Source organism: Drosophila innubila, chromosome X, assembly GCF_004354385.1.
Source record: "Drosophila innubila isolate TH190305 chromosome X, UK_Dinn_1.0, whole genome shotgun sequence".
Classification (NCBI taxonomy): domain Eukaryota; kingdom Metazoa; phylum Arthropoda; class Insecta; order Diptera; family Drosophilidae; genus Drosophila; species Drosophila innubila.
Window position 1 is genome coordinate 32,868,004 of NC_047626.1, and position 72,089 is coordinate 32,940,092.

Genomic DNA, 72,089 nt, shown 5'->3' on the forward strand with positions numbered 1-72,089 from the left:
GGAGGCTCCGCCTTATCGCTATTATTGCAACCGTCGAAATTATATCAGGCTTCAAAGTCAGGTGTTTAGTCATGTGTTTGCATTGATAAAGTTGGCGAGAAATTTTTATTGACTTTGCGCGCTTGACGTTGCAACCTTTTTAAAGCAAAAATTATTGCTAGTATTGGGTATTGAAGATCAGGGAATGTAGAATGGATAAACCAACAAATATTTTGTTAACAATTGATATTTGTCTTTTATGTGTATTGTTCTATATTGTCCAAAAATTAAGAAAATTAAAGAAAAATGCTCGTCTTCTGTGGAGTAAAAACTAGCTTTCTGCGGGTTTCTGCGATTTGTTATCTATGTTAAAGTAAGGTAGAACGTATCTATTAATTAATGTTTGCAATGCTTTTTGCGGCCTTTTCGGTACTTTTAATTTGCTGAACGTTTGATCGACAATATCCGAATATATATGTAGCTTTGACGAAATACAAATTAGTCATAATTTACTTAATATTTATATGTTTTCATATTTATTTAAATTAAGAAAAATAATCAAAAATCTCAATTTCCATGACAGTTTCCTTTTTACATAAAGATTACGTATCCGCAATGTGGTCTTGTATGGGCAGACAGGGTTGGAGTGGTCAAATGAATTCAAAATTGTGTTGACATATTTTGCAATATTTATTAAATAAGCCAATTTTCGACTCTATGCCAAGGATTATCTCATGAGGATTATCGTCACTCCAAATGCGGCAATTTTGCTTGTTGACGTAACCATTCAACCAAAAATGAGCCTCATCACTGAACAAAATTTTGCGATGAGAATCAGCATCGAGAACAATCTCATTTTCAGCCCCATACACCAAAATCACGACGCATTGCATGGTCTCGCGGCTTAAATTCTTGAAGAAGCTGGATCTTGTAAGGTCGTAAGCCAAGATCTTTGCGCAAAATCTTCTATAAAGTTGATGGACAAAGCTCCAATTGCTGTGCGCGGTGACGAATCGATTCATTCGTTTCCTATTCAACACTTTGCTCTACAGCGGCAATTGTTTCTTCGGTGCGCACTGTTCGACGTCTCTGCGGATGCGTATTATCACATAGTGTAAACGTAGTGCGAAAACGATCCATGGTTAACCGATTTTATTTTCGAAATAAATTTGCACAATTTTCAAGCGTAGTTTTTTTGTCAACCTGTTCATGATAAAATGGCTAACCAAACAGAACATAAATGAAATTAGAGTTGCCAGATTTAACAAAAAAGTGTCAGCTTCAAATCTACTCGAAAGACCAATCTCTAAAAAAACACCCTTTAGTAATCCGTTTTTGACCAAATTTGGTCAGAATGTAAAATATTGTAAAAAAATCAACAATCTGTAACTTTGGTTGAGATAGCTCTAAAAATAACAATGTTTTTTTTTATACTAAACAATTTGTTCAATGTCTATATGTGTGAAAATTTCACCATTCTTATGGTTTGGGCTGTGCAATTATTAATGAGTCAGGTCAAACTATTTTATATATATAGATTTCTAATATATGGAAAGCCCTTGCATCCAAAGCTGAATGCTCTGACCCTGACCTTACACATTGGAATTCATTTGCTCAAATTAAACAAGTATGCAAACTTAAGGTGAGTGGGTACTACGAGATATCCTGGTTGCGTTCCTCTAATACCCAGTCTTGAAAATTTCTCTTGTAACTCGGGTTTTTAAATTTGTGAGTGATGGGGACGTGGCATTCAAAGTTTTCAATAAATTTGATGCTTCAAGCTCTTACAATCTCAGAGATCCTTTTGTTCGACTATTCTGTTGATGATAATTACTAATATATACCGATTTCTGCCACGCCTCTTTCTGCCTGTTATATTTGAGTATTGTGTACAAACTGAATATACCATCGACCACAGAGTATAATTCAACTCAACTTGCATAAGTCTGATAAGTCTAATTAAGAGTCTGTCAACTTTTGACAGTGTCAAGTGGCATGCTCTCTCGCTCTGTCACGCCAAAGTTTCTCTTTGTCAGCGCAGCTTACACGCTATTTTACTCTTTGCATGGCGCTCTCTTTAATGGGTGGCAACGTTGCAGCAGCTGAAAATTCGTAGGTGTCTGAATGTATGAGTACATGTGCTTCGCTTACACATTTGTGGGAGGAGTCTCTCGTTATTAGAGCTTCGTTTTTATATGCCACAATTTTTTTTTTTTAATTCGTGGTTTATCCATACTCGCTTTTCTAACTGAGTATTTGACAGAGCGAGATGTAGCATTTATTTCTCCTTCATTGCGTTGTCGTACTTAATTGACAACAGACACAAAGTATGCTACCTGCTTGTTTTTGGTCTGTTTTCTGTTATATTCATCCTTCACCTGACACAGGATGTAGTAAAAGGTTCATTCAACGATTGAAAAAGATACTGTTATTTGATTTATTTATTTAATCAATACATTTAATTAGTTCAGATGGAGTTACATTTCCTTTTTAAATTAATTTTATACACCTCCACTTCAGACGAAAGGTCGAAATCACTAACCATGTTAGCGCGTAAACTGCTTACAGCAACAAATAAGAAAATCGACACCTGCTAAACTTCTCCTATTGCTTTTCGCTGCGGCATTAGCACTAGCTGCAAAACTCTTGTGTCGGGACTGTCGAATGCAGCCAGGGTTAGATTTCGGGGTGTTTTAGTTTTGAACTGTGCATAAAATAATTGAAATCGTATTTTTTATAAGTCGTCATGATTTATTATCAGGTGTGCAAATTTATGTTCTAACTTAAAATTTTGCTATAGTCTAGCATAATCCACTTTTGGAGACCCCGTACTATGATACAATTATATAAGGTAGCGACAGCAGCAGATGTATGATAGCGAAAGCAAAATACGATAATAGGAAATTGTGTGTGTGAGAGAGAGACAAAACATTTAATAGCCTGCTAGTCTGCTTACATACTGAACAATATATGATAGCAAAAATGAGAGCGCTCTCTGTGCTGTGGCTACCTAATATAATTGTATCATGCCCCGTACTTACTATATAAAAAACCCACACGGTTGAAAATAAAACAATATTTATAAGAAATCTAGATTGAATGTATATATTTGCGGAGATATTGGTGTGTCAATTATAACGTAAGCGACACACGACACACGTGTACGATACACAACACACGATAATTGAAAAAAACTCTACTGTAAAATAAGCTTTTTGTCGCTTACGACATTATTGGAAATAGGTCTCGATATGTACATATATATATAACGTACGCGCCAAAAATCAAATTTTATAGGAGAGAGTTATTTTGAGTAATAGCGTGTCGTGTTTCGTATGCCGCTTACGTTATAATTGACAGGTCAATATATTCGTAAATATATACAACACAAATTAAATATTTTGTGTGCAGATGCGGTTGGTAACTATGAACACATTTGCATTAAAAAACAAATTTCGGAAAAAATGGCACTTACGTTATTTATACAAATAGGGCTAGATATGAATGAACCAGGGACAGTAAATAATGATTATTTTGTTTTTTTTAATTGAAAAATCATTCACTTCTAGTAACTGTAAAAAAACGAGAAATATACCAAAAAAATAAAATAAACATTATTTTAGAGCAACAAAAATAAAACTCATAGCATTCAAAATTCAAACACATACAACAAAAATTTTTACGTACCTTCGTTTATCTTAGACTTATTTTGGCTATAGTCGAGATCCCGACCATAGGGTACCCGTTACTTATTTTAATATATATAAAAGTACTTTAAAGACTTTATTAATAACTTTGGTTAGCTATTACTCCCGTTCTACTTGTCCGATCTTGCTGCGTTTAAATGAGGTTTTAGATAATATTTTTAGATAACGTTATTTACCAAAAAAACTGTATTATCTTAAAAACTGTGGGAGTGGCAGTTTTTCGCGATTGGCGGGGGCGGAAGGGGGCGTGTCAAAAATTTAAAACAAACTTGTCCATTTGGAGTCCGTGGGAGAAAGTTTGATATCTCTATCTCTTATAGTCTCTGAGATCTAGGCGCTCACACGGACGGACAGACAGATTTGGCTATATTGACTCGGCTGTTGATGCTGATCTCCCTGTAACATACATTCCAACGAGCACAATATACCCTTTTACTTATTCTGACAAGACCACACAGTCGGGCCTTATACTACAAACAATACGGAAGCTAGTAGCCTGGAACAGCACAAGCCTCATCGCTAGACAAGCTGACTGCTTATATCAGAGAGTGGTAAGAAATTCAAGGGCGTAGCCAGACCGGCGTGCGGGGAGATAATTTCCTACTTTGATTCATAGCTTTACTTTAGAAAGGTTTCGATTTTCACACTGATATTTTGAACACATCAAATAGCAAAAAAAATTACTTCTGAAAAGATTTCATTTCTTGAACATATTTTCGAAGTCAAAAAAATCGGTTGCCGAAATGTAATTTTAAGCGTATATTTTATTTTAAGATTTATTGTGTGAATTCTTATACAATTTAATTATGAGCTTAATTTAATTTAACTAGTTTGATTTGAAAGCAACAAAAGTTTGTATGACGAACATTTTTTGTATATTTTCTAAATTTTCCCCCAGAAAATAATATTTTTTAAGTTTAATATTTTTTGTTTAAGGAACAACAAAAAATATGCCCCCTCTCGCGCAAACCTGGTAACGCCCTTGAAGAGAGTTAATTAGACTCTGGCAACAACATTAGTGTAGTACTGAACTTGAACCATGTAATTCAAGTCGATCATCATAAACTTCTTACAAAGTTATATTTGGTTATGTTTCAGCTTTGTGCTGTTGTCTGTTGTCACCGCAAGCTGATTAAAAGTACTCATACGAGTACAAGCGACAAGCGATAAATATGAGGACGACGATGGCGATCGCAAGGGATCACTTACGTACACACTCTGGAAGACTGAAGCTTGAGCTTGGGTTGCTACATGAAGCTTGGGTCGTCGGGCTTCTATCTGTCTGTCGCCTGGTTGCCGTTTTGGGGACATATGCGTCAATTGCTGATGATCGCAGATGGCGGCGGATCGTAGTCATCTTTAACGCTCGGCTTACTTTTTTTACAGGCTGCAGTCTGTATGCCTGCAAGATTGTTTGGCATTGGCTTCTTAAACTGGCTAGAGTTTCCACAGTTTCTTAATATGTAGTCATGGTACTCGCATACTAATATTGACGCCAACAATGGCCATGTCTTTTGCAATTTAACAATTGACTGCGCCGTATTGATTTGCAGAGCAACTTGCATTAGGCACGACAACGGCATGTAAATGGCAGTAGGAAATCAACAATATCAGAAAAAAGATGTTGTCATCTATGAGGGATAGGGGGTTGCATCTCTTAGATGCATCAACCGTGGCAAAACGTGGCGGGGTGTACAATTTATTTATGCCATGGCAAACCGCAAAAACTTTGCACGATCCATGATCCATGAGCTGTGCTAGATATGAACACAGAGATGTAGTTAGAGTGCTTGCCTCCAATTCCATCCAGAGAATTGTAGATGGTGCCCCAAAATTAACTAAGTATGTAACTTAGACGAAGGGGAATGGGTAAAGGGTTATGGGTAATGGGTAATGGGGAGAAAGAGCGGTAGAAAAAGAGACGACTGCCATGTTCTTCATGCGTGTGGTTTGGTTGCATTACTCGGGTCATAATTTATTTACACTCACTTTTAAGGCTTCCTTCAAAATTCGTTATTTTTACAAATGTTTCTTTTTTTCATTTTTAAAATTATGTGCATAATTCTGTAGTAATTGTTGTTAGTCAATGCTCATTAAAAATGGAGGAAAAAAAGTATAAATAACTTTGTGCAATGTTTGTAACAGGCATAAAAAAGCTCCGACCAATAATAATATATATATATATGTATATATATATATTCTCGATCAGTATGAGTGTTCAGAGGCCATCAAAGGCCGATTCATAGAAAGCAATAAGAAGCACAGCTCTTAATTTAAGTAATGTTACACACTGCAAGACTTTGGTTTTGTAATCAGTAATTGCTTCTATATTTTAAATCAGCCTAAAAGGTCTTTTAAAATTGTTAAAAAGTCTATATTCGTCGTACGAAAAAATTAATTATTTACATAACATTTTTAATTCTTGGAAATTTCTTGCAGTATGCAGAAAGTAGTAATCAGGTATCATTATACCCCTTCATGTGAGAGTCAAAATAATTATTTTTGTGTTTACTGCAACATGGTACTTAATTAAAAACTGATAATGGGTTTTTCTCAAAATTATATTTTTTAATTGATGACATTCTTGCAGTAAATAAGGGGCATGATAAATACTATATATGTACATTAGAGTGCACTATGGTTTTTCTTTCCGTTTTTTTGACAAAGTTAATTTTAATTTGGTAAATTAAAAAAAAAAATGTGATCTATAATTTAAAGACACGCAAGTTGGCGCTGTTAAATTTTTTGCTGTTGAAGCTTATTGTGAACCACAGGATTTATGTGAAGTTGTCGGGAAAATAATCACAAAAATCTTTCTAGCGAAATTTTCAACTAAAAAGAAATGTTTTACTATGAAAACGATAGTTCAGGTGTGTAAAACTTGCTAACTGACATTTTTGTCGATGTTGTTTGGTTTTGTTCAATTGTGCCGTGATTTGTTTATGTGTATTTGTAGTGTATTTGTAGTGTAGTTGTGTTTCTTGGATCAGTACATTTGCATGGCAAAGCTTTGCAAAAAATATTTACTGAGAAGGTTGTCCAAAGTGTGTAGAATAACGGGAAACTAATCCAGTGTGCCCCAATTTGCTCCGGCTCAGAAGTCTCGATTTTGTGATACAAATTGTGTTTTTATACCTGTTACTTAAAAAATAAGTAAAAGGGTATACTCTGTTCCTTCAAATGTATATAACAATGAGAAGGAGGCATTTCCGACCCTATAAAGTGTATATATTCTTTATTAGCATAAACAGCCGAATCGATATAGCCATATCCGTCTACTGTCTGTCCGTCCGTGTGAGCGCCTAGATCTTAGAGACCATAAGAGATAGAGCAACTTAATTTGGCACTCAGATTTCCCCACTCAGGTCAAGTTTGATTTAAATTTTTGACACACTCCCATCGTCCCCGCAAATCGCGAAAATCCATCACCCCTACACTTTTTAAGATAATACGTTTATTATCTTATTAACGTTATTTATTAATATTATCTATTATCTCACTTAACCGCAGCAAGATCGGGCAAGTAAAACGGCAGTAATAGCTAACGAAAGCTATTTAAAATTAAGGCAACACAAGCATCCAAAAGTATGCAGTAGTTTTTATTGGGTAGTCATTTCTATAAAGTACTTTATTACATATTGAAATAAATAACGGGTATTCTGTGCTCGGAATCTCGACTAAAGCTTTTTTGACTAGATTGTGTTCAGATTTAAAGAGGATGCACATCACAACCGCATTAACCAACAACATAAAGGAAGAAAATTTAAACATCAATTTATTTCATATAAAAGAAAGCTTAAAATCTGCTTTTTTTGGTAACTTAAACAAAAAAATACTTTGAGCAAGTCGACCAGATTGGTTATATGGCAAATATATATGAAATAGTAGCCTTACTCATTTGAAACAACTAAATTTGAAGTAAATAGCTTTAAATTTAGAGTTTACGTTAAATAATGCGAAAAACAAAATAGTAGAGTGGTTCAATTTTTATGGATTCCCGGGTTAACCTTCTTGGAATTCGTCGTAGATTACGATTTTGACAACTGTTCGGTCGGGAAAAAATTTTACATAGTACATATGTACAACGTTAGTGACGGTATCGATTGATATCGATCGGATAATAAAAACAGAATATTCAATAATAGATTTTTATGATTTTAAATGTGAGGAGCTGTTAGGAGCTGGTCACAGAGTACTTCCAAGTCGAGCATTCTTGATTTGACCATATTCTCTTTTTTTATTGTACTTACTTTGCTGTTTTCTCTGCTTTTCGATTTGCTTCACAGTTTGGCAGATTTCGAAACTAATTACTCGAAAACCAAAAGATTCTTTTGAAATTTTTTTTTGGGTGCATGTTGACCCAAAAAAAAAATTATAATTTTTTTTTAAAATAAATAATTAAAATAATAATGTTTCTCAAAAATAAATAGTTAAAATAATATTTTTTTATTTTTAAAAATAATAAAAAATGTTATTTAAAAAATTTAGTTTTTTTTTTAATTTTACAAATTTGCTTTAGAGTCGGTACTCAAATTCGATTCCGAGTTCATCGGCTTATCAGAAAACTCTAATTGAAGATTTTTTACCTACACTGAGAGAAAATTCAAGAACTTTCGTACTTGAATCAATAATTTCCGGTGTCAAAAGTCAAGCCCGAAAATTCTTGATTTAAGATCGAAATTTAACTTAATTTAAGAACTTCTGTAAATTCTTGATATCAAAAGCGTTTGGAAAAATCAAGCATGTTTCAGGATTGTTTTAAGAATTATATGGTCTCGACATAATTCCAAATAGCTTAATTTTAGACTGTTTCTTACTAAAATTGGATAAGTTTGACAACATTTTGTACTATATTTAAGTATATTTCATACTTAATTCAAGTCATTTAAACTCTATAGCTGAGTACAAAAACATCTTAAAATAAAAACATTAAATGAGCATTGTATAACAAAATAAAATTATAAAATAATCATAAATCATCATCATCAGTAAGTGAAGGCTGACCACAGAAAGTATCCTGTTAAATATAGTCTTCAAATAAACCCTCTTACAGGCTAAATCGAAATAGTCATTCCATCAAGTTGATATTTATTTTATAAGTAGATATAGGTTAAATAAGCATAAGTTTTCAATTTCATAATTTTCCGTTGGTTGGAACGACCGTCAGTTGCAAAATACTGAAGACCATTTGTAGACGGTCTTGTCGGTTTGAGCGGAAAAAAATATGGCCGTTCGCTTGCATCACAAGGGAATATCGCATGCAACTTTTGGCGATAACTTTTGCTATTTTTTGCTTCTAACATTTTTTTGAGTTGGCAATCTCTTATATAACTATATTCATTTTTTTTTGTCTATGGCAGTCTTTTTTTTTGATTTTTTTTAAATTTGTCTTTTTTTTTCTTGCCGTTTTTTAGAGGTGCGCCCACTTTTGTCATCATTACTCGAGAATGCCACAACCGATTTTCTCAAAGCACACAAAAAATTTTCAAATCAAGAAAAACATTAAATAAAATTTTATTATATCGCCGTTTCTCCATAGATTTTAATGAATCATATCTTAAACGACGCTCAATTAATGCAGCTTTGTAAAAAAAAAGCTGAAGTTCGAAATGTTTTCATGTTTTCTTTGAATTTTAAAGTTAAAAAGCTAATAAAAAAGCTAAAAAAACGGCAAGAAAAACAGCAAATTTTTAGAAATTCTAAAAAAAAAATCTCTGGTAAAGAAAAAAAATGTTTTTCGTCGTTTGGGCCCCATTTTTATCCAAAAAAGTGGGTTTGGCTCAATTCAGAAGAAAAAAGTCAAAATTTGTAGCCTAGTGTAATATGCAATTTACCTAAATTTAAGGGATTATTATAAAATCCCACAAAAAAAACCTCTACACGAGGTAAAAGTAAATGAGTATTTCTAGATTTCTGATATCCATTTTAGGACGAACAAAATTCAGTTTAATCTAAAAATGTTAAATAAAAATATAAATTAATAAAAAAAAGCGAAAATTGGCATTGTGCACTGTGAGCAAAAAGGGTGAGCTACTTTGTACATAAAAATTACCTTTTGCGCAGTTCCGAATGCCAATTTTCGTGTTTTTCTTTGATTTATTTATATTTTTATTTAAAATATTTATATTAAACTGAATTTTGTTCGTCACAAAATTGGATATCAGAAATTTTAGGGCTAGAAATTGCTTTCGTCACTAGGCTTTTACCTCGTGTAGAGGTTTTTTTTGTTGGGTATCAGAAATGTTTGCAATTGCTTTTGACACTTTAAATTTATTATTAATGCAGGCAGATAGTAAAATATATAAATTTAGTTGTTGAATTTCTTTCATATTTAAAAAAATTTTTTTTTTTAATTATAAAGAAAACTAGGGGGCTCCGCCCCGCTCGCACTGCTACAGTTGAATACTCTACTGTCGGAGACCCCGTATTCACAATGAAAAAAAAAGTTTTTCATACTAAGACTTGGATTTCGCCCGATTGACAGCTATATGGTATAGTGGTCCGATAAGAACCAACTTCGGTCAGGATGTATTAAACTAACTTAAATGCATATTCTATCAATTTGGTTAAAATATCTCATAAATCAAAAAAGTATTTCATACTTAAACCTAATTTTGACCCAATCGGTCCTATGACAGCTATATGATATAGTGGTCTGATTTGAACCAACATTGGTTAGGATATATCTCATAAAACTAAAAAGTTTTTCATACTAAAGCGTGATTTTTGACCGATAGAAAAATGTATATATTCACTTAACAGGTAATATCTTCCAAACCCCCTCAGCCAAAATTTATGTTTCATACACTATAAAAAAATTTTGCGTTCTACAACATACTGAAATTTAATAAAAATCGTTAGAGCCGTTTTGTCTAATTGAAAGTATTTCATATTTAAAAATTTTTTTTTCTTTAATTATAAAGAAAAACTAGGGGTCTCCGCCCCTGCTTGCTTTGTTCTCTACTCTAGCATACTCTACTGTCGGAGACCGCGTACTTACTATGAAAAAAAATGTTTTTCATACTAAGACTTGAATTTCGCCCGATCGGTCCTATGACATTGTAGTTCCTATATCCTATATGATATTGTAGTTCGATTAAAACCAACAATGGTCAGGATATATAAAACCAAGTTTAATGCATATTGTATTAGTTTGGTTAAGATTTCTCATGAAACAAAAAAGTTTTTCACAGTAGAACTTGATTTTCGCCCGATTGGTCCTATGGCAGCTATATGATATAGTGGACAGATTCGAACCAAAATGTGAAGATGTCAAGGACAACATAGAATACACAATTTGTAAGTTTGGCTAAAATATCTTAGAAAATAAAAAAGTTTTTCATACTAAAGGTGGATTTTCGACCGCTCGTTCCCATAACAGCTATATTAAATAGTGATCTGATTTGAACCAAAAGTTTGTAGGGATATATAACACATTACCAGATATACAACCTGTGCGTTTGGTAGATATATCTCAAGAAATAACACAGCTTTTTATGTAACAGATGGATTTTCGACCGATCGGTCCTATGGCAATTATATGATCTAGTTAACCGATTAAGACCAACTTTGGTCATAAATGTGTAAGACTTATAATGTGTAAGACAATAAAAAATTCAAGTTCTGTGAATTCCTGGACACAAAATAATATTATATCGCTGTCTCTCCATAGATTTTAATGTATTATATCTTAAACGGCGCGTAATAAATGCAGCTATGCAAATAAAATAGAAAATAAAATATAATACATTTTTTTCGACTTTTCCTCGAATTTCAAACTAAAAAAGGGTAAGAAAAAAGCTTAAAAAAATCATAATTTTCTTAATTCAAAAATTGATATTTAAATCTTAAACTTTAAAAAAATAAATTATAGATATATTCATTAGCTTTCAGAAAAAGTAAAGCTTAAGATAGGTTGCTTTCCTGAATCCTTTCTCTATGAATCTATTCAAAAACTACGGATAAATCTTACAAATCTCTTATACTTGTTACATTTATACGAACCATTTTATGTATTCTTAAATATAATTTCATGGATTTAATTCTATTTATTTTGCTTACCCAAATTTCTGATGCCAAGTCGCGAGATACTTGCGTACACAGAAGTGTTGCGCAACTGATGAAAATGCTGTTAAGTGTAGATAGCGCATAACCATCAATAGGGACGCAGAAAAGTAAAAAATTGATATATTGATAGTCTAGATTCTACTTGTGTATGTTATGTTAGGGTACCTGAAGCACCCAGTTGTAAAAAGTGATCATAATTTTTTGTTCAATAAATAAGATAACTTTATTTATAGTTTTCATTTTTGCATTCGATCCTTTGATCATGAGACTTAAACAAAATAACAAAAATCGTAATTATTAACCTATTATGCAACTAGTCTAGACTTAGACATATTAAAAAAAAATAAATTTATACGTTTATTATTCTTACTTCTCAATATGTTGCTTACATAATACGTACTTATGTACATACATCGATAGGATGTTTACAAGCATACGTGATGTGCAGTTAATATGTTAATTCAATGCATACAATTATTACATCTACAGTCATTGACAAAAGTATTGGCAGTTATTTTTTTCTTAAATGACCTAATTCACTCTTATTGCATATGTAAAGCCCAAAGTTTAACGTAGTAATAGAAATATTTTCAGGTAAAGTAAAATGTCCACCTTTGTACGAAATAATGATCCAAAGAATACGTCCAATTATCAATGAATATGAGTTGCTTAGAATATCGAACAAAGTCTTCTCCAGACTTAGCATGAGTTAATTCATTGGGATGAACATACCGACAGAGTCTTTAAATAAATTCAGTTTTTTGATTATTTGGCTGTTTTTTTATGGGTGTTATGTATTATAGCAATTATTTGAAGAAATATCTATTCCAGCAACATAAAGTTAATCAAAATGCAATGAAAACCGCTTTATTTTAGTAATAAAGCTTGTTAAGGACTTAAGAAGTTTAAATATATTTCAAAAAAAGTGAAATTAAAACGCATGGAAAAATTGTACGTTAGCAATTAATTAATAAAAAATAAAAATAAAAAAAAACCAATTAAATTAATAAGCTACATTAATCCTCTTCAATAAAAATTAATCACTTAGAATAGTCCGTTCCATTTCGCATTTACATAATACTAGATGCAGCCATATTTATTGCTATGATTATGAAAAATAAAACTCGATGAAATTTATCTTTCGCACTAAGCATAGGCCTACCAAAACATGATCGCAAACCAAGAAAAACGAAGGGACAAATTATTGTTATCAATCAATTTTGACATTAAAAGCGTTCGAACTTACGAAAATCACCCGTGAAAATAAAAATATTACAAAATGCTCTAATAAAATTTTTACTTTGTTACGCACGCTTTCTATTTGAATTTGTCATTGAGAACTGTATATTTGCCAATGCTTTTGTCCATGACTATTTATGTACATGTATATAATGGGGTATTATTTACAGGGCTTATGGTGCTACGAGGTAAAAAAAAAGTAGAGGAGAGAGACCGATGTATTTTGAATTGTACACACAAGGTTAGTCTAGTTGTAGTTCAGTTCTACATGCAGAGGGGCGCGAGACACTGGAGTAGGCGCTAAAATGAGATTGATTCAATAGGGGCGCCAGACCTGCGTCAAATCGGTAACGTCCTCTTCTCGCGACGCTTCGCTATTAATGTCGTTCTGATGCTGCTGCTGCTGCTGCTGTGCCTCCAACTGCCTCTGCGACTCTGGATGAGGATGGGGATGAGGATGATGATGATGATGCAAATGATAATTCTGTGTTGCACCTTCCGAAGCCTGTTCGGCAATGGCGACAGCCGCTTGCTGTTCCTGTTCGCCAACGACGACGCCACCGTTAACTCCACCCCCACCACCACCAGTGCCTAATCCAATCTCAATGCTGGAACGATTGCCGGCCAGCGAACTAATGGTCAGTTGTTGGTCCGTAGTAAGGTACTGTTCAAACTTCTCGCTGCTGTGAAGATGCAGGTGTATCTGATTTTGATTGACTGTCGAGTAGAGTTGCGGGTACAGCACCACTGGCGGCGGTGGTGCAGTTGCGTGGCCACCAGCTCCTCCGTATTGTGCCGCTGTTGCCGAACAGCTACCATATTGGTAGTTGTTATAGCCATTGGACCAGGCCGCTGCATTGTTGTAAGCGGCTGGAGTTGCCCCATAGCTGATTGACTCCAGATCTGACTTGGACCCAGTACCACCATAGCCACCAGATGCAGCCGTTTGATATGGATCGGCGGAAAAGCCATGTATATCCGGAAGCATTGTCGATATATGATAATTGCCCGCATCCAACGTGGTTGCATCGAAGCCTCCCATAGCGTTACTATAATGATTCATGGCCGATGCACTCGCCACCGGCACTGGCGCTGCGGCTGGAGGTGGAGGCGGCGGTGGCAATGCCATGCGTTGTATGGCTGTGTGAGTGCGAATGCGAGTGGGTGTGGTTGTGATGCGTATGATGATAGGGAACACCTACGCCCACACCCACGCCCACAGGGCAGACAATATTGGCACCAGAGCTGGTCGAGCCTGTCCATTCGGCTGCACCTATCATATCGGATTCTACAAAGAAATAAGTAGATAATACAAAAAATATGATCAAAAGTTCATAGATGGCAAGATAGTATTATTGGCAGTATTATTATGATTATGATTATAGACAAAACGCCAATTAACAAACAACCCCCTGTCCCCATGCGAATCGCGCCTCCTTACCTATCTCCACCTGCACTTGTCACAAACATTCGTGGGCGTAACAGGTTATAGGCGGAATTTATAATTGAAAAATAATTTCATATGAGCTGGCAGAGACCCACGTGTGTGCTTCCCCGGACTACCATACCATTGGCATTCCTCACGACAAGGGGTTAACAAATTGGCAAAGCAAAAGAAAATTCCAAGGCATATTTCGGGAAACGGGAAACGACAACAACAGCGGGATGTCTTCGTCCTCGTCCTCGTCTTTCTCACCACCATCATCATCAATGTTTGGCGTAACGTCAGGCGCATATTTTGATTAATTATGCGGACCCATAAACAGAATCACAGTATGAGCAAGCCAAAGGCTCTGAGATGCCAACAACGGAGTGCCAAAAATTTCGTACAATTAATCAAATTTATTAGAAATATAACAAGGCGCCATCGTGAAGGATGCCATTATTTTGCTAATATTTTAAGATGAACATATACATGCATATACATATACAAATACAATTATACATACATATATGTATATACAACGATTATAATTTTTTAATTACAAAATATTTGTTAACATTTATTTTAAAAATTTACCCCCTCAATATATGGGATTATATATTTTTTTTATTTTATTTAAAATTTTACATTAAATTCCATCAATAAATAAAAATTCGAAAAAAAAAGTATCTTTTCAAATCGAGTCAAAGTGTTCACATTGGCGTCACTTAAAAGGTGCTCCACAGCTCAGTGTCAAGCCCAAATGACTGCCTTTGATGTGAGCACTACTTGTTATTTTCACAGAGCGCCACACAATAATTTTACTCACAAAAAGTGAACATTGAACAAGCTCGTGAGCAATAAGAAAGTTCCTCGAAAAGAATAAAAACAAACACTTGGCTCGCTTTTTTGATCAGCAAATATAATTTTTTTTTAATTTTAAGATTATTTCTTAGCTTTTCACCCAACTTCGCTAGCATCCCTTCATTCTCACGAGTCTGACTAAAATTGATAGTCAATTTTACAATTTTAGAAATAACAAACCATTATAAAATCAAAGTTTAAAATTCTTAATTTTAGCATGTATTTTTAAAGTATGCATTCTGGGTGTTTTTTGTTAAATTCAGACAATATGCGAATAAAATGGCAACGACTTAACATTTAAAGAGTCAAAGAAGTCTAAAATATTTGATCTTACTAAAAAAAACATGGGCGGACGTAGGCCTGGCCAAATTTTAAAATTAACTTCCGATAGGTCAACATCCTAAGAGTAGTGTCACCCAATTTGGTTCCTCCAACTCTAATAGTCTTGGAGATAAAAGTGTTCAAAATGAAGTACCATAATCTGTCACGAATCTAATAGTACCCATTTTTATGTAACGAGCTAATTATCATGTTATAAGTTTTTATTGTAGTAACATTTAATTAATTTTATTAAACATTTTTGACACTGGAGTTGTCAATGTAATATGTTTTTAAAGGAATTATCTTTGTTTTGTTTATTTGCTTAAAAAATGTGATGCTAAAATGAAATTGTAGGGGATGGAGGGGGCGCCGACAAAATCTTTGCCACGGGAGCAACTTTTCGTCGCAACGGCGCTGGCTGAAATAGAGACGCTCAATCGAAAATTAAATCTTAGCATGAAAAAGTTTTTTGTTTTTTGAGATATCTTACAGCTAATTTGGAAAATTTGCTATGACTGTCCGATCAGATCAAGTTATATACCGATCGAAAGGTTTAGTCCTAACTTACAAAATGGCATACTAAAACTAATTCTTATTCACCTGGGTCATGAGATAAGGAGGGGAAAAATGTAAATGCTTGCAGCTAATGGGGCTTTTGGAGCCTTTTTTATTTTAAAAAAATTCTAATTCAAAATACGCGTCGATTGATACCTCGATCACACAAATCCGATAACTGGTTCAAAAGATAAATAAATTTGATATTTTTAGTGAACTTTTCAAAATTAAATGAAAAGTCAGTTTGTCTGTTTGTCTGTGTGTCTGTTTGCATCAAAGCGCTAAAATACCTCAGCGAAATAAGTATATGTGCAATCATAATTTCGAAAATATAAGTGTTAAGTCGAAAAATAATGGATCTCTATGAGAAAAAGGCTTTTGTGGAACGCGCAGTATGTATTGGGGCGTTGTCCTGCTGGAAAATCCAATTGTCACCATAATAATTGCCTGCAAACTCTACCAACACATCGTCCAGTAATTGAATATAAGTTTCTGAATTGCACCTAGTCGGAAGTATGCAAATTGGACTCTTTCCAATATATCCAAAAGCTGCCCAAATCATTAGGGACCCACCACCGTGACTGTGGTGGTGTCGAGTTTGCCGTGGTTGCCTCATGTCACGCCAATACTTATGGCAACCATCTGGCCCATCTAAGTTCAACTTTTTCTCATCCGAAAATACCACGTTTCGGAATTCGGCGATCCAAAATTTATATTTTTCTGCAAAAGCCAGACAGCAATCAAATTTGACATACAGACTTCTATAAACCCGCAAATCGAGAAAAACCACCATAAAGGTCTCGATTATTTATACCCAAGAACTCTATTTTTTTTTATTTTTAAAGAATAAATCATGCATTAATTTAGTATTGTTCGTCACAATATTGGATATCAGTAAATTTGGAACATGGAAAGGCTTTCGTCTCGCAAAGGCAAAAACGTCAATATTCTTTTTATCCAAAAATAGCTTTTTAGCGCAGGGCCCATGGCCGAACTATTTTCATTTATAACACTAGGCAACGAATTTGAACTTTTTGGGTATTACAAGAACCAAACCCACTTTTCTTGATAGATATGGGGCCACAAACGACGAAAACCATTTTTTGTGCCCCTACCTACACTCTGGCTAACAAAATTTTAACTTCCGAAATCCATTCAGATTGGTTTCACATCACATAAAATAACAAAATAAAATTGACACTCTGGATCTTTCATTGATTGAAAGTTGTCAAGTATGAATTCCAACAGTGGTACTGTTCACACAAAGATGAGAACAACGTAATTTAATTTTATAATTTGTATATTAAACAGAAATCATTGTTAACTTCTGGTTTTGTACCGACCGGTCCTATGGCAGCTATATGAAATAGTGGACCGATTTGAACCAGCTTCGGTAAGGATGCATAAGCCCAACTTCAATGCATATTCTATCAGTTTAGTTAAGATATCTTAAAAAACAAATTTTTTTCGTACTAAAACTTGATTTTAGACCGATCGCTCGTATGGCAGCTATATGATAAAGTGGACAGATTAGAACCAAAATTGGTGAAGATGTCAAAGACAACATTTAATACACAATTTGTGAGTTTGGTTGAAATATCTTAAAATATAAAAAAGATTTTCATACTTAAGTTGGATTTTCGATAGATCGTTCCTATGGCAGCTATATTGAAACGTCAACCGATTTGAACCAAATTCGTTAGGAATATTAAACACATTACCAGATACACAACCTGTGAGATTGGATTGTATATCTTTAGAAACAGCAGAAATTTTCATACTAAACGTTGATTCTAATCCTATCTCTCGTATGGCAGCTATATGATATAGTAGACCGATTTGAGCCAAATATGGTCAAAATGTGGAAGAAAGTATTAAATTGATATTGTGTGAGAATGGTTAGGATATTTCAAAAGCACAAAAAAATTTGTATACTAAATGTCATGACGTCCCACAAGGTAGTCATCAAATTCGACAAAAACATGCCTGGACACAAAATACTATTATATCGCCGTCTCTCCATAGATTTTAATGAATTAAATCTTAAACGACGCGTATTTATTGCAGCTATGCAAATAAAATAGTAATTAATAATTAATAATTTTAAAGTAAAAAAAGCTAAAAAAAAAGAGCTAAAAATTAGTCGTCATTTTCTTTATTCAAAAATTTATATCTCTTAAACTACTGGTTTAAATCTAAGACTGTGTGTAAATGCAATCTATCCCAAATCTATCCAAAAAAGTAGGTTTGGTTCTTGTAATTTTTTGGCTGTTGCCTAGTGTAATTGTAATTTTTATATAATTAAGATATTATATTTAATATCGTTCGTCACAAGATTGGAAATCAGAAATTTTGGGGTACCTAGACTTTCGTCACTAGACTTTTACCTCGTCAAGAGGTTTTTTTTTGCCTTTAATAACGTTTAATTAATGTGTCTGTTTTTACATATTTAAAGCGTTTTCAAGTTTTCCTAATCGTTAGAGTACAAAAATCGAAAGAAAAAAGCTAAAAACAAATCATCATTTTCTTAACCATAAAATTGAAAGCTGTAAGCCTATTGCCTTAAATTTATAACTTACTCGAATGAATTGTATGTTGATAAGCTTTGTAAAACATATAGTAAAGCTATTTATTTAATCGGCCTGGGCATTCTCGAATAATGACGAGTTGTTTTTGGTCACCTGGGCCCCATATGCATTATGAATTATAATTTCTTGCATAGTGTTGTTTGTCATTTAAAGTAATATTCCGGCTTAGCGTAACTTAGAGGAGCCAAATAAGGCTTTTTCATGCCCTGATGCTATTCCCTTCCGATGCTGTATTTCATTTCACATTGTTATTTTCATTCTCATATTCAACCTTTATTAGCCGCCTAATGAAAGGGGTGTAAGGGGTAAATTATATGCTTGCAATTTTTCAACCCAGCACTTATCACATTTTAATGTTTCAATTAAGGCGAAAATTGCACTGCAACAGCAAACGACAAAAGCAAATGCAGAAACCATGCAGAATAGTAATCACAAAAAGCAACTACCGCAAGTTACCGAGGTTGCAATGAAGCGAAACCGGTAGGATGAAAGCAAACAGTGCGAATAATGGCCCTAGCTGAGGTCTGGACGGATAAAGAGATAAAGAGAGTGAGATAGAGCTGGCGAGGCCACAGTGCATACTTCTGACCTAAAGTAGGCGCCGGCGCCAGAAGATAAAGAAAATAAAAACGACTGCTCCTTGCCCTTGAAAATATTAATTAATGTCACTCACATTTACTACACAAGGGAACAAAATTGAACTTTTTGTGTGTTGATTTGAAATGTATAGAAGTTTTTTACTTAATTGGGGTCGCTGATTTCAAATCTTATCTCCATTTTTTTTTCCATCAGCTCGCGTTTTTGAGTCACAGGTACTTATCGATTTTTCGTCTCGTATCCATCAATAAAAGTTAAAACAATCATAGCTTTATTCCTCATTGGGCGATTTTCAAAGGTTTGATTTTTTTCAAAGGGATCAATTACATCTCTAAATCTAGTCGGCCGGTGCTACAGTCGAGCATACTCGACTGTCGGAGACCCCGTACTTACTATGGCAAAAACAAATAATATAAAAAACTTAAAAATATTTAGTTAACTTAAATGCATATTCATATTGGTTACAATGTCTTATAAAACATAAAAGATTTTCATACTAAGACTTGATTTTCGCCCGATCGGTCCTATGACGGCTATATGATATAGTGGTCCGATTTGAACCAGTTTTGGACATGATATATAAAACCAATTGTTATGCATATTTAATCAGTTTGGTTACGATATCTCATTAAACATAAAAGATTTTCATACTAAGACTTGATTTTCGCCCGATCGGTCCTATGACAGCTATATGATATAGTGGTCCGATTTGAACCAGCTTTGGACAGGATATATAAAACCAATTGTTATGCATATTTAATTAGTTTGGTTACGATATCTCATAAAACAAAAAAGTTTTTCATACTAAGACTTGATTTTGACCCGGTCGGTCCTATGACAGCTATATGATATAGTGGTCTGATATGAACCAACTTTAAACAGGATATATAAAACCAAGTCTTATGTATATTCTATCAGTTTGGTATCGATATCTCAAAAAGCAAAAAACTTTTCCATACTAAAACTTGATTTTCTACCAATCGGTCCTATGACAGCTATATGATATAGTGGACCGAACTTTGGACAGGATATATAAAACCAAGTCATATGCCTATTGTATCAGTTTGCTTTAGATATCTCATTAAACAAAAAAGTTTTTCATACTAAAACTTGATTTTCGACTGATTGTTCCTATGGGCGCTATATGATATAGTGGTCCGATTCAAAAAAGAAACAAACTTGACCTACCTGCAAGATAGAGGAATCTACATACCAAAGCTTTTGTCACTAGCTTTTAAATTGTTCTTATAATTTGGATATAAAATTTTTTTTTTCGATTTGTGGGCGATAAAGGGGGCGTTGCTGAATTTTGAAACAAACTTGATCTGCTTGCAATACAGAGGAACCTACATACCAAGTTTGGTGTCTCTATCTCTTATAGTCTCTGAGATCTAGGCGCTCATACAGACGGACAGACAGACGGACATTGCTATATCGACTCGGCTGTTGATGCTGATCAAGAATATATATACTTTATAGGGTCTGCCACGCCTCCTTCTGCCTGTTACGCACATATTCGTTAAAAGAAACCCAATAGACCCCTGTACTTTTTTAAGTACGGGGTCTAAAAAACAGATGTTTTGAAAATCGCCCAATAAGGAGTAAAGCTATGATTTTTTTAAACTTTTATTTATAGAAAAAATGTCAAAAATTCGATAAGTACCTATAACTGAAAAACGCGAGCTGATTGAAGAAAATGAAGATCAGATTTGAATTCAGCAATCTAATTAGTTAACAACACCTGTTCTAGAAAACAAAACTGAGTAAAGAACAAAAATAAAATAAAAAAAATTAATAAAATGCAAATTTTTATTTTCAATTTAGCTTTAAAAAAAATTCATATTATGGTAGCTTGCTGTACATTTAATCTATTTCAATGACCAACCCAAAACCCATGAGATTGCATAAAAATTTCTAAGCCATGAGATTGCATAGAAATTTCTAAGCCCTCCAAACAAGATAAATTAAGAAAATAATATGACAGAAACTTTTAGTAATTTCAATGAAATGTTAATATCCTTTTACCTTGAAATAAAGTTCCTTTTATTCAAAACATGTTAAACTAAACGTTTTTAGGCTTAAACTTTGATATTTGTTTATATTTACTTTTTTTTTAAGAATTTTTAAAAAGTCAATTTTTTTTTTTTTTGATTTTAATTGATTTTTTATCGCAAAACATCAACGATATCTCTGAAACTACTGGGCAAAGTTAAAGTAAATGATAAAAAGATAATATTGTCGACGATTTTTGGAGACTTTTTTAACTGAATATGTTAAGCCGTTTTCCAGATATTCCAATATACATATGTAGTGGCAGTCCCTTAATTTTGGAAATAACTGATAGAAAAAAAAAACAAGTGCAGATTTGGATTCAGCGCCCTAAAATTCCATAAAAACAAATAGTAATTCTAAATCAACAAATCGTTGATCCCTTGTGTTATAATTGCGGCTCTTGTTGCGTATACGTAAAGCCAACTTTGATAACTTTCCCCTTAAAAATCTACAAATATATACAAATACATAAAAATTACATGACGTATGAGTATTAAAACCATCTAAGGAGTAATACCATTTAAACGAGCATACCCCTATACCTTCTTAGAGGATTTTTATATGGACATAAAAGATCGATAGAAAAATGACTACGATCAGCCGTCTGCTTAATTGCGACATTGTGTACATTGAAAAAAAGCTAAGGCTTATTAAATAACTGATTACTTAGTGTCATATTAGTATCTTATTTTTTGGAAATCGTTGTTGCGTCACCTTAGGATTACTTCGACACCTTTTTTCGAATTGATCGTAAAGGACAAAAAAATAATCTTTCTGGAGACGATTTTGATTAGTTAACGATTCTTTAACAATTTTGCACCAAAAACTAAATTTCTTTAAAAATGTTCTTTATGGTCATTTCGCAAAAAGGGGTCGTCTTTATATGTGTGCAATTCCACAGAAATGTCAACTGCAACCAAAAGTTAAAATTGATCAAAAAACATTTTTAAGTGGATCCTTGAATAAATTCAGTTTTTCAATATTTTTGCCTGCATTCAAAAAATGTGACTTGCAAAATGGAGTGTTTGTATAATATTGATTATTTGGCGAAATCTGTCTTTCGGCATCAGCAATTTTATGAAAATACATAGAAATCACTTTAATGCTGATATTTAAGCTTTTAATAACTGGAAAGTTTAAATATATTATATTTCATACGAAGTAAACAAAAAACATTAAAAAAAAAACCGTCAAACCTTATTTTGACGATACTAACTGTTAAACTGATGAATATTTTAGTAATTCCTGTGCATTCTTTGTCTAGGAACTTTTTTTTTTTTAATTTAATTTAATTTATTCAATTTTTGATTTCCGAGCGCTACAAGCTGATGCTTGTAAATCATGGCACTAGTCACTAACTTTAATAACTAAAGTGGGATGGTAAAAAGTATTTTAATAAGCATAATGTAACTATGAGTTTTTTTCAAAAAATATAACTCAATTAGCATATTTAAGTAGAAAATCATAAAATTTATGGAATTCCTTTTTTTCGAAACAAGCCTTTTATTTAAGAAAGTGGTTTGGTTCTGGAAGGGACTCGCGGGGTAAATAATATCAAAGGTTCGGTTCGTGATCCGGCTTGGGTTAGTTAAAAACACGAACTGAACAAGTTCTCCGGGGTAAGGTACAGCATTGCTTGCGTTCCAATACGTATTCATGTTCCATTATTGAAATGATTTGATCAATGCATCGATTAAAGGTAACCGAAAACTTCTCAAAAAGAGTTTTGTTGGATCGTCTCAGATACAGTTTGGTATGTGTTTTAAATTTCTGCTCGAAGTTTTTTGAAAAGGTTTAATTCTAAAGAAATTTCGAAACTAATAGGAATATAATAACTTGATGGATTTACATAAATTTTCATTTCAAATCAATTCAAATTGAAGCATCTGTTGAGGTAGCTACACAGTATTTGAATGGTCTAAAGCTCTGGAGGAAGAGAGAAATTCTCACAACGCTGACAACACTCAGAGCCAACTGGCCGGATATCTTCGTTTTTTTTTTTTTTTGCTGGTTATGTTCCATATTCGCTTGATTTGCAATCAACCGTAAGAAAGGAAGAGGAAAAGACTCTGTGCATCGTTGAAAACGAGTCGATCGGGTGTAGTCGTAAGAAAACCACAGCTATCCAAACCAATAATAGCCGACACCAAGGCACAAGATTCAGCTCTGTCCGGTGCGCAAGCGACCATATTCCATATTCCCATCGCCACATTCGCCATCTTGAGACTCATTATGGACAGGCAGAGAGCTACAAGTATAAGCCACCAGGTAACGACGAGTACCAGTAGTGTTAATTAAAGTGACTCTAACTACACTGAAAAAAAAGACCAAGTTCTAAAATCAAGAACATTCATCTTAAATATTTTGTTTTTAAAATAAGATTATTTTAAGACCAAATTAATAAAACTAAGATTATTAATCTAAAAAATCTTAAAATCTTAAAATAAGAATAAAAATCTTAAATTGTTAGGAAAGTATAAATAAGTACTATTTCGTATCAAACAAATGATGGCACCGTGGCGCTCTGGTTAGAGAGGCCGCTTCAGTTGTGAAGCAGTAGGCGGCGGTTCGAATCCCCCTCGTAACAAATCAAAATAACATTTATAAAATTACTAAAACAGAATAAAATATAAATAAATCAAAATTTAAAAATAAAAAAAATATAAAAATAAAAAATAATTTTCATTTATTTTATTTTTTGATTTTAATTTTAAGAACATTTATTCTTAAAATAAGAACTTGGTCTTATTTAAAATGTTCTTAAAATCAAGATGCGTTCTCTTAATTCAAGAATTTTATGTTCTCGACGCATTTTTTAGACCAAAAATCTTAGTTCTGAGACCAAAATCTTGATTTTAGAACATTTTTTTTATCAGTGTATACCTACACATGTATATACCCCAGCATATATACTCGTACCTCAGTCACTGCTTTAGCCTCCGCATTGGCTCAAATGTTTTTTGTTGTTGTTTTTTTGCTTTTTGTTTAATTTCAAAATGGCGAATGGTTAAAAATACCAACAACAATGTGAACGACGCGTCGTTGTAAACAGCAAACGGCACGTAACGGAAGTGATTTTGCGGTTGGAGTTTGGTGGCGGTCCAACTTGGCCACAGTTGTTGTTTTATGGGCCAAAAAGATTTAATTTCAATGTGCGATGGGTGACAGTGTTTTTGTTTTTGCTACTTTTGCTGTTGCTGTTTTTTATTACTGTTGCCAGTCACACCACACACGGCATATACATACACAAATTTCTGGATGCATCTTGCAATTTTATGTTGGATGTTGCTGCTGTCACTCTTGGTACTGTGGCAACAGCAACAGCTGCGCAACCGCATTTGGATTGATTTGTGGCTTGGGCTCACAGATCAAGCAAAAAGCTCTTTAAAATGGCTCCCTCAGTCTGCTTCTCCTTCACTCCTCCAGCCCGATCCTATCCCATCCTAACAGATGTAGATTTACATATTGCACGCGCTCTCTCAAAATCTTGGCTCAAGAACTTAATGAATGCAATTTGCCGCAACACGAAAGCATCTGAAACATGCCAAGTGTTGCAACATTTGAAAGCCATACAATTCATCGATGTGTGCAGGAAACGATCGATTGGATCAGGATTCCTTCATCAATTGTTGGTAATTTTAACAGGTGTTTTAACCGGAAGAGCATGTGTGCGTCTGAACTTAAAATATGTATATGAGACCACCTCTCACCAATGCTTCTAATATTAATAAGGTTCCCCGTTTCCTTTGGTAAATACCAATCTTCCACCCAAACTATCAGATGACCATTTGTGATGTAAATTCAAATTATACATCGGGTTGAATATCTAAATAGATAATCGCCGCAAAAAATCATCGAGTTGTTGCAAAAACACTTTTTGAAAACGCGATAGGTAACACATATATAAAATTTAAAAGTATATATACCTTGACATATTTATGTTATAATATAATCACACTAAAAAACATCTGCTCGAGGAAAAAGTGTAATGACGACAGCCAATTTTGATATCCAATTTTGTGATGAACGAAATAAGGTTTAATATTAAATTTTAAATAATAATAATAATTTATTAAAAAAATAAACAGGAAAATTTTCTTTCTGCAAAAAGGGTGAGCCTCTTTGTACACAAAAATTACTATTTGCGCAGTGCCGAATTCCGATCTTCGTTTTTTTTTATTAATTTATATTTTTATTTAAAGTTTTTAGATTTAACTGAATTTTGTTCGTCACAAAATTGGATATCAGATATTTTGGGGCTAGAAATTGCTTTCGTCACTAGACTTTTACCTCGTGTAGAGTTTTTTTTGTGGGATATTAGAAATTTTTGCAATTGCTTTATTCCAAGAAAACTCTCGATTGCAGATCAATTAGCTCTGCAAATGAACTACAATGAACAAACTTCAGTGAGTTGTGGATGTTTTAATGGAAATCGATTTAATCAACCCAATAGATCATCAAAAATAAATTTTTCGAGTTGAAGTACTCGATAATCGCTTCCCAGAAAATCGAGTTGTCGATATTTCGATTTATTTTTACAATTCTAGTCATTAGCCTTAACTATTGCTCTTGGTAATGGTCAGCTGAAGGTTATAGTTTCTATTGGAATGTCTGAAGCAGCGCCGTTGCGACGAAAAGTTGCTCCCGGGGCAAAGATTTTGTCGGCGCCCCCTCCACCCCCTACAATTTCTTTTTAGCAACACATTTTCTAAGCAAATAAGCAAAACAAAGATAATTCCTTTAAAAACATATTAAATTGACAACTCCAGTGTCAAAAATGTTTAATAAAATTAATTAAATGTTACTACAATAAAAACTTATAACATGATAATTAGCTCGTTACATAAAAATGGATACTATTAGATTCGTAACAGATTATGGTATACCAGTTTAAACACTTTTATCTTCGAGACTATTCGAGTTAGAGGAACCAAATTGGGTGACAATACTCTTAGGATGTTGACCTATCGGAAGTTAATTTTAAAATTTGGCCAGGCCCACGTCAGCCCATGTTTTTGCCCACTTCTTTGACTTTTAAAATGCTGAGTCGTTGCCATTTTATCCGCATATTGTCTGAATTTAACAATAACATACTGAATTCATACTTTAAAAATACATGATAAAATTAAGAATTTTAAACTTTAATTTTATAATGGTTTGTTATTTCTAAAATTGTAAAATTGATTTAAGGTCCCCCAAATTAAGGTATAAATTGTTAGCTATTCTGAAAGCTAAATCATAAATTACTTTACCCATATTTGGAGATATTCGATTGAAAGCAAACGGAGACTGCTAAGTTATCTTGTCCAATTGATGATCGTAAGTGGTTCAAATTGGTGAAGGATGTGATGATGTGAATCGTTAAAAAATCGTTGTCAATTCATTGTATGCTTTTCGAGTTCACTGTCCAATTTGGATTTAGTGTTAAAGTCCTGTTTATAAATTAAAATCATCAGAAGCAATAAAAATTGCCTCAAATCTCAATTTTAGTTGCTAAACGATAGGGTCGATTGATTCTAAAAATGGAATTCGAGATGTAGCAGTTTATGGTATGTTTTTGCTATCATCTAATTAAAATTGTTTTCGCACTTTTCGTTGTCTGATTTATTTAATTTCAGGCTCAACCCCTCAAATTTTTTCTAAGTTCAAACTCTTTTTGAAATATCGGTGCCCCTAATATCTTAGCGCCCGGGGCGGTTGCCCTCGAAACGGCGCTGGTCTGAAGTAAGTAACTTGGTATTTACCATATTGAATGAATTGCGTATTGAAAACAAGCAATGATTCAAAAAACTGAATTTTTCCAAATATGCATTATAAAATGTGTGAATATTTGTAAGTTTCTGGATAATATCACAATAATTTGAGTTTTTCTAAAAATGCCCATATCGAAGGTATGTGAAGGACCAATATCTTACAACTCGGTCCCTGGCTTCAAGTACCTAAGCAGTGCATTCAATTAAGTATTTAAGAGAGCGAAAAAGTACAATAAAATCAAAAGTCGCACAGTCGTGCTTTGCACTCTGAGATTTTAAGACTAAGTTCGGGGCATTTCCGGTTCGGTTTATTTTAGGAACCAATCATACAACCAAAACAAAACGACTGCTTTTATGTCTTTGTATTGTTGGTGCTTATTGTTGCTATTGCTTTTGGATAATAATTGACACACATGAAGACGATATCAACGATGTGTCATTTTATTTAAATCATACACATATACACTTACATACATACATAAATATTTGCGATTATACACATTGGCAGCATTGTATTCGGGCAGTTCGATGAGCCATATCAGCTCGTAAGTTTCTTGCGGAGGTCGAAACGCCGCACTGTGGGACATTAAGGCGATAAAGCGTGGCAAAAATCATTTTTTCGATGAAAGGGATTGTAAAAAAAACATCGAAAGAGAAATCTTCAAAGTTTCTGAATCCAAAAAATTAGTGAAATCGGGTGAGAATTGTGGGCGTGGCAGTCTCTCAAAGTTTACCCATTTTTTAGTACACGCACAAATGTGCAAATTTAACACAAAATACAAACTTTAAAACTGAATTGTACACAAGTTATGCCACTGATCTTTTTGTTTTTCATATGAAAAGTATGTAAATTTCTAATAAAATGCCGGAGAAATAAGTCTCTTCACTTATTTACTTTTTATCCCCGCAATGTTAAAAAAAAAGCATTAAATTAGGCTATTTTTCAATTTGATGGAATATAACGAAAATTGGACACTTTTCGACACCATCCCACTACGTCAGGACGCTTTGGTTATCAATTCTCTAACTATATATTCCAGTTTTGTCTGCGCCGACTCTCGCCTTTTTTTTTAAACTGACGCAACCTCGCATAAAAATGGTGATAAATTCATACGTTTTCGCTATTCCAGGCATCCCAAACTTTAAAAAAAAAATTATTTTTTTTGTAGTTAGCAAAAAAAAACTTTTTTAAATATTAAACAATGTTGTTTAAAATAAAGAAATGAAATGTATATTTCGAACAAAAAAAAATTTATTTTATTTTACATGTAAAATATGCACAGAAAATATTTTTCAACTTTGACAGCCAAACTGAATCACCCATTTGTCCTATCTTACAGTGCAAGCATACATGTCAAAGCTCAAAGTTTTCTATCTAATACTTTTTAATTTTTTAAAATATCTTTACTGGTTTAAAAGATATGATTTTTCAAAAAATAATGAGAGATTGTTCCACTGTGCGCCGCGAGGCGATGAAAAAATGACAAATTAATAAATTAATTAGCATAAGCAACGCTTAGTCTCCATATCAGAGTTTCAGATTTAAATTCATCTAGTTTCAACAGCGACCAAACAAGTGCTGAGTCATGAAAGAGTTTCATGAGTCAGTCCCTGTTCTCTCCCATAGCGAGTGCTAGTGCCCGTGTCAGTCCCCGATCATGATTTCCGTTCTCAATACTTTAAGTTTTATTATAAAAATATGACTTCGTGTCTATTCAGAGTCTGTTTTTGAAGCATACGTGAAGAATTTGCGTATTTTTAAATCTATGACCGTAGAAGGCATATCATTGATTTGCTCAAAATGTAAATCGATAACTCGGATAGTCACAGACGATCACAAATTGTTTTAACAAAATAAATGAACTAATTTTGTACAACCTAACATCAGTTTAATCATAATTTTAAAGCAGAATTTGTGAAGCCAATATTTCAAGCGAACTTACACTAATCCAAATGACTAACTACAGTCGAACTTCCCTAACTCGAATTTTTGTCGAGCTAAATTGAGTGGCAATAGCGTACACTGAGCAAATTACAATCAATTCGGCTACCGCAACTCGAATTTCCATAAGTCGAATTTCTCCATAACTCGAACCAAAATAATGGCACTGTATAGTCAAATTTTTCGGAGAAATCACCAATAAATTGCGTTGTATTAGCTCCAATTTAGTTTAAACTATTTTAAGCGAAAGTGGAAAGCGATGACGAAGGCTCGGTGGAGGATAATATTTGCTAGCCCTCCATGAGCGATGTAGAAAACGCCTTAAAAACGTTGACTGTTTATTTGCAAACCAGAAACTTTACAAGTGAGGATCTTTACATGGTCCTTATTAAACTTTAAGCCCTTTTTTTTTAGAAAATAACATTAATAAAATATTTACCAGACCCTAACTTCCGATTTTTAAGTTCTGTTTAGCTTGAAGAATGAGAGAAAATTTGAAAGTAAAAGTATATTAAAGCAAGAGTAAAAGAAATTTGAAGTATATGAATTTTAGTCACTAATTTATGATTTTTTTTGGTTTTGTTTTGTTTAACTTTAACGATAAAAAAAATTAAAAAGATCACAATTTAAAATAAATGAATTGTAGTTTCTTTTAAAAAACTAAACAAAAAATTCCAAAACTCGAAGTCTCCACAAGTCTTATTTTTTTTTTTTTTTTTTTGATGGTTATACGAGTTAGCAAAGTTCGACTGTATTTACCAGAAATTCATTTTTCTTTGCTGCGGTTCGGATGTACAAAAGCAACTTAAGTGCAGATTCTATCAGTTTTGTTAAGATATCTCAAAATACAAAAAACATTTTCATGTTTCATATAGCGTCATAGTGGACCGATTTGAACCAACTTCGGTCAGAATAATCAAAACAAATTTAATTGCAGATTCTATCAATGTAGTTGAGATATTAAAAAAAAAAAAAATTTTTCTTGCTAAAAATTTATTTTCGACTGAGCGTCTCTATGGCAGCTATATGATATAGTGGACCGATTTGAACCAATTTTAGTCAGGATTTATAATATCAGTCCATATGCATATTGTGTCAGATTGGTTGCGAAGTTTTTCTAACTAAAACTTGATTTTCGACTGAGCGTCTCTACGGCAGCTATAGGTATGATATAGTGATCCGCTCCAGGAACCTTCATACCAACTTTGAAATCTCTAGCTCTAATAGTCTCTAAAATCGTCGCATTCAAACAGTCGGACGGATTGACAGAGAGACAGACAGGACTAAGTCGACTCGACATTTAAAGGGCTCCAAAATTTTTGAACGGTGTTTACAAAAGAAAAACATTATTAAATCTCAAGAGACTTGTTGTGTGTTAAACTACTTTAGAAAAAAACTATTTACCCTCGCCCCCCCTTCGCACAAAGCTGCCTACGGCCTTGTCCATAGCTTTTAACCAACTCTTGTAACATGACATCCACAATTTAAAAAAAAATTAATAAATAGGAAACGACGAGAGCCCAAATACGACACTCAATGTCAACGCAGATAAACTATTTTTAAGTTGCGCTGAAGAAAATAAATAAATTAGCGTTATTATGTCAAAAGATATTTAATAATTTTTAAAAATAAATCAAGACTCGAACTGAAACGGAGATTGAAGTGTCCCAACGCACAGTGGGTAAAACGGAGGATTTAGCGGTGCAAAACTAAAATTTTTCCTTTCTAAAACGTGGTAATATCTTGATCACATTTAGCTTAAAATTCATCAGAAATCTTTTGATTTGGACCAAATTTGGTAAGTAATAAGCGTTTAAAGTTCGCTTTTAAGTGATTTGACTTTTTAGGCAAGATGTCAGTATCTAGGCTCTCACTGTATTTGATGTGCAAAAGAGGCGTGGCAAAAAAAAAAGCTGGTAATGAAGAAGTATGTATGTGTATTTTCAAGAGGATAGTTGTAATTTCCGGTACATGGAAATTCTCCTTTCCGCCTTCCGATATTGCGTAATCTAAGTAATGTCTTCATTTTTTTTATTATTATTATTTATCAGACTGAAGAACCGACATAAAAAATTTTATTTTGTCATATAAAATTTGTAATAAATAAAATAAAAAATAAAAAAAAATGCTTCTAAAAATTCAAAACTACAAAAAAACAATTTTTCTTAAAAAAAAAAAAATAAATTCATTGTTGGGTTATTATTTCAGAAAAATGATCATTTAATTATTAATAATGCTCCGCTAGATACGCCGATTCGCCCACTGTTCAACGACGCAGTTCATTAACTTAATTAAAACGTTTAGGTCGACTGGTGCCAGTCAAGTCGGCAAAGCTTGAGTATTCTAATAAGTATACACACATCCAAAGGCACGCAAGCATTAATAGCTTTATTAAAAAGGAAAGGGAAAACGTACAGGTCTTTGGAGAGTAGATCAGTTTTTGAGAACTTACCTTGAATTTGGGGCGCATTAGGCTTATATACCTGGCAATCTGAATTTATTGTACTATTTGACGATGAGTAATTGCTACCCAGTTGCTGCGTACTTGTGGTTAACGCATTGCCCGCACTTACAGCCGACGCGGCAGCGGACGCAACAGCAGCCGCTGCTGTCGTGGCTGCAGCCACCTTCGCTGATCGTCGCAGTGTTTCCAATTCGTGAAAAGTTTTTGGAAAACCATCAATAAATGGCCGTTGCCCCAGACCCATCGCTCTAAACTGAGGACCACCAGGAGGACCTACAAAGAAATAAAAACAAATTGAGCCCTATGAAAATAATTGTGTAGAGTTAAAGACATCAAATCATACTACAAATGCTGCATAAGGAATATAAAAGATTCTTACTTAAATTAATAGATGGTGAATCTGACTTATTTGTGTTAAGCCAAGTTAATTTCTATGTTCCTTATAGACTTACTCGATACTTTATCCCACTTAATATACATGTATAAATACATGTTAAATACATGTTTGTACTAACTACCCTTTGGGCGATCCTTTGAAAATATTCTTTGCTAATTTCAAAAAAAATTGTCGAGTATATAACTCACAGTTCTTATTTCCTACCTTTTCCCAATTCTTTGAAACATGCTAATAATAATAATTTTTGAAAATGATTGATTTTTGTCGATGTAAAATAAATAAATATATTATGAATAATACATTTTTGTATTGAATGTTAGAATAACCTTGTCAAGATACTTATTGCTGGATACATTTACTTTAACACCATTTACAATTGTCAAATGTGCCGACAGTTTAATTTGTATTCATACATTATTGCTGATTTTCTTTCCACAAAACAGAATATAAAGCCCAGGAATACACTTCTTTGGATGCAGCGTCCTTTTATCAAATTACTCAAGCCTCCCCGTAACTGTCCATTGTTTCTGTCCATCGGTTATTAACGCATTCAAGCTACTACTAAATGTACATGTATACATATGTACTTATATGAGTACATACGCGAATGTGGATTAAGTATTGTAGTGAAGACATAAAAATGCGCTAACGAAACAATAAAAATTTTATACTCAGTAATATATATTGGGAAAGAGGGTATAATAACTTTGTGCAATGTTTGTTACAGGCATAGGGAAGCCTTTCTGACCCAAAAAAGTATATATTTATATATATTCTTAACAAGAGTCGATTTAGCAATGTCCTTGTTATCAGTCATTATAGTGATGGAAAATGTTAGCATAAAAATGTTTAAAAAGGAAATGGCAAGAAATATGTTTTATAAGCTAAATTTTAAATACGTTAAATACGTTTTTGGATTAATGGAAACATGGAGATATCTACACATATATTTACATATATATGTAAGGGTCTGGATGTAGGGTATTTAATAATCGACTAGAGCGCCCTTACCTGTTATTATAAAAATAAAGAGAAAAATAATAATTTATACATGTACTATACACACATATCTGCAGTCAATATGCATTGCATAAACTAAAAACTTAATACGCCTTTGTTGAAGAGGTAGCCGCTTTTGCAAAAAGGTTTTCTTTAAAAACCGCAAGATTTTCAGAAACTGAAGCAACTTAGGCCAGTTCGGTTCAGTTGAGTTGACTTAAGTTCAGTTCGTCTGTCCATCAGACAACCGGCTGCAGTTTTCGAACACCTTACCTTAAGGTTTTTAACGAAATGGCCAACGTCTGTCACACACAGAGAGCAGAGTAGAGCCGAGCAATTTTGAAGTCAATAGAACACAAAATATTTTGAAAGTATGTTGAGCACACACCTTCTGCCATGGGGATTATGAATGATTACCAGTGTTTGTGTGCAATTGACCGGAACGGCTTAGCTATTTTCATTAATTACACACTTATTTAATGCGGACTAAATGACGTACTCGTACACTGTCCCAGTCCCAGTCTCAGTCCCAGTCTCAGTCATAGTCTAATCTTGACTCCCTTCATGAAACCACATGGCGCAACGTTAATCCCAGTTGGTGTCGACGACGCGTCGTATTGTTTGCCGGCGGCGAGCTGTTCTTTATACACATAACATATTGTACCATACATATTTTTTGTAGTGCTAAAGTGCAGGGCGTTAATTGCAATAGGGATGGATAGTCATTATTTTTATTTTTGTTACTGTTGTTGTTACTTACTCGTCTTAGAGCGCGGTTCCCTTGGCCCATCCACAGTAACTTTGATGGCTTTGGCATAAGTAGCCACCTGTGGCGGACTTGTTGCAACGGTAATTGTAAGCGTGAAACTTTTCCCTGCAATAAGAACAGAAAAGGGCCCACGATGGGTATTAAAAGTCTTTCGCTGATTTATGCGACAACAAATTGGCTACCGAAACAATTTTCAGCTCCTCCCTACATGTCATAAAATGCCTCAAATGTATTATGAATTCCCTATCCTTACCTTAAGGCATTATGACTGCTTTACAAAGCTGCTTGCTTTGAGCGCAGTGCCGAATGCCAAACATAGATTTTTGTATTTAAGAAGAATTCATATGTATGTTAAATTTAATATCGTTCGTCACAAAATTGAATATCAGAAATTTTGGGGCTTAAAAATTCTCTTATCATTAGACTCCTACCTCGTAAAGAGGTTTTTTTTGTTTTTTGATAAAATAAAATATAACCAACAAGTTTGACTTATGTTGTAAATGTTGAATGTTATATGTCTTAATACAATTTTTTAAAATTAAGTTATACAGCGAGGGTATTTGTGGTTCAGCTCGCATTGGGATTAAGAAACACTTTACACTCTGTTATGTTTATGTGGTGCACTTTATTTGAACTCTTTGCATAAATTTTGTTGATCTTCTCTTGATGGTCGTCGCGTTCTGCCAGCAAGGACTTTACTGCCTTTATTTATAGCCGTAAAACTGTTAAAATGTTGAAGCCAGTGTTTTGGTTATAGTCGGGCAACATTGTGCTCTTTCAATGGGTTTGACCGTGTTTACACTATTATCAGTAAGGTTTGGGACTTCAAAGCTAACTTCCAATTAAATAATGAGCAGATATTAGTTGGTTGGTTCAACTAATACCGCGCTTGATAGGCTTATCGATAGACAGACCACATACAAAAATCGTACCTGTACCGGAGTTTGGCCAATATTTTGACTTATTTAAAGCATTTTTCTCGAAAAAAAAAAAAATTTTAATCTTTTTATTTGCAGTTGTAAAATAACTATTTTATAACTACATTCAGGATCATACATACAGTTAAAGTTAGTGATCATGACAATATTTATTTGTCAATCATTTTTATACAGAGGTGCCACAAAAATCTCTGGAGATTTAGACTCTAGCTGATTTGCAAATCTCTCAAATCAAACCGTAGGTGACATAGAATTTTTAAAGAGATTTCATTTTTCGGAGTATTTAGTCCGAGTCAACGCGCAAAACGAGAACGGCAACAAAGAGTTGTAACCGTTCACCCATAAAATTTACTAAAATGATTTGTTATTTTTGTCTTTGTTTATAAAGTTGATCCCCAAGTTTTAGTATTATATTTGATAAGTGGGAAAATAACAATATATTTGTGACTAATCGCTTGTAAATTACATACAAAAATGTAAGTTGTGTGACAACCCTGCTATCATGTCAGCTGCTTAGTCTCTTATTCGATTACTTGTGAATGTCAAATTGGTTTGTTTACATTTGTAAAGTGCTTAAGTGAAGAAAGATAATTCCAAAGATGCCTCTTGCAAGATTGCTGGCCATTGATTTCTTGCGGAGGGAACAGTTGGCCAAGGAAAGGATTGATCGCAGGTTTCTTCGAAGCGCATAGGATTCACTGGGGACTGCTGACAGCACGTATGCGTTATTATGTTGATTATGTACAAACAGAAAAATGATAGCCATTCTTATTTTGAACAGATTTCGATATAACTACCGTGTCGACAAGGATACATTTATGATGAATTTTAATTTAATCGAAGAAGACATGCCATCTCTTTGTCACTTTGTGTAAGCAACCCAGCTCTTCTTCTTACTGAAGACATTCAAACATCAACTTTGGTCAGGATATGTAAGACTAACTTAATTGCATATTTTATAAGTTTGGTCATGATATCTCATAAATCAAAAAAGTTGTTCATCCTAAGACTTGATTTTCGCCCGATCGGTCCTATAACAGCTATATGATATAGTGGTCCAATTTAAACCAACTACGGTAAGGATGTTTAAGACTAACTTAAATGTATATTCTATAAGTTTGGTTATGATATCTCATACAACAAAAATGTTTTTCATACTAAAACTTGATTTTCGACCGATTGTTCCTATGGGCACTATATGATATAGTGGTCCGATCGAAAAAAGAAACAAGCTTAATTTACCTGCAATCTAGAGGAAGTTTGGTGTCACTATCTTTAAATTGTTCCTTAAATTTGCATATGAAATTTTCTATATCGATTTTTAGGCGGTAAAGTATATTCTGCCTGTTACGCACATATTCTTTAAAAAAAAACTTAATAGACCCCTGTACTTTTTTTAAGTACGGGATCTAAAAAGCCAAGGTATTCGCATGCGACAAAAACAGTATTCGCTGTCACTGCGAACAGTTGAAGTACTGATTTTAGCGAAACCAGAGCGAATATTTTAGCGCAACTAAATTTAAAGTGTAATGCAATTATGCATCTTGATAATGCTTTGTATTTGATTCCAAAATATAAAGTAGTTTAATTTTTATTTAATATTATTCACTGCGGCAGTGTTAAGATAAAAATATAAAATTAAAAAAAATATATATAAATTAATAGAAAAAAAAAACAAGTGGAAAAGGCTCTAGTCGAGATCCCGAACATACGATACCCGTTGAAATACAATATATGTAAAGTACTTTAAAAAAACTACGTGTATTACTTTAAAAACATTAAATCGCCTGAACTGCCGTTTAACTTGTCCGATCTTGATGCGATTTAGTGGGATAATAGATAATATTACTACATAACATTAATTACTATATTACTGTATTATCTTAAAAACTGTGGGTATGGTGGTTTTTCGCGATTTGTGGCGGCGGGAGGGGGCGTGGCTTAAATTTGAAACAAACTTGCCGTGCGTGGGGTCTATAGAAATCTGTGTGCCAAATTCGGTATCTCTATCTCTTATAGTCTCTGTGATCTAGGCGCTCACACGGACGGACGGAAGGACGGACAGACACACATTGCTATATCGACTCCGCTGTTGATGCTAATCGAAAATATAATCACTTTATGGGGTCGGAGATGCCTCCTTCTCCCTGTTACATACATTCCAACGAACACAATATACCCTTTAACTTATTTTTCAGCACTGCGCAAAATGTAATTTTTATGTACAAAGAGCTAACCTTTTTTGCCCACAGTGCAGAACGCCAATTTTCGTTTTTTTTTTATATTAATTTATATTTTTATTTTAAATTTTGTATTAAACTTAATTATGTTCTTCACAAAATTGGGTATGGGTCTAGACTTCTACCTCGTGTAGAGGTTATTTTTTTGTGATATATATATAAGCCCTCTAAGCCCCAATCATCGAAATAATGAACAGATAAATAAGTCAAAATGAATTTGGACCTCTGAATTCAATAATGAGCCCCGAAACTGTGTAGAAGTTTTCGTTACATGTAAGGTGACAATATTTAAAAAAAAATTTCACAAAGTTATTTAGTGATAAAATGCTCAATTTTAATATTTTCACAAATATGCTATTTAATTTGGTTAGTCATGAAACCTACCTTTAAAAAAAAAAAAAAAAGAACAAGTAAAATTGATGGGTTATTTTTCGAGTTGTAGTAATTCAAAAAAACTGACATTTTAAAAGATGGAATTTAACGCACAAAAAATCGCATGACATGTGCAAGACAAAAATAAAAGTATCGGTTAAAGCTTCTGAGAGATTTTAAGCATTTGCAAATGATTAGATGGATTTGTAAGTAACAGTCAAAAAATATTTTTTTTTTAAAAAATGAATTACTTATTTAATAATTGTAATTAAGCGGATGAGTGTCTTGAGGCACTCTTAGGTATTGGAGGGTTAACTAGTTAAGTCATTAAAAGGCTTAGTTATTGTAGAGTTTATTATTATAACATACATACAATCCATATTGAAAGTCAACTTTTAATAAAACAGATAAAAATATAGAAATACTGGAAAAAGGGTTGAATTGTATGTAACAGGAAGAAGGAGGTATCTACGACCCTATAAAAAAAATATATTCTTGATCAGAATCAACAGCCGAGTCGATATAGCCAAGTCCGTCTGTCCGTCCGTCTGTGTGAGCGTCTAGATCCCAGAGACTATAAGAGCTAGAGCAACCAAATTTGGCTTTAAATTTTTGACACAGCTCCTTCCGTCCACGTAAATCGTGAAAAACACCACATCCAAAGGTTTTAAGATATAACGTCATTTTTTGTAATTAGCTGTATCCCGTATTATTATCTATCATCCAACTTCATCGCTCTTTCTCGTAATTATCGTTATCCCCTATTATAAACTATCATCCTAATCGCAACAAAATCAGTGCAAGAAAACCACTGTTTTCATTTTTTTAGTTTTAACAAACTAGTTTATAACTTAACCCTATACAGAAATAAAAATATTTATAATAATTATATTTATTTTTATTTATTACGTTATAAGCATCAATATTGACAAAAGATCTAAGGCAATTGTGAACAATTTATTTTCGATAATGAATATATGTACATATAATTTACTTATGTATTTAAATGTCTTTATATATTCAATACAAATACATACATGTACATAAGTATGCTCTTTAAATCGTGCTCATCAGTTAAAACATTTGTCCTCAAATTAAGTTATTCCATTATAGACCGACTCAGTTCCCTGTCATTTAGACATATTGGCGTGCTACGTGGTCGTAGACTTGACTTCAAATGTCTTCATTACTTCAAGCCAAGCTTGCGTTTGTAAGTTAAATCGATCGAAACAAGAAGGCAAATTAATCAAAGCGCTACACAAAAAAAAGAAAAAGACAGAAAACAGAAAACAGAAAACAAAAACAAAAAATGCCAAAAGTAGATACCAAAACTCTTTAAGACTCCCTAAGCATTTTGGTTTCTCTAATAACTCATCAGAATCGAGCCACATTTGTGGTATCTGAATTTTGTTAACGGGAATGAAAAAGGGTTACGTTAAGGAAAACTGGAGCACAATAATCTCAACCTATGTGCGTACAACACATAAATAAGAAAATAAGAGAATATGCGACTACCTTTTGTTGTTTTGATAAAATATCGTACCACATACGAGTACTAAAGAATAATGTAATTGATGATACATAAAAATAAAAATAATAAGCACCAATCTTACTTCAGTTCAGTTTCAATACCCTTTTTTCACGCATAGGCTGGACAAGCGAAACATAGGATGCAATCTTAATTAGTCATAAAGTTTAACCACATTTTAACAATGAACACTCACATAACGCATTATACTCATACCGAACTGGATCCAGACCCGGTTTCTGACTCTCGCAATCATAATCAGAGTAATTAATAGGAACAATCGATTTAAATTTAGGCTCAAATATCTAAAAGAATATCTATAATTGCATGCAAAGAAGCACAATATACTAAATAACGATCAAAAATGTTTGATTGAGACACCGAGTATGCTTGCATACTCAAGTTTACGATAGTGCATGTACATCTTCACGAAAAGTCACAAAAGTAAATTTTGTTCAACACATGGAAATATTCTACGCAATAGGTTATAGGCTCAACAGCTCTTATTTGAACAAAATAATTTTTCTACATAAAAATTTGTATATTATTGAAAATTTCGTTAAATTTAAGTGAAAATTATAACTAAATAAAACATTTATAAAATTTGTTTTTATCAAATATAGTATGTAGTGATGATGAAAAAGATGAAAAAGTTTGCGTGTCGGGCTAGGGCTCTATATTCGGTCTCGGGATTGGGCTGGCCCGGGCCTCAAAAAGTTGGACCGTGGATTCCCTACAAATTTGTATATAATGCATAAATAGCATTTAACGATTTTAGTATTATTTTCTTTAACTGGCAATGCGAATTTTACAATGACACAATCTTATCTGTGCAATATTTCCTTCATTAATATATTCTAATACTTCACTCATACTATTCTACAGATATCTGCCAATCTGAACAAAGCATAATTAAAGTCAGAAGTATACAATCAATTAGTCAGCTCATTATCTACATAGCTAACTTACTTTATCCCATCCCTTATATCAACATGAATTTCATGTTTAATATTATTTTGGAGTTGATGTGTATGTATATTATGTTCATGTACATGTATATTGAGGCAGAATTTTAAGCAACTTATAAATAGCAACGGCGCGCCGTGGCGCGTGCTACTTATTATGGTTAGCCTTTCTTTTAATCCTTTTGCTTGATGATGATAAAGTCAGGTCCTTTGATATGATTAGTATATTTGACATTGGTAATAAAGAAAGTGATAACAGTGCAGACTCCGAAATTGTTTATCCTAAACAGTGGACATTGGCATACGGCATTTGTCAGGCGACCCTCCCACAAATTTGAAAAGGGGGCAAATTAAATTTTTATTTTTTGCTCCTTTGTTTTGTTTAAATACATATAATGCTTGTTTGTTTTCATTTTTTTCGCTTGATTGTCAGAATGAGTTTTGTCATTTAATCAGAAATCGCCGCATGATGTCCCGGTTGACGAATTACAAAGCTTTGCTAAAGAGCGGAAGGGAAATGGGGTAAGTCTGTGAGCGGGGCGTATTAAATGTGCCGCACTGAGGCTGTTTTTGACAATTTGGTCAGCGCTTATGCTTTTACATCATTAGCTTGTTATTTGCATGCCTGGCGATTGAAGCTGCTGCTGCCAATGCTGCCGGGTCAGTAATTATTTGCTAGCCGTTGCGGCACGAGTCGCCAATTTGTAGGTCGACAGGCCGACAACAGTTGCAGCTAATTAGCCAACTGCTGCTGCTGCTGCAATTTCTACGCGACACGAGCGGAGTACAGACAAGCCCATGCCCATTGGCATGCTTATGCACATATTCCATATTAATGGTAGGCTCAAATCGATTATGCCATTGGCTGAGGAGAGAGAGAGAGAGAGCCTTGCGTGACACACACTCGCAGCCCACAATATGCTGATATTTTATGTCTTATGGGCTTAAACATATACAGCACGCTTTGAAAAGCCGACTTCACTTTGGGTTAATTCGCGGGCTACCGGACCGACGGTATGTCGTTGCCTTTGTCTTTGCCTTTATCTTTGCCTTTGTCTTGGCGTTTGCCGTATTGCGTGTTGGGCACGGGGCCAATACCAATGCTTAATGTGACGACTGTTCAACATTGATCCTTGATGCAAGTTTGGTTCATGGACAATGGTCCACAACGTGTCCATAGTACAGTGAACAATATTGGTCTTAACGTAAACAAAAGTGTGCATCGATTTGTATGGGCCCAAAAATATTAATAAATGGTAACCCAAATTCGTAATCTGCAGTCAATTTATAAATGTTTTCAACAAGAAACCATAGTTCTAAAATCAATTCCTGGTTAAGTTGAAAAATTAATTTTTTTGAAATGCTTAACATGTTATCATAAGCATATATTCAGTGTTTTTATTTTGATGGGTATTAAAACCCTTGTCAGGATCAGGATTTTTAAAATTTCATAGAATCAAAGAACCAATTGTCCTTGAAACATAAATTTCGTCCGTGCAAGAACTAAAAACACAATATTTGCCCCCGCAAATCGAAAAGGAATTTATTACAAAATAAATTATAATAGTAGAGCTTTGAGTTTTGGCTCATAAAAAAGATATTTTTATACAGCGTATTTGATAAACTTAATGGAGACCTTCTACTTTTTAGGAACAGGGTCTAGTAAAGTTAAAAAACAATTTCTTTACAACTAAATGATTGTGTCAAACTGTAACACAAGCGAAATTTTAGTTTTGATTTTTGTGTTAATAATATTCTGTTTTATATTGAATAAAAATTATATATTCATATCTTGTATACTCTTAATGTGAGAGTTATGACAGTCTTGAAGTAGTCATTACTTGACTTCTTACTGAAATAATAAGCAGCACCTGTTTAAAAGTCTGAAAATTACAATTAATTTTGATAAGGGCCCTGTTAAGACCAGAAACGAAACAAACCGTTTTACATAAATCAGCTAGTTCGGTTTGGAGAATTAAGACTTTTTAATTTCGGTGTAAGGATAAAGTTTTGTTTCTAATAAGAGTTTAGTTATATTGTAATTAACAATTTTTAATTGGTAATGCCGGTTAAAGGTTTTTATTACGGTTTGAATCCCCATTTTGTATTAGTTTTGATAAACATTGCGAATATAAGACAAACTCCTGACAGCCGGAACTAAACAGAAAACATGTTTTGGTGTTGAGAGTTACTCACCTCTTCCGCTTCGTCCCACGAAACGCAGATCATTAAACTTGGCAACACCATTCTTCATCTGAGCCGTGTAGTTCCGCAATTCGGCGCAGCAGTTCTCATCGTTTCCCGCCCTTATCGTCACATACGTGCCATCGCCGACGTCCGCCAGGGCGACCACTTTGAAGGCCAACGGTAGCGTCTTGTTAGAACGCCAGTGGGTGGGCAGAGCGGAGCAGAGAAAATACGGATTACTTGTTCGAACTGTAATTCAAAAGATAAAGTGAAATTCAAGCACAATCAGTTTAAGCATTAATAATTTGCTATGCTTAATATCGTTAATAATTAATAGTTATTATGTTGACATTATTTGATAGTCAATCATCGCATCTGCATCCATATCTGCCACATCCTCCAGTAACAGCTCATTACATTTTATTTGATGCCCTACGTAATTAATTTGACAGTGAGTCTTTGACTCGCTGTTCGACAGCAGGTGATGTTTGACAGTTCGCCCATTCCTAGAATCCAGGATAGACTGAATAATTCATATTAAAGGTAGCAACAGCAGTTGTCAATTGAAAGGGTTATTTTTTAAAGTAAGAGCTTGAAAAAAACAAGCCTTGCTTGAAACAAGCTTTAGTTGTTGTATAAATTTGAAAGTCGTAGACTTGGACTAAGGCAATCTGTATGTATCAATTTTTGTAATCAATTTATAAATTTGTTGGATTGTATAATTTATGAAATAATGGCTGGTTAAATTTCATGAATTACAATCAGACTTCCTACTTTTGCGTAGTTTACAAGCCAAAGTTTTATGAATTGGGCTAAGACTTGGTTTAGTACCCACATTCAGACATTACGTCCTTTGTCTGTTAATAAAGAAAATTCACTCGGCGGAAAGAAATCTTTCTCAAACAAAGAGGACATTGACAAATCTATTTATTCTATTTAGGGCAAATATAAAAATGTAGGATCGTCAAATAAAGGGAATTTTCCTAAAACAATACAATGAGTTGGAATGCCCACTTTTGGAAAGTTGCCACTCCGCTTCTTCTTTCCATATTTCTCAAAAAATATAGATTATTTCACTCACAGATAATTAGATACATTTAATTTAGCTTCGGAATGCTGCTATGCTTGAAAATGAGTTTAAGACCAATTAGATTGCTTGATTGCCAATTAAAAAGATTCAACACAATTTGCATTTTACGTACAACCTTTATGTATTGATTTTACATACCAATATGGGACATGACTCTCCCAAAATCAGTGAGACACTTATCTATTAATTTTTGGCATCGATCTATAAAAAAAGTTTTATACAAATTTAACGACTAGTGCTATAATTTATAAGCATCGCTTGTAGAAAAAGAATTCACAAAAATGAACCCATTTGGGTGGTTGTATAGATTATAATAAGATCAAAATCCATTAACCAAAGCCCGCCTGGTCCATTTAGTTATCTCTTAACGCTGTTAAATTTGATGAATTTTTAATCTTAAATAACATATAATTCTTTCGAGTGGAAAGGTCGTTCATTCGATATTCTTGGAAATCTGAACACAATCATGTCACTCATTTACAGTTCAAAAGGATGCTGAAATTTCATAACTCGATCACTGCGGCAGTTCGCGTTAGTTACGAAAGCATCACGAAGGGTGCGAAAGGCGAGTAACAATATATACAGCTAAGTTGGAAAATTTGCTACGACTGTCCGATCAGATCGAGTTATATACCGGTTTAGTCTTAACTTACATAATGGCATACTAAAACTTTTTCTAACCAACCTGGGTCATGAGATACGGTGGTGTAAGTGGGAGGGGAAAAATTTAAATGATTGCAGCTAATGGGGCCGTTGGGGCCTTTTGGTAAAATTTTTATTTTTTAAAAATTCTACCTAAAATTACGCGTCGATTTATAAAAAAAAAGCGAAAATTGGCATTCGGCACTGCGCAAAAAGTAATTTTTATGTACAATGAGGCTCACCCTTTTTGCTCACAGTGCACAATGCCAATTTTCGCTTTTATTTTTATTAATTTATTTTTTTATTTAAAATTCTTAGATTAAACTGAATTTTGTTCATCACAAAATTAGATATCAGAAATTTTGGGCTAGAAATTGCTTTCGTCACTAGACTTTCACCTCGTGTAGAGGTTTTTTTTTGTGGGATATTTGGATTCGTCAATTTGCTGAGATTTCATAAACAACTTCGATGGTTCATTCATGTGCAAGTGGTTGTAGATATCAACAGAAAATTCTTTAAGTGAGGATCAGAAGTAGTAGAAGAAACGCATCGTCGCAAGACTCGTGCTTCGATATCAATAACAATTATTGCTATCATTTTACTTTCATCGATGGCATTATCGAATAACATCGACAACCAGAAGAAGCCCCACATGTGTTGAGTGTACACTGATACCCATTCTCGGCAATTGACACGCGTTGATATTTCAATCTGACCCCCAACCGAATATGTAAAGGTATCCCAAATCTCAAAGACTTTAGTTAAATGAGATCAGCTTCGTTTTAAAGGAATGTTTTATACTTTATACATTTTGTATAAAGCATTCAATTTTAAATATCGCACATGATGGATATGATTTATGTGCAATGTTCAGGACTGATTAAAATTTTTGCTCCTTCAAAAGAAAAAAAAATTAATGCAATTTTTTTTATTTTATTAGAAGGTGAAAATCATGATAATATGCCTTAAAAAATTAAAATTAATTCAATAATGCAATCATTGATTAAAAACAAGTGGGCGTATACCCTGTGCCCAGGTACTCTGTACTAAAAGTTGATTTTCGACCGATTGTTTCTATGTCAGCTCAATGGGCTCAGGGTATAAAAAAGGGAAAGTTGGACTATACTTGCGTGGACCAAAATATGACTGGGGCTCTAGTTGACACCACTACTTAAAAAACTTGTATGTAAAGGAACTTCTTTTGATTTCTTAAAATCTAGTATTTATTTAAAAGGTTATTTCCAGAGGTCAACTTGAATTTTAAAGCATTGCACTATGGCTCATTTCAGGAATTTAGTTGTCAAAAATCTGTAACTTTTAGACCCGTTGAGATATCGGTGTGAAATTTTAAATATATATTCTTAACACTTCATTGATAAAAGAAGGCGTGGCACGAGAAAAAGCCTAAGTAAACGCCTTAAATTATATTATATGATTTCATAAATGCATTTATGCTAAGTACTTTAAAATTATCTTTTTTCACGTTACCAGACTTAATTCATCAATACGCAAAGTATTTCAAAAGAGAAAATTAGAACAGGTTAAATATGTTCAGTTTCGATAAATCTGTCGAAAGTGAAAACCGGCACAGGCCCGTAAATAATTAATTATAAAGTTATTTTATTCATGGAAAAGTCAAAATTACAACATGATTTTTATTTTGAGCAAACATAATCAATATTTGTGAAGTAAAAATAAGACTCAAGAAATAATCATTATTATATGAGTTTCATCTTTCTTGCTCAAAAATAATGATTTTTTTTCTGGCTATAAAGAAGAACTAAAAATTAATAATTATATTGTAACGAAATCAATAAAAATAAAATTTTTCTTTATATTGTAATTTTCATAATAAGACTTATAATGATTATAATCGGGTTACAGTCCGTGATTTTTTGACTTAAAATTTCAGCTTAAATTCGGAAGAAAAATTTATAATTTTTTTTGCTTTTCCGATATTTCTATTATTGCAATAAATAACATAGTAAACATTAAAATCTGCGATGAGTCAGTTGATATCTTATAACCATATCAGCAAACCTGTCCGATGTGAAGAGAAAAAATTTAAAAATATAAAGAAGACGGCAAAAGCATGTTGTAATAAGGCATAATTTAAGTACTGCAACATAAGTGATGCTATAATATAATATGTCACTTCCCAAGCAATCACTTGGGAAAAAAAAAAAAATTTCGTCAAAAAAAATATAATACTATTTTTTAATCAAATGTGGGAAATATTTTCTTTACCAACCCTATTAAAGAACACGTATGTAAATATATAGTATTACAAAAAAAAATCAGGTTATACCCTTTCCTTAAAGAATAAGTAAAAAGGTATATTGTATGCATTGAAATATATGTAAAAGAGAGAAGACATTTCCGACAAAATAAAGCATATGTATTCTTGATCAGCATCAGCAATCGATAGAGCAGATCAAGTTTGTTTAAATTTTTTGTCATGCCCCCCTCTGCCCCCACAAATCGCATAGAGCCAGCACACTCACAATTTTAAAGATGGTCCTTTTTATCTATTGTACTTAATCGTAACAAGATTAAATATAAGATTTAAAATAGTTGATTTAAGATTTTTCGAGCATGTTCTGTAAGTATTCGCTGTAAAAAACAGTTCCGAACCTAAGCTCCGAACTTATGTATACGAGGGCGGTCCCAAAAGTAGCCAACCTAAAAACTAAAACAAAAACTTAAATTTTAGATTTTGTTTTAAATAATATTTTACGTCCTTCCCTTTTAAGTCAATTCAATTTTTTCAGCGATGTTCAATCGCCTCAATACTATTTTTATAAGAAGAATAACAAGAATTTTTATAGCAAAAAAAGGCTTTAACTTCTGACACCACCTCTTCATTGTTGCCAATTCTTTTCCAATGGTGAAATTTATTCATATTTAAAAATAGAGTTGGATTACTAGATTACTTTACTGTTGTAATCTAACGGGCAGTGTCCCCTAGAGTGGAATCCAGCTCGGCCCTTATTTAGTTTGGACCAAGACCTTGCAAATAAAAGTATTGTATTAAATGACAAATTTTGTCCATGTCTTAATGTTCTCTAAAAGCGCTTTTTATTAATAGCTACCAAAAATAAACTACACAATGTATTGGCATCAATCGTTGAATATAAACTTTCAAAATACGGTACTTCCTTTTTTTATTATACCCGTTACTTAAAAAATAAGTAAAAGGGTATATTGTGTTCGTTGGAATGTATGTGTGAGCGCCTAGATTTTAGAGACTGTAAGAGATACAGATACCAAACTTTCACACGCAGATTTATATAGACCATTCATATATTCACGCATATCGCGAAAAACAACCACACCCACAGTTTTTAGGATTATACGTTTTTTTTATGGTAATTAACGTTATCTATTAGAATTATCTCTTGTCCCACTGAATCGCATCAAGATCGGACAAGTTGAACGGCAGTTATGGCGATTTAATGTTTTCAAAGTAAAACAAGTAATTTTTTTAAAGTACTTTTCGGAATCTCGACTAGAGCCTTTCCCACTTGTTTTTTTCTTTTACATTTAGCAACACTAATACATTAGGTCTGAGACTTCTGTGACAGTCCTCGTATATAGTACTCTTTTTCCAATACTATTTTCTATAAATCTACAGTTTTACTTGACTCTAGATGCTTTGTTCTTCCATAAAGGTTGTTGTTAATTGGTTAAAAAATTTGTTTTGCTTACTCCTTACCCAATTCTCCAGGATGTTCCTGTTGCCTTTCCAACACAAACCTTTCCATCCACAACAGATCCTGATGAACAGCATTATTGTTATTGTTGTTGTTATGGGAGTTGTTGTTGTTGTTGTTGTTGTTAATAACACTATTAGTGCTATTTTTATTGCTACCACTATGTGTACTATTGGCGGTGCCATTGCTGGCGCCACCTGTTGGTGAGCTGCTGCCAACACTGGCGCTACTCAAAGGCAGCACCTCGCACATGACTGCAGCCGCTGTTACAGCCGAGTTAGCGCTTTTGTAATCAGCCGGCGTTGACCAGCCTGTTCCTGTTGGCGATACCGAGGATGTGACCATGCTGCGAAGACTTCCACTTCCGTTGACACCGTTGACGCCGCTGTTGCCTGTCAGACGGCCGGCAATGCTGACGCTGACGGGGGCCACTGCTAATACGGCTGATGTTCCGGCTGCTGTCGAGCCCGTATATAAAGTCCTATTGCTGATGATGGCAACTGCTGATGTTGCGGTCGCGGCTGTTTCGCTGGATAAATGCAAATGCATTCGACAAACGCGTCGCTCTAAATCTAATTCAATATTGTGAGGCGCCAATTTGACGATTTTGATGTTGCACTTTGTGCGGGTGTCGCTTCTGTTGCTGATGTTCAGTTTCAGATCAGAGATTTTGTTTCACGTTCTGTTGCTGTTGTTGTTATCACTTTCGCCAACTATTCGTATGCCCAAGTTGTATGCTTGGCATCTAAACACATGCATTAGCACACACACAATCACACACGCTGATCATCAAAAACAGAAAAAAATAACAATTTGTAGTCGTTGCCGATTTTCAGGCGTTGCAACTGAAGCAGCAGCATTTGTAATTGTATTTGTTGTAACTATTTTTTATTCGTTCCGTTATCAAAACATTAACTTAGCTTCTTTAATTAAAACTATTGTTGTCGTTGTTGTTTATCAAATACAAACACATAAATGCTTATTCTGAATATCCACTGCAATTTATTGCTGTTGCAATTGGTACACGCATGTATGTAGAATTCTAAGATACAAATGAACTTCAAAAAAATTATCTAAAGACGCTCATATATTCTTGCCTTCACGCATTGAGTCAGCAAACAAAAACAATAACAACAACAATAGCTTAAACTTTTGAAATGAAGCCAATGCATTGATTGTGTTCGATAACTGATGTCGGTTTATTATTTTGGCAACATTTTTGTAGCACTGTGTATTTTTTTTCGAAAGTTTCGTAGAAATATATATATATATATATATACATACAACAGCATACCGGTACAAGTAACAAGATATTTTTGTATAAAGCTCAGAATGTATTTGTATTTGTTTTCGCACTTGCAAATTTACAAAATTCTAAATTCCGTTTTTATTTCAGTTATACTAGTTGTAATTTGTTTTTTATAACCCATCTGGGCTTGCAATGGTTATAATTAATTATTTAAGTATATATTTTTTTGTAATTAATCACACAACGGCAAAATAGAGAGAATCAATGTGAATTGGCGGGGCTTTATTATTTCAATTCGCAACAAACAAAATATGTAAAAAAAAAAAAACAGGTGCGTCCGCGTGTCGAACTAAATTGTTACTGACACCTAACGTGGCCACCAGCGGCGACTTAACCCAGAGAATAACCCAGCCGCCTACCGCCAGCCGAGCCGAGCTCAAAATACACTCATCGTCATCGACATCGTCATCGGCAACAGCAACAACTGTGTGTTCGTGTCGTTGCTACTGCTGCTGTGATAAGCTGTGAACACATACTGGGCAACTCTCTCTCTCTGTCTCTCTCTCTCTGTCTATCTGTCTATCTCTCTCTCTGTCTCTTTCAGTCCTCTTTTCACTCTCCCTCTTGTGTGTTCGCTCTTTATTTGTATTCAGCAATTGCTCGTTGCATAGCTGAAGTTGCGCTGACTCTCTGCCAGCTCCTGCATGTGTTCCGAAGTGCGTCGGCGTCGATGGCAGCCAATCGGGTTGAAGTTGCTTGTGCATTGTGCGCATACCGTTATATCTGAAACGAGTGGTGATTGGCCAACAAATATGTGTATGAGTGTGTGAATCTTAGTATGAGCATATCTGTGTATCTGTGCACGTGTGTATGCGAATTGTGTACGTCTGATTATGAATTTGTAGGTCATGGTGGTTAAGACTTGCTTTTGCTTTTGTATCAAGGCAGTCGGTTGCTGTCTACCATTGGGTGGAGCCTGCGCCTGTCTCTGCGTCTATTTCTCAGTACGACCAATTGGCCCGAACCCGCTCTTTGGTTCGCTCTTTGTCTTTAGCTGCGTTCATTTTTGTACATACTATACGAAAATAAATATGTTCAACCTCACATACGTACATATGTTGAAGAATGCTCTTAGTTTTCGAAAAACTCAACTTCACTATCAAAAGTCACTTTTGTTATTTTATACAAAGTAAATAAATATTATAAAATATTAAAATTTTTAGTTTTTTGGTCCAAGTGTCGATAGCACTGCGATAAAAAGTTATCATAAAACCGATTGACATGCGGTTGTCGTATCTTTGCGGTCTCACAAAAGGTCTTACAACAAAACAGAACAATTTTTAAAATCTAGGACAAACAATTTTGTTTATGTTTCAATACTTAAGTGGACAAACTGATATGTGAGTTGATGGTGTGTAAGCACGTTAATATTAATAACTTTATTACCAGCAGATTCAAAATTAATTCGTATATTGACTAATTACTTAGATTTCGTAAATGTATTGCACATATTTACAAACAGTCGTATTATAAGAAAGGCCCGCGTTATTTGTAACTAAAAACCCGCAGTTGTCCCCATGTTTTACCATTGACTCAACAAATTCCATAGGTACCTCATGCTCCTACCGTATATACTATACTTAGATGCACATATATATGTATGTATGAACACAAAAATTTTATGAAAATTGTTTCTATGGCTCTAACAAAACTCAATTTATTTTATCAGAAGCACATTTTAATACATACATAGCTAGTTCAGTTTCTGGTTGGGCTATTTTTATTTTGATTGGTTTATTTTGTTTTGCTACTGTGGGAAACTTGTGGCTTATCAGACTAAAATAATAATAATAGAATATGTACTTATGTGTGTGCAAAAATGCGCATATCACTTTACTTGCTGTGAATACTGAAGGTCAAGCCGCTACTTTAATATGTTCCCATGCGTTAGATAAACATGAATACGAACATATGTTTATTATATACAATATAAATATGTACATATGAATACATACACACACATACTCGTATGTGTGTGCTCGCACTGATTGTATATTTTTATTGAGCGTGCGAATTTTTCAAGATTTGCTGTGTCCCACATATCAACACCTTTCTGGCAAATTATTGCAGTATGCTACAAAAATGAGTTAGGAGACTTATTCTTGGACTAGATGATGACATTACTTCCAAATTTGATCTGCATATTATAAAATAAAACCCATTGAAAATAAGCAAAAAGGGTATAATGTGTTTGGCACAATGTATGCAACAGGCAGTAGGGGGCGTGGCAGACCCCCAAAGTATAGTATATATTCTTGATCAGGATCAAAAGCCGTCTGTCTGTCCGTCTGTTTGAACGCGTCGATCTCAGAGACCATAAGAACTAGAAAATACAAACTTGGTAATTAGGTTCCTGGATACCGTACGCAGATCAAGCTTTTTTTTTTTTTTTGGTTCGGACCACTATATCATATAGCTGCCATATGAACGACTGATCGAAAATGAAGCTTTAGTATGAATAACTTCTTGGTTTTTTGAGATAGCTCAACCAATCTGACACAATATCTGGGCTGGTATTATACACCCTGCCCAAAATTTGGTTCAAATCGGAAAACTATATACTATAGCTGCCGTAGAGACGCTCAGTAAAAAATTAAGTCTTAGTATGAAAAAGATTTTTGTTTTTCGAGATATCTTAACCAAACTGATAAAAAATGCATTAAACTTTGATTTGTACATACTGACCGAAGTTCGTTCAAATCGGTCTGCCATATCATATAGCTGTCATAGGACCGATCGGTCGAAAATCAAGTTTTAGTATTAGAAAGTTTTTTTGTTTTAATAAGAGGAAAAAATGTGAACCGCTAAATTTGTGAAAAAAATCAGTTTGTTGGATTTTGGAAAAACTACTAACAAAAATGCAACGTCTAAAATTCATATGGGCATTTCCACAGAAAGGTCCACCAGGACAAAAAAATTAAAAGTCATCCAAACATTTTTTTAAACTTTTTGTATTATATAGATATATTCAAATTTAAGTTCTAAGGTTGTAGGTCGTGCTTTGTTCAGCTTTGTTCATTTCTAAGAGCATCTTCTCTTTATACTATAAAGTTTATAGTAAAGTTTTCTAAAAATAATAATGTACGTGAACTCTTATCGCAAACAATTTTATTAAAGCAAGAACTAACGACAAAAGATGCTAAAGAGGAAAAGAAATATCAATCAACGGTAAAATTTGTATTTTTTTTTAATGATATTTCTATGTAACGTCACATCATCGAAAAAGCTTTTAATCTCCTTACATCTTCGCTGATGATCTCAAGTGCGTGAAATCTCATTAAAATTAAAATCTATTTAATTTTAAAGGTGTGTGTAACGTCACGTTATTTTTTTTTTTTGTTTTATATGGTCATTTCCATAGAAAAGTCCATCGAGGCCAAACTCTTTAAATTTATCAAAAATTCAAATCTTGCGAAATTTTTTTCTAGAAAGATATTCAAGTTTCTTAGCTATAAATTATATAAACTTATATTATAAATTTAGGCTCAGATTTTTTTTTACCGGTTTCTTAAAAATTATCTTCTAAAATGAAGGGTATGTAGTATTATAACGTTTATTTGGTGAAATTAGTCTTTTATCATCAAAAAACTAATCAACATGCAAAGAAAACACTTTAATTCTGACTGTTTAACTAAAAAAAATTGGTATGCGGCAAGTTTAAAGTTTTATGTTGGTTGCTGCGCTCGAAATAAAAGACGTCTAGTCCAATTATTTGGTCGCAAAAGAAGAACGACTCGATTTATTGTTGCACTGGGCTTAGGCACATGTTGCTAACCATTGTCACGACTGCATTTACCGCTTGAGCCGGTAACACACTTCGTGTGTGCACTGGTACAATGGTTATACGAGTATGTTTACATTTCATAATTTCCTAACTTTACTTTAACATTTCATAATTTATTTATAATTTCAATTTTAACTTAGTACTTAGTAACAACATGCCGGCCACGTTGGAGTACCGTGCATTGGGCTTCAAATCATTCCATTACTGGCTGCAGCGCCAACTTGTGAATTGGCCGTTTGTACATGCCCATGGGTGTTTTTATGTCCGCCACTCTAATTTGGCCGTCTGCGCCCTTGTGCACGGCGATTATTCGGCCTGTGGTCCATCGCTGAGGTGGCGTGTTGTCGTCGTGGATGACGATCAGTACGCCAATTTCTAGGTCGGGCTGGGCCGTTCGTCACTTGTTTGGCTGCTGAACGTGGTCTGAGTGTGGATGCGTAGCTGCCACCTGCGCATATCAGTCATTCATTTTCCTGACGTATCGGGCTCCAATCCTGGCGGCAGCGAACGTTGAGGCTGCCCGATCAAGAGATGTCCCGGCGTTAAAGCCTCTCCCTCGTTGGCGTCGTTGCTGATTGGCGTCAGCGGACGAGAATGTCGGAGTACAACCGTTTTGGGACGCCTCGTCTTGCGATGAAGCTTTTGAGACATAAAATAAAACAATTAGTTGACAAGTCAGGCACAAGATCCGGGTGAACAGCTTTGAAGCGAAGCATACAAAGATGGCGTTGTACATTTTAACAGGAGGCCGCCCTCCCACGCGTAGGGACACGTTTATAGAACCACAAAAGTCTACTCAACAATTGTAAAACGGCCGTAATGCTCATCGGGAAGATTGGCCATCACCTGATTCAACAGTTTTGGTTTGTACCGATAGCAATGATAGCAATACATTTAGACATTTCTTATACAGAGAAAAATGGGGATTCTGAGGCCAAAATGTATTATTCTCCTTAAGAAAACCTGGGCCTTTGAAGCAAATTGATTGCAGTAGTTCATCAACACTGCATCCGCGAGACGCAATGTCTGCCGCATTTTGCAACGAAGGTTCATGGTGCCATGAAACATTGTGTGACATTTCCTGTATCCCTGCAACTCGATAAGCTACAAAAGAAGTGAGAGTGGAAGGCGAGGTATTTATCCAGTGAACTGTTATTTCTGAGTCTGTCCAAAAATATACACTCTTGATTCTATTTTTGTCAAGTACCCTTTCACACTTGACCATAACTGACACAACAGATACGCTGCACATAATTCTAATCCAGCGGTGTTACCTTTGCCTTGGCTGTAAGCAGAGAATATCTGGGGATGGATATTTTGTTGAGCGACAGAAGATTTTTCTTGAACGTATTCCATTTGGTATGCATCCTCCAGTGGAATCGTCTCATCCCATTCTAACTTTTTACACCATAGCTCTTGCAGAATGATTTTAGCTATTATGCTAACTGGGCTCAGAAAGCCATGAGGATCGAACATTCGTGCTGAAACTGAGAGAATATTGCGCTTCGTTGGACTTAAGTCCATGAACGTATCTGCCAAATGATATCAAAACATATAAGTACTTGGAGTCCACCGCATTCCTAGTGTTTTGGTCGAATCGGAATCATTAACATGCGTTTCCGCATCCATAATTTTTGGATGATAAGAATACCACTTAGCCAGTTTGAAACTTCCCGTCTCTAAAATTGTAGACACCTGAGTACAAATATTTCTCAGCGTATTTTTATCATCAGCTCCAGTAAACATGTCATCGACGTAAAAGTCGTTTAGTATGACATCGGCTCCAACTAAATAGGTGCCTTTGTACCGAATCCCTAGTTCTTGCAAACAACGAATTGCAAGAAAGGGAGCTGATGCTGTACCATATGTGACTGTTTTTAAAATATATATTTTTGCAGGTCATCCGATGGTTTTTCACGCCAAAGTATAAGTTGAAACTGACGGTCGGCATCATTCTTGTAATATCGGCCGTAAGTGTAATTAATTCGCTATAAAATGCTAGAAAAATTGATGTAGCGTATGTCATGTAACGTAACGTGTCATACCAACACTGATAGAAAAAATGTTCTAAAAACAAGATTTTGGTCTCAGAACTAAAATTTTTGGTCTAAAAAATGCGTCGAGAACATCAAATTCTTGAATTGAGAGAACACATCTTGATTTTAAGAACATTTTAAATAAGACCAAGTTCTTATTTTAAGAATATAAAATTAAAATCAAAAAATAAAATAAATTAAACTTATTTTTTTATATTTATATTTTTTTTTATTTTTAAATTTTGATTTATTTATATTTTATTCTGTTTTAGTAATTTTATAAATGTTTTTTTAATTTTTTACGAGGGGGATTCGAACCGCCGCCTACTGCTTCACAACTGAAGCGGTCACTCTAACCAGAGCGCCACGGTGCCATCATTTGTTTGATACGAAATAGTACCTATTTATACTCTCCTAACAATTTAAGATTTTTTTTCTTATATTAAGATTTTAAGATTTTTTAGATTAATAATCTTAGTTTTAGTAATTTGGTCTTAATATAATCTTATTTTAAGAACAAAATATTTAAGATGAATGTTCTTGATTTTAGAACTTGGTCTTTTTTTTCAGTGAAGGCTAATAAAAATTAAGTGGAAAAATATTTTTATATTTAAAATCATGGAAAATTAACTTACATTATTTTAAATGATATTAAATAAAAGTTTTATGCAAAAAGGCTTGCCCATTTCACATAGTTTTTCGTTTTTCAATCATAACTCATAACCAACTTCCGTTTTGTAACGTTACGTCAACGTAACGGAAAGGTCGATTGTTTTCATTTTTTTTTATTAAATATAGTCCAACTGAGTCACTTCTTAGATATATAGACATTCTTTTAAATTTTTAGTTTTTTCATGTTTTTTTTGGCTTACGAATGTAACGTAACGGGGCTGTGGGAATGACCATATCCTTATATTAAGAAGTAAAAAAATTGTTTTTTCCAGAGTCGAAGAGGGGTGAGGACATGGGCCAATTAAAAAACAAAACTGAAGTTCGTGCCAAATATCACTGCGGACGGCAGTTCGCGTTAGTGACGAAAGCATCACAAAGGGTGCGAAAGGCGACTAACAATATATACAGCTAAGTTGGAATATTTGCTACGACTGTCCGATCAGATCGAGTTATATACCGATCGAAAGGTTTAGTCTTAACTTACAAAATGGCATACGGGGGTGTAAGTGGGAGGGGAAAAATTTAAATGATTGCAGCTAATGGGGCTGTTGCGGTCTTTTGGTAAAATTTTCGACTAAAAAATACGCGTCGATTGATAACTCAATTACCCAAATCCGATAGCTGGTTCAAAATATAAATAAATTTGAAAATTTTAGTGGACTTCTCAAAATAAAATGAAAAGTTAGTTTCTTTGTTTGTTTGCTAAAGAAGCTTAAATGTAATGATGGGGATTTATTCCTTTTCGAAAATCTAAAAAGGTTTGTTCTACGACTTTTTGAAAAAACCGCTAGTTTAGCCGGAAAACGCTTAATCCCGGTAAAATTGAAACCTCAACAGTTTCCAAACCATAGAAGCTACAGATATGTTCTATATATCATTGGAAAGCTACGCTTGAGGGCTTTTAGGCTAAAGTACTCAGGTAACATTTTACAGGTAAAATAAAGTTTTTTAGCTTACATTTTGGCGATTTTTGATAAAACGGCTCCAACGATTTCTTAAATTTTAATATGTTGTAAAACGTACAATTTCACGTTTTTTGGTATATGTAACATAAATTTTGGTTGAGAGGTTTGGAAGATATTACCTGTTTAGTGAATAAATACATTTTTCTATCGGTCGAAAATCACGCTTTAGTACGAAAAACTTTTTAGTTTTATGAGATATCTCAACCGAACTGATACAATATGCATTTAACTTGGTTTTATATATCCTGACTAAAGTTGGATCAAATCGGACCACTATATCATATAGCTGTCATAGAACCGATCGGTTTAAAATTAGGTTTAAGTATGAAAAACTTTTATGTTTAGTGAGATATTTTAACCAAATTGATAGCATATGCATTACGGTTAGTTTTAAAAATCCTGACCGAAGCTAGTTCTTATCGGACCACTATATCATATAGCTGTCATAGGACCAATCGGGCGAAAATCAAGTTCTACTGTGAAAAACTTTTTTGTTTTATGAGAAATCTTAACCAAACTAATACAATATGCATTTAGCTTGGTTTTATATATCCTGACCAAAGTTGGTTCAAATCGGACCACTATATCAAATAGCTGTCATAGGACCGATCGGTCCAATATTAAGTCTTAGTATGAAAAACTTTTTTGTTTTACGAGATATCGTAACCAAACTAATAGAATATGCATTTAAATTAGACATATATATTTTGACCAAAGTTGGTTCTAATCGAACCACTATATCATATAGCTGTCATAGGACCGATCGGACGAAATCCAAGTCTTAGTATGAAAAACTTTTTATTTCATAGTAAGTACGGGGTCTCCGGCTAGAGTATGCTCGGCTGTAGCAACGCGAGCAAAGCGAGCAGGGGGCGAAACCACCTACTTTTTCTTTATAATTAAAGAAAAAAAATTTTTTATGTTATTTGCCTGCATGAATGATAAAGTTACAATGTCAATAGCAATTGCAAAAATTTCTGATATCCCACAAAAAAAACATCTACACGAGGTAAAAGTCTAGTGACGAAAGCAATTTCTAGCCCCAACATTTCTGATATCCAATTTTGTGAAGAACAAAATTCAGTTTAATCTAAAAATTTTAAATAAAAATATAAATTAATAAAAAAAAATAGCGAAAATTGGCATTCGGCACTGCTCAAAAAGTAATTATTATGTACAAAAAAGCTCACGCTTTTTACTCACAGTGCACAATGCCAATTTTCGCATTTTTTTTATTAATTCGCTTTTTAAGAATACTTGCAGGAGAATTTTTGTATTTGTTTTTTTACAAAACATAAGAGAAAAATATTACATACTAGCTATCTAATTCACAAATCTATAGACTGAGTCAATATATTTTTTTTTTGCGATTGAAACTGCAATTTATTTGGTCATAATTAAATTTGGTATTTTTTACAATTTCAATGCTTAAAAAAACTCTGTGAAAAAAAAAACGGTTCATCGGAAAATAATCATATATTTTTATTTGGCGATTGAAATTGCAATTTATTTGGTCATAATTAAATTTGGTATTTTTCACAATTTCAATGTTTAACAAAACTCTGTAAAAAAAAACGGTTCATCGGAAAATAATCATATAAATTTTAAAACATCAGAAAACCAATTCTAAACACATAATAAATAAACTCGAAAAGAAAAATGTATTAGTTTTCCATTTATAGTCTAAAAACGAAAGACCGTCTACAAACGGCTAGAGGGTTAACCCTAAAACCACTGGAATTGAAATACGAAGAATATTTATCTGAGAATTTTGGTTCTAGCATGATTTTGAGCTGAAAAACACGAACTTAAAGTTGGTTTGGCGAAAAAAGTTTACCTGAGAGCGTCAGGTGAAAAAGTTGGATGACCGTCTGTAGACGGTCTTAGTGGGAAAGGCGAAAAAATTTAAATTTTATTTATATATAAATAAACGTTTTCAATTAAAGTAAATGCTCAATTCTTTGGCCAAAACAGTTAAAAATAATAAAAATTAATCATATATATATATTTTAGTTTTTAAAGCAGTTTTTTTGCTTTTCAGCAATAAAAATGTATGTGGTATCGGACTTCTTCACAGTTTTTTGATCACCAGTCAGAAGATTGGTTTATTTCATCGAATCTCACACTATCCACTGATTGAACTGCTTTCTTACCAACGGCAAAGCAGTGCGGCAGTGCGGCGGGATTGGATCGCAGCTTATCTTATCAAATTCCTCGGATTCCATATCTTTTTCAAAGAAAGTTTGAATTGTTTGCCCTTATCGCAGTCTCTACCTGTTTCGATTTATCGTGACATTGTCAAATAACAATAAAAAAGTTCAAACACCCACGCCAAAATGTACATATTTTATTCAAAATATTGCAAATGGGGAAAATTTTTTTCACATAAACCACTAAGACTGTCCACAGACGGTCATCACAAATAGCTTGAAATTAAGAAAAATCTTAGTTCTTAAATTAAATTTATTATTAATTATTACAAAACAACATTAAACATCTTACCAATAAAACGCTGTGGCTTTCAAAATATTTAGCTGATCGCATTCAAACTTGCATCTATCAATTACACTAAGCAACAAATTTGAACTTTTTGGCTACTACAAGAACCAAACCCACTTTTCTGGATAAATTTGGGGCCCCATATGAATAAAAACATTTTTTTTATGGTAAGATTTATTTCCAGAATTTTTTTTAAATTTGGCTTTTTTTCGTACCTTTTATTAGAGGTGCGCCCACATTTGTCATCATTACTCGAGAATGACAAAACCGATTTTCAAAAGCTTTACTTTTTCTTAAAGCTTATGAATTCATTAATACAAAGTTTTCGATTCAAACCAGTAATTTAAAAGAAATCAATTCTTGAATTAAGAAAATGAAGATATTTTTAAGCTTTTTTTTTACTTTAAAATTCGAGGAAAAGTCGAAAAAAATGTATTACATTTTTTTTTCTATTTTATTTGCATAGCTCCATTAATTACACGTCGTTTAAGATATGATTATTAAAATCTATGGAGAGACGGTGATAAAATATTATTTTTGTGTCTAGGCATGTTTTTGTCAACTTTGATGACTTCCTTGTGGAGCGGCATGACCTTTAGTATAAAAATTGTTTGCGATTTTTGAGATATCTTGACGAATCTCACACAATATTCATTTGTTGTTATTTTACACATTTTGATCATATGTAGTTCAAATCGGTCTACTATATCAAACAGCTGCCATAAGAGAGATCGGTTCAGAATCAGCCTTTAGTTAGAAAACTTCTGCTGTTTCTTAAGATATATCAATGTGTTATATATCCCTACCGAATTTGGTTCAAATCGGTTGACTTTCAATATAACTGCCATAGGAACGATCAGTCGAAAATCCAACTTTAGTTTGAAGAACTTTTTTATTTTTTTTAAGATATTTCAATTAAACTCACAAACTGTGCATTCCTTTACACCTTCACCAATTTCAGTTCAAATATGCCCACTATATCAAATAGCGGCCATAGCACCAATCAGTCTAAAACCACGTTTTAGTATGAAGTTTTTTTTTGTTTTTTTGAGATATCTTAAATAAACTGATAGAATATGCATATAAGTTGGTCTTATGCATCCTTACTGAAGTTGGTTCAAATCGGTCCACTATATAGTATAGCTGCCATAGGGAAGATCGGTAGAAAATCAAGTTATAGTATGAAAAGCTTTTTTTATGTAGATATCTTAATCAAACTCATTGGGTATCTTTAATTGACCATTACATCCTAACCAAACTTGGTAGAAATCGGACCAATATATAATATAGCTGCCATAGGAACGATCGAAACGAATCGGACCACTATAACATATAGCTTTCATGGATCTTGTTTCTAATTACTAAGCCGTCTCTCCATAGATTTTAATGAATCATATCTTTAACGACGTAATTAATGTAGCTATGTAAATAAAATTGAAAATAAAATGTAATAATTTTTTTTCGACTTTTCCTAGAATTTTAAACAAAAAAAAGTCTTAAAAAAAAGATAAACAAAAAATCAAAATTTTCTTTATTCAAGAATTGATTTTTCTTAAAAACCTGCTTTGAATTTTAAACTTAGATATATTCATTAGCTTTCAGAAAAAGTAAAGCTTTTGAAAATCGGTTTTGTCATTCTCGAGTAATGATGACAAATTTGGGCGCACCTCTAATAAAAGGTTCGAAAAAAGGCAGATTTTTAAAAAATTAAAAAAAAAAAAAATAATAAAAGGTTTTTCGTCATATGGCGCCCCAAATCTATCCAAAAAAGTGGGTTTCGTTCTTGGAATTTGTCGAAAGTCATATTTGACAGTTAGAAAAGTTAGTTTAGATTCAGATATAATTGGATTTTAGTGATGACCGTCTGTTTGTCTTTGAATAGTAAGTGAATATTTTACACATTTTTAGGTAAATGTCCATAATATACCGCTCTGTTCCAAAAATCTTTAAAAAAAAATTCTCGATGTACCGTAAATTATACTAGCTAGTAAATTTGAGCTTTTCTCTAGCAAGAACCAAACCACCTTTTTTTGATACACTTGGGGCGCTAAATGACAAAAAACAACTTTAAAAGTGTTTCTATGGTAAAGTCTTTTTTGTTTGTTTTTTAAAAATGTTTCTATGGTAAAGTTTTTTTTCACTTTTAGAAGTAGTGTTAAAAACGAATAGTTCTAAATCTAATATAATAGCAACTAGTGCATCAAAAAAAATGTAGTAATAAGTATTAAGGCAACTGAAATTAGACTGGTTGCAACCGGATAAGATTTGGGTGTGTTAATCTAGCTAAAATTAACAGAAATAAGATGAGAATTTGACTGGTTACAAAGGACTAAATTGGCGTGAGCTAAAAAACATTCCAAATCAGAATTCTTATTAACTGTCCCTCTAAAACTGTCTTAAAGTAGTTCGAATCAGAAAAGAATTTGAACTGGTTGCAAAGACAGTTGAGTTGAAAAATAAATAAAAAAACTATTAATCTTATCAACTCTTTCTCTAAAACTGTGCTAAGAATAGTTAAAATGAGATGAAAATTTGACTGGTTACAAAGGACTAGATTTGTGTGAGTTCAAAGCAGCCCAAACCATAAAAAACTGTCCCTTTAAAACTATCTTTAAAGTAATTCAAATGAGATCAAAATTTGACTGGTTGCAATGGGACTAGTTTTGGGAGAGTAAGCAAGCAGTACAATTAAGCAAGTTATAAGAAAACTGAGTACGCTTTAAAAACTACGACATTTATTTAAAGCTTAACTAATGCAATTGGACTATAAATATTTAAATCTTTCCTTTACAGAACCCTTGGTAAGACTAAGCAAAAAGTCTGGCAAAAAAATGATAAGCACACATTAAATAAAAATGATAAAAATATGTATATATTTTCATAGCTAAATCTGCAAGTTAATCATTTAGAAATGTACAAAATCCCTATCTGAAGGAGACTACCGACCGACAACAGGAATAAACTATTAATTTTTCCCAAATTTTACAATATTATAATTGGTAAATAAAAGACCAAGATAATTCAAATATACAAAAGTTTTAAAAATTTTAACTTTCGCAGATTTAACTTAAAGTTTGCCAAGCATAATAAGGCAATTCAGCTCGCAAAGGGGAAAAGTTCGGAGGCAGCCAGCAGGAAAGCATGATTTTCACTGGGGAAGGCAGTCCGCGCTAGTGACGAAAGCAGCACGAAGGGGGAGAAAGGAGACTAGCAAATACACAGGAAGAATGGGAAATTTGCTACGACTGTCCAATCAGATCGTATCCAAGACTTAATTATAATACAATTTTGTAATCAATTTATAATAAAAAACAATTTATTAAAAAAAATATAAATATACTAAAATATAAAACATGAAAGGGGCCTCCGCTCCCTGCTCGCTACGCTCGCCTACCCCCGGCTTGCTTCGCTCGCGGTGATGTATGAAAGGACTACAGTCGAGCCAACTCGCTTCCCACATCTTCGCGGCAGTTAGATTTAATGGTCATTAATTAAATAAATAAATACTTAAAAAACATCAATTCGTACAGGGGCTTAATTTGACACTTTTAACTTTTAACATACTTACCATCAAACATACATATATATAACATTTATAGATAAACATAATTTAATGAACAATTGAATTAACAGAAGAAATGTATATTAACATAAAATTAATTAACATAACACGTCTAACATAAAATATACTATTCTAATATAACATTGATGTAACATGTATAACTAAAATTATATTATGTTATTATAACATTAACATAACATGTGTACCTGCTGTTATTTATTACCCGAAAGCAATGAAATTTTCAGCATCAAAAAGATAGTAATACGTGTGCCGAATTTGAAATCTTTACCTACTAAATTGGCCTTATAATTGTATATTTTAGTTTTTTTTTTATGATAGGAAAATTGGGGGGCGTGGAAAAATTCTATAGCAAACTTGATCTGCGCGAGCAACATAGCATTATTGTCACCGAATTCGGTACCTCTAGCTTTTATAGTCTCTGAGATCCAGGTGATTATATGTCCTCCATATATCAGATTTCCTCAAATATCTTCTCTGTTTATTAACCGATCTCAGATCACACCTCAGGACTCGACCGCCAAGTCTGTAGCTTAAAATTGCTCTTGTTATTAGATTTCATTTCATTTACGTGGGCAGAAGTGGGCGTTTCCAAGTTTAATCTAAAAATATTAAATAAAAATATAAATTAATAAAAAAAAGCGAAAATAGGCATTGTGCACTGTGCGCAAAAAGGGTGATCTTCTTTGTACATTAAAGTTACATTTTGCGCAGTGCCGAATGCCAATCTTCGTCTTTTTTTTTATTAAAATATATATATTTAAAAATTTTATGTTAAACTGAATTTTGTTCGTCACAAAATTGGATATCAGAAATTTTGGGGCTAGAAGTTGCTTTCGTCACAAAAACAAAGTTTTTCATACTAAGACTTGGATTTCGCCCGATCGGTCCTATGACAGCTATATGATATGGTGATTCGGTTAGAACCAACTTTGGTCAGGATCTATAAGTCTAGCTTTAATGCATATTCTATCAATTTGGTTAAAATATTTCATTAAACAAAAAAGTTTTTCATACTAAAACCTAATTTTGACCCGATCGGTTCTATGACAGCTATATGATTTAGTGGTCCGATTTGAACCAATTTCGGTCAGGATATATAAAACCAAGTTAAATGCATATTGTATCAGTTTGGTTTAAATATCTCCTAAAACCAAAAAGTTTTTCGTACTAAAACGTGATTTTCGACCAATAGAAAAATGTATTTATTCAGTTAACACGTAATATCTTCCAAACTCCAAAGCTTATGTTTCATATACCAAAAAACGCAAAATTTTACATACTACAACATACTTAAATTTAATAAAAATCGTTAGAGCCGTTTTACCAAAAATCGCCAAAATTGAAGCTTAAAACTTTATTTCACCTGTAAAATGTTACCTGAGTACTTAAGAAAAAAAGTTTAAGGGTACGCCTGAAAGCCCACACCTTTTCAATGATATTTAGAACATACCTGTAGCTTCTATGGTTTGGAAACTGTTGAGGTTTCAATTTTAGCTGGATTTAGCGTTTTCCCGCTAAACTAGCGGTTTTTTCAAAAAGTCGTAGAACAAACATTTCTAGATTTTCGAAATGGAATAGATCCCCATCATTACATCCACGCTTTTTTAGCGCTTTGATACAAACATACAAACAGACTGACTTTTCATTTCATTTTGAGAAGTCCACTAAAAATTTGAAATTTATTTATCTTTTGAACCAGGTATCGTATTTGGGTGATCGAGGTATCAATCGACGCGTATTTAGAATTTTAAAAAAATAAAAAATGTTACCAAAAGTCCCCATCAGCCCCATTAGCTGCAATCATTGAAATTTTTCCTCTTCCACTTACACCCCCGTGAGTTAGAAAAAGCTTAGTATGCCATTTTGTAAGTTTGGACTAAACCTTTTGATCGGTATATAACTCGACTTGATCGGACATTCATAGCAAATTTTCGAAATTAGCTGTATATATTGCAATTGTAGTCTTGAATCGTGCGTTAGCGGTTTTCGGAGCCAGCCTCCCTGATCTTAGACATTTAAGAAATGGTAAACATTTTCACATTCTATCTTTACTTGATTCACCCAATTCAAAGGCTGAAATTGCCTAAATATTACTATAAAAAAATACTATAAATAAATAAATTTTCTACAATTCTGCATCATTACTTTGTTGATTTAATGTCGAAAAACATTTAAAAATGATAAAATTCAAACCGGCTCCGACTCATGAACCAAGTTCCGTTTTTCGTTGCTGGCGAACCGTTGCTAGCTTGACGCACATCCCAAAACAAATCGTTCAGTGAATAGATCCCAAGGCATTTCGTTCAGTGAATAAACCCAAATACATTTCGTTGGTTTCCTAAAATTTCAAAGTCATAAAATCTTTTAAAAAAAAAACCTCAAAAATAAACATTTTATTAATTCAAAAATTGATAGCTCTAAAACTTCTGGTTAAAATCTTAAACAGTGTATAAATTCATTAGAAACTTGATTGAAAACATAAAGCATTCCAAAATGGGTTCACACATTCTCGAGTAATGATGTAAAATGTGGGCGCACCTCTAAAAACTGTTAAAAAAAAAGCCAAATTTAAGAAATTTTGAAGTGCTCTCTCGACTCTGAGAGAGGCTCTAGATCGATATAGAATGTAAACATTTTTTGTTCTGCACTCTTTGTTGTTTTTGTTTGTGCGTCAGTTAACCACGAAATTCAATATTGTTTTGAAATTATAATATAATACATCTAATGATAAAATAAATTTGATTCTAAAATAAAATCGTTCGGAATATTTTGCTCGGCACCCAAAAAAAATTGGGTACTAGAGCCTATTAGATTCGAGACAAATTATGGTACACTACTTTGAACACCTTCATCCACGAGACTATAGATCAACCAAATTTGGTGACAATACTCCTAGAATGTTGACCTACTTCAAGTTTATTTTAACATTTGGCCACTCCCACGTCCGGCTGCAAAGATCTGGGCAGCGATTATAAGGTTGCGGAGCCCCCTTGTTATTCAAGGAAAAGAAAACATAAAATGCATAGGCACTCTGATAAATCAGCTGGGTTTTTTTAAACAGTGCCAATTCCAAAAGTTCACCTCAAATTAAAAAATTTATCTCTGACAATGTAGTGATTGTGTTATGGCGGCATATATTATTTACTTTTTATTTAATTTTGCAGCAACACTTTTCCATGCACTTTTTACAGATATATTACACTAGGCAACAGCCCTATTCTGAATTTAACCAAACCGACTTCTTTGGATAGATATGGGGCCTCAAACGACGAAAAGCCTTTTTTTCTATGGCAGAGTTTTTTTTTAAGAATTTTTTAAAATTTGGCTTTTTTTCGAGCCGTTTTTTAGAGGTACGTCCACTTTTGTCATCATTTCTCGAGAATGGCAAAACTGATTTTCAAAAGCTTTACTTTTCCTAAAAGCTAATGAATATATCTGTAATTCATCAATACACAGTTTACGGTTTAAGCCAGTGGTTTAGCAGCTATTTTGAATTAAGAAAATTTTGTTTTTTTAGATTTTTTTTTTAGTTTTTTTATTTTAAAATTCAAGGAAAACTCCAAAAAAATTCTAAACTTCGGTTTTATTTTTGTTTTTGCAAAGCTGCACTAAATGTGCGTCGGTAAAGATATAATTCATTCAAATCTATGGAGAAACGGATATAATAAAATTTTATATCTATGCTTGTTTTTCTTGATTTTTATGACTTCCTTGTAAAGCGGCATGACCTTTAGTATGAAAATTTTTTGTTTTTTTGAGATATCCTAACCAACCGACAGGTATTCAATTTGTTATTGTCTTACACATTATGACCAAAGTTGGTTAAAATCAGTCGAAAATCATGTTTTAGTATGAAAAACTTTTTTGTTTTTTGAGATATTTTTACTAAACTGACAGACTAAAAGCATTTGAGATAGTCATTTGAACTATTAAATTTTTTTCTATATATATAGCTATATTGATTACCCATCGTTAAGTATGTTTACCGGTAAAATCTATGGTAAGACGGCTAAATTATTAGCATATAAACAATGAAACAAGTTTTTCACAAAGGTTGTTCCGATTCCAACCAAATTTGGACAGGTTGTATAGGACGATACGAGATTCTTAATTTGTAAGTTTGGTACAGATAACTTTAAAAATAAAGTTTTTCATATTAAAGGTTGCTTATCGACCCTTCGTATCGATCGTTCCTATGGCAGCTAAATGATATGGAGCTCCGATTTCAACTAAATTTGGTAAGGATGTAAAGGTTATTTTAAAATGCCCAATTCATGAGTTTGATTGATATATTTAAAAAAAAAAAATATGTTTTTTACTAAAACTTGATTTTGTACCGATTGGTTTTTTGGCAGCTATATGATATAGTGAACCGATTTGAACTTCGGTAAGGATGCATAAGACCAACTTATAAGCTTATTCCATCAATTTAGTTAAGATATCTTAAAAAACAAAAAAGTTTTTCATACTAGGACCGATCGGTCCTAAGCCAGCTATATGATATAGTGGACAGATTCAAACCAAAATTGGTGAAGATGTAAAGGACAACAAAGAGCACACAATTTGTGAGTTTGGTTAAAATATCGTAGATAATAAAAAAGTTGTTCATAATAAAGGTAGATTTTCGACCGATCGTTCATATTGCAGCTATATTGAATTGTGATCCGATTTGAGCCAAATTTGGTAGGCATATAACACATTACAATATACCACATGTGCGATTGCACAGTGGATCCGCTTGTATGGAGACGCGGCCATAAATACTTCTAGTGGTGATATCGCATTGAAATTTTCACAAAAATTATAGAAAAATATTTAAAAAATATTTTATAAAAATTAGACAAATAGGATCACTATTTAATATAGCTGCCATAGGAGTAACCTGTCTGAAATTCATCTAATTGCTTTTTAACTGATATAAACAAAACTTACACAATAAATCATCATTACATAAATCTAATTACTACCATAACTATGAAGTCAAAAAGAATCCAATCTACTATTTAAAATTCAATTTTTTTTTTAAAGCAAGAATCTTGCAACAAAAAGTTATTTATTTTCATAATTCAGAGACCGTTCGTACAACATCAGCTTGAAGCTCCAATATGCTTGATGCGGTGTTATCCAGTAAGCTTTGCAACTCGACTTCAGCTCGAGACTCGTCCACAGAAATATTTTTCGGGTATCTCTTCTTTTTTGAGCTCAGTATACTTTGATAACTTGGGAAGAAATCAAAAGATATTTTGCTGTTTACAAAACTCCTTATAAGCAAATATTGGCTTTTAGTTAAAGAAGTCTCCATTAAAAGGGAAAGGACCTCAATTGGATCTGCTGGCAATAAGTTGTTCATTTGATGATCATTGCATAAAGAAGATACTGCGGACTCATCTATTTCATTCAGCAGAGCTAAACGCCGTCGCTTTGTTCTACCTGAGGTCTCCGCAAAATCATGTCTTGGACGCCCAAGCACACTTTCTGCTGATCGCTGTAATATAGGCTCGGTGCATTTTAATGAAATGTTTTCCTTTTCATTTAACCAATTAAGTTGGTACTGGAGAACAGATGATTTTTTCCGTTTATATCTTTCCCAGAAAGTTGCAATTCTCCTACAAATGTACCTTACACGTTTTTCTAAAACGTCAAACTCTGCAATGTAGCCCTCGCTTTCAATTTTTTCTTTAATAATTTCAAGTACATTTCCCAATTTTTGTGCGTTGATTCCATCATGCGAGCACCATAAATTAAAAATGTAGAGGCGTGCAAAAACACACTTATGGTATGAGTCTAATAAAATCGAATTGAAGTGGGAAAGACAAAATTAAATTAAAATTAAAAACAAATAAATTTATTGTTTTTGAAGCAAATACAAACGGACGAAAGACGTAGACAAAACAACACAAGAACAGTTAAAAAAAACTACTTTTACAACTTTAAAATAATCTCTAAAAAAAAAGGTGCTGTTAGTATATTTACGACTGTACATACATCTGCAAATTTCTGCAGTTCATTTTAACACATTTTAATCTAAAATCTTGGACGAATACATACATATACATACCATTTGTGGAATTTTGTGGAATCACAACTAAAAGTTTAACTAAACAAGAAAAAGACGCTCAAAAAATACACAAAAAATATTAAAACACTTAAAATAAATTCCCGAGAAGAATTTATTAGATTATTTTTTTATTCAAATCTTAATATGTTATAAATACCTTCAACTATAAAATCCATTTTAAATTACTCAATTTGCAGCACTCAATGAAACGTTTGACCAATCGATTGGTTGATATATCTCAAGAAATAACACAACTTTTCATACTTAAGATGGATTTTTGACCGATCGTTCCTATGGCAGCTATATGATATAGTTATCTGATTTTAGCCTAATTTGGTCAAAATGTGTAAGACAACAGCAAATTAATTTCCTGTGAACTAGGTTAGAATTTTTAAAAAAACACAAAAAATGTTCATACTAAATGTCATGCCGCTCTACAAGAAATTAATAAAAATCAAGAAAAACATGCATAGAAATAAAACTGTATTATATCGCCGTTTCTCCACAGATTCAAATGAATCATATCTTAAACGACGCTCAATTAATGCAGATTTGCAAAGAAATATTTTTTGAGTTTTCCTTGAATATTAAAGTAAAAAAAAGATAAAAAAAAAAGCTTAAGAAAAACATTTTCTTAATTCAAGAATTAACAGCTCTTAAACTACTGGCTTTAATCTTAGACTGTGTATGGAAGAATTACAAATATATTCATTAGCTTTTAGGAAGAGCTTTTGAATATCGGTTTTTCCATTTTCGAGTAATGATGACAAAAGTGGACGTACCTCTAGAAAAAAAACTTTGCCATTGAAAAAATAAATGTTTTTATATCTCATTGGTTTAATTCAGAAAAAAAAGTTACAATATTGTTGCTTAGTGTTATCAAAATGCTACTTATCTGTAATCCGCCAAAAACACAATCGTGCCTCAACTGCTTTTATTAAGGCCATCTTCTCCTCCAGTTGAATATTTACATCCCTCTTTTCTGTTTTGCGTGAAAGTTTTGCCTCCATGTTTTACGTTTCACTTCAGGAATAAATGTCAAGCATATATTCCACAGCTGTATATCAGCTGTTCACTAAGTCCGCTGTCGATATGCCAATTACACTGGCAACAAATTTGAACTTTTTGGCTATTACAAGAACCAAACCCACTTTTTTTTATAGATATGGGGCCCCAAACGACAAAAAAAAAAAACATTTTTTTTTCTATGGTGAGATTTTTTTTTTTGATGTTTCTTGGGCGCTTTTGACTAAAACTACATTTAATATTAGCTATACAATTTTAAAACCTTACCTGATTCGGTTATTTCTCATTGTTTTTAATCTTGTTCTTTTGGTATTTGCCATTCATTTTAGTTGACATTGTTTACATTTTCGTAACGAATGACAAATTTCTAGTGTTGCATTCGAAAAAAAAACTTTAATACTTTAAATTCATAGTCATATTATATTTATGTAAATTTTTTAATGTATAAAGTGTAATAGAAGAGAATAATATGTATAAAGCCCTTGGCAAATGTAATTGATATTTGAAATGCCGCCAAAAAAATATCGATGTTTAAACATCGATTTTTTTTTGACTTAATCATGAAATCATCGGAAATCATACCAATATAGTTCGTTCGTTATAGCCTCTGCACACTGAGCACATCTACGAGAAACTAATGGGAATGATGGTAGATGTGAAACACCAATTCACACTGTCAATATCTACCATCAATATTACGCCTGGCGTCGTAAAGAGAAGACAAGTGAAAATATTTCTGTAAACCTTTCTTATATGAAAAATTTTTAATGTTGCTCGCTATTACGGACCATAACAACAAAATGATAAGCAATTTAATGCTCTCGCCCCAGAGGTCCACAACAATCCCATCCATCTCTGCAGACCACTTCACCCGGTTAGCATCTGATTTATTTCCAGCTTTTGATTAAAATAAACGGATTATTACAAATAAAATGTATATCATTTTTTTACTTACATGACGCGGCCATTTCGAATTTCTTATTCTTCTTATTTTTGCCGTTCATTTAAGTTGACATTGCTTACATATTCGTAGCGAATGTCAGATTTCTAGTGTTGCTTTCGATAACTATCGGCTCGAAACTGATTGGGAACGTTTGGGATAGGAGCATCAATAGTAGATGCTGGAGCGAATGACAAAATTTCGGCACGGGTAAAACTATGGGACCATCACGAAATTTGATGGTAGATGGTAAATGTAGCTCAGTTTGAACTGACTATAAGACCGTCTGAAGACGGTCTTCCGCTTTTAGATTATAAATGGAAAACTAATAAATTTTTCTTTTCGTTTTTTTACAGAATTATGTTAAACATTGAAATTGTGAAAACCAACAAAACCGTCTGCACCTGAGGGTCGTTCCAACCAACGGAAAATTTTAAAATTTAAAACTTAAGCTTATTTAGCATATATCTACTTATAAAATAAATTTCAACTTGATTGAATGACAATTTGGCTTTTAACTGTTAGAGGGTTTTATTCAGCTATGCAAATAGCTTTCCTCGAATTTAAGAAATAAGCTTAAAAAAATCATAATTTTCTTAATTTAAGAATTGATGTCTCTTAAACTACTGGTTTAAATCTTAAACTTTGTATTAATAAATTATAGATAAATTCATTAGCTTTCAGAAAAAGTAAAGCCTCTGAAAAAAATAATAAAAAAAGACAGATATTTAAACAATTCTAAAAAAAATCTCACTATATGAAAAATAGTTTTTTTTTCTTCAAATGGGCCACAAATCTATCCTAGTGTTATCGATATGAATCTGAGGATTTTGTTCAAGTTGCTGGATACACAAGAAACGAAGAGTCTTCGTCGAAGACGTAAACAAAAAATTCCTGGCACAGGTTTTTTATATGAAGTTTTCCAGAAATTTTTATTTCCGTGGTGGTGAATACTAAGCTTTATCCAATAGTTAGCGGCATCCCACGGTTGCCACTTAATAAAATAAAAAACCGCCAAAGAAAAATGTTTAAAAAGAGTAAATTTCTTAAAAACAATAGCCAATTTCATAAAAACTACCCAATTCTTATAAAACAACCTAATTATTTGAAAAACGTAATTTTTTTAAGACATGTATAAACATTTCTTTAAATAATAAAATATTCAATTGAGACCAATATCAAAAAGCACATTTTTTAATTTACAATACATTTATATTTAATTAATTAACATGAACTTTGAGAATTTCAGTACAATGGTACAATACATTTATATTGTTGGTTGTGAAAAAATTAGATCTAAATTACATTCTGTATAGTTTTCAAGAAACTCTTGATTAAATAAACCAAAAAGAGCCAATTCCAATATAAAAAGTGCCATTGCGCCAACGGAGAAAACAAGAGGCAGTTTTGGCGCAAAAACGCCAAGTGTGGCAACCGTGATCACACCGACCAAACCCGCTTATAATGGTGGGCTTACATAGGGGCACGGAAGGTAATATTTGACAGCCACAGTGGTACGGAGCAAAACACAAATGCTGGTGCCGTTCTGACAGCCAAAGAGCAAAAGCTTTCGCGGACCATCTGCACGAGGCCTTCACTCCTTTCACAAGGTGCACGCAGCAAGAAGCCGCCGAGACTTTTGAGTTCCTGGACGCACCTTGTCAGATGGCGCTTCCAATCGCCGATGTTGAGCCGGAAGAGCTTATTGAAGAAATAGGCAAACTCAAAGCGTCCAAGTCCCCTGGCTATGACGGCATCGATGTCCCAGCTATCAAAGCTCTCCCGCCGAATGGAGTCAAGCTTCTGCTCAACATAACCAACAAATG

The 72,089-nt window shown here is 33.3% G+C and overlaps 1 protein-coding gene across 1 annotated transcript; it reads right to left on the reverse strand.

The window, feature by feature from the left end:
* Positions 1-13,033: 13,033 nt before the first annotated feature.
* LOC117794006 (protein lozenge) lies at positions 13,034-47,940 on the reverse strand. Its single transcript, XM_034634469.1, is given in 7 exon segments — positions 13,034-14,128; positions 14,130-14,190; positions 14,233-14,280; positions 31,540-31,824; positions 33,708-33,821; positions 41,956-42,195; positions 47,394-47,940. Coding segments are annotated over 7 exon segments (2,115 nt in total). The 3' UTR covers positions 13,034-13,308.
* Between the last annotated feature and the right edge of the window lie 24,149 nt (positions 47,941-72,089).